Below are 72,089 nucleotides of genomic sequence, written 5' to 3' on the forward strand. Positions count from 1 at the left end.
TGTGTTTGTGTTTGTGGCTCCCTTGACAAACACATAGAGGCACACTCCCACGCGCGCGCACAACCCATGTGTCAGCCGTTCAGGTCAGTTTCTAGTGGCATGCTGGCCTGCCTGCTAGCTATTTTACAGTCTACACACAGTGTCCTCTTACAGCTGGGGGGAATATGTGGAAAGTTTGGGGGGGGGCAATATAGAGGGGAATGGGGGAGCAAAGTGAGCAACCTTGACTTGCCCTCAGCTGGTCGAACGGTCGATCCATACATATAGCTCTGATACATGTGTGTGTGTCTGTGTGTGGGTATGTGTGTGTGTGTGTGTGTGTGTGTGTGGGTATGTGTGTGCTTGTTAAATGAATATATCCGTTTTCCTAGTTTATTTCCCAGTTCCTGGTTTATAATCCAAACAGATTATACCTTATTTCTCCGGTCATTGTTAACATAAATTACCTTTTGTATAATGTGAATTTTAAAAGTGATTTTAATGTTTTTAAAAAGTTAAATCAACTTAGATTATTATTAAGTGAATTGACCGGATATTTTTAGCCAACAGCTGATATTAAACTGATATTCCCCAAATCAAGATTTTATTTAGACATTTTTTACCCGGATTTTTCATTCATTTAATTCATTCTGTCTTTCCGTCTGTCTTTCGTTATTGATATTTGAATTACTTGTGAATATCTATAATACAAAGAAGCATGATGTCTGTCCGTCCGTCTGTCTGTCTGTCCGTTCATCATTCTGTCTTCCCCTTAAGATCTCGGTAACCACTCAACCGATTGGATTCTACACTTCAGGGATATACCTACTGTCCTGAGGTGGTTTAAGGCTATTTTTTGGGGGGTGGGACACCGTCCCACAACCCCCCAGAAACAAGAAAATACCCCCCCCCCTTTTTTAGGCAATTAATTTAAGATTAATGCAAAATTAATGGTCGCAGCACCAGAAGTACTTAATACTTTTTTTAATTACCTCTTGTGGCAAAGCCCCTAGAGGCTAATAAAAAGTATTTATTAAAATCAAGAATATAAATGTATAAGACAAATAAGTCATAAAATCTTTCTCATGTATTTTTATTTTGTAGCATGGCTGATAGACCGACGGACAAAGTAAATCACAACCTGGACGCTTATAAGTATAGGGAATCTACACAGAAAAGTATCAGCCGCCTATCTTGAAAATCAGCTGAGAAAGCCACACGGACTGACTGACTGACGGACGGACAGACAAAGTGAATTATAGAGAAGCTTTGGTAATCAAAAGACACATTTACTTTTTATCTTCTACTTTTTTTAGCATTACACTAAAATGAGCAGGTTTTAAATGAAATATTTCATTGTGAATTAGAATTTTTGAAGCATTTATGTATTAAGTATACACATGTATACTTAATCTACAGCCCTTTCCTTTCTCCAACAAATAAGAATAATTCAGCACAGCATAATCCAAGAAAGAGGGGGGACAATGGGCTGTTTATTACACTGGTCCTTAAAGTTATATAATGACGTTTTCTTATTCGTTGGCTTAACAACTTTGGGGACTTTTACTCAATTTTGATTGGTTGTAATCTACAGAAGGGGTAATTTTGGGGGGATGTGCATCAATTAATTGGCTATTGTCTTAATTCTTATCCCTTTCGATCCCTGATCATATTCGTATCTCTAGGATTTGTTAATTAATATTGTTTTATAAATGCTTTGTTTAAGTTACAACTACACTAATTATACTTTAATCATTTTCCACTATAGCTTCGAAACCGATTAATATCCTCTGGATTAGAAACGGTTATCAGCATTACTGAAAAAACATGTATCGAGTTACAGACAATTTTCCATGATTACTAAAATAAAAATCCTAAAATTATTTTTAATATTATAAATTTACATTTTGATATCTATGGAAAGCTGTCTATAATACGATGCAATAATTACTGTTATTGTAATTTCTTAAGGGGGGACTTTTCTACGGGGTACATTCCTCTCGTGGCTCATTTTACCTTATTTAACCTAGCTTAACTTAAAATAAGCAAAAAAATTGTTTAAAAACTGCCTTAAAAATGTTTTTATTAAATTTGTTAATGATTATTTAAAAGATATGTGATAATCTTATTGGGTAAGAAAAAAAAATTGATATGTCATTAAAATTGAAATAAAGTCAAAAAAATTTAGTCAAGATTTGTTAATTGTTATTTTTTTGCCTCCAAAATATCTAATGAATTTAAATATTTTACTAATATGCTTAGAATATGTGAATGTTTGAGTTTGTGTGTGTGTATGTGTGTGTGTTTGTATGTGTGTGTGTGTGTGTGTGTGTGTGTGTGTGTGTGTGTGTATTTCAAGTTGGGTATGCTATGCGGAATTCTATTCCTTAGTAAAAGAATTTGAAAAGCTGGGCATTAATGGGCCAGCTTATACACACATACACACACACCCACACACACACACACCCACACACACACATACACACACACACACACATACACACATACACACACACACACACACACACACACACACACACACACACACACACACACACACACACACACACACACACACACACACACACTAACTGACAGCTGATTACTGATAAGCAGGTTTAAACTAAAGAATTTTAACCATGGTTTTAAGTAAATTTAATTCAACTAAATTATGTATTTTTGTACCTTTATGTAAAGTCGAAAAAATCAATATTTCTGACCTCAAATTTTATTAGATGCATTTGATAAAGTAGAACAAGTCTATAATTCATCATAATTTGGATCTCGGACAGGGTTAAGGCCATTTTTGGTTCTTTTTTTATTTTAAGGCACTGGTCTTTGCCGCCTGTAAGCCTTAGGGAAATCAACCTGTTAGACTTTTAAAAATCCGCTGAAAGTCTAAACCTGATCCAAATATGACAATCCTCTTTTCAAAAAAATATAAAGCCTCCAAATGGGTTTGAATTAAAAGGATTAGTCGTGGCTGACGCGCGGCTGCCAAGCCCTGATATTAAACTTGCACTTGGAATTTTGTGAATTCAAATATTTTTAAGTTTCAAATTTTGTTTTTGACGTCATCACAAACTATATCAAAATTCATTGGAGTTCAATCCTTAATAAAAAACTTAGGAAAAAAAAAGAAAAAAAACTTGAGTGTTCAAAAGTTTCAACCACTAATTTCAATTTGCAGATAAGATAATTTTATGCGCATCAATTTATCTGTCATTGTCTTAACTCTTTCGATTCCTGGGTCAATCAAACACAATTAATATCTTTTTTTTATGGATTATTTTCAAAATGATGTTTGAAACAAATAAAATTCGAATTACATAATTTTTTATTTCATTTTTTCAAATCTTAGGAATGCAAAGAATTTCCCAGTATGGCTTCAAAACAAATTAATATCCGCTGGATTAAAACCCGTATTCAGCCATACTGAAAAATCATGTACAGCATCGTGTTACAGACAATTTTCCACAAATATTAAAATAAAAATAAAAAAATTAACTTTATAATTTTTCATTTCAATATCCGCGCAAAGCTGTCTATAATACAATGCAATAAATAAATATTCTTTAAGATATTTTTTAAGATAAAAAAGGATTAAAACATCCGTAAGTAGTGAAGCAAAAAAATATGAATGGACGTTCAGATTAAAAAATTTAAATAATCAGTGGTCATAAATTAAAAATAAACTAGATGATCATTGGTAAAGGGAATCATCACATCAAATTTCAGACTTCTATCTTAAATAGGATTAAGAAAATCACTTTTTTTGTCCAAATTTTAGAGAAGCTTTGCTACTAAAAAAACTTATATTGATAGAAAGATATTATAGTGTGTAGAAACATACAGGGATCTAAAGGGATAAGACAATGGCTGATAAATTGATGTACAATCCAAATGACAATACACAAAATTTTCCCTCCTCTAGATTACAATTAGTCGTCGAAATGTTTGGATACTTAACTTAATGAACAAACCAATCAAAATTCAATTAAAGTCACCAAAATTCTTGAGCTAACAAATAAGAAAACTTTTGGGGACTAGTGTAATAAACAGCCCAATGTCCCCTCCCTCCCTGGTTGAAACATATCTTCTCGTCACGCGAAATGAAAATAAAGTTCGCAGTATCGTGTTGACCGCTAGCTATTGATAAAGACTTTCTGCACAAAATTTTGAAACTTTTTTTCCTTTGCAAATTTGCTGTGCGTCCCATAATACGAAGTTATATACAATTTATCTATTTTTTTTGCATTTCCAGTATGGCTTTGAAACCGATTAGTATCCGCTGGATTAGAACTGGTTCTCAGCTATAATGAAATATCATGTATAGCATCGAATTACAGACAATTTTCTACGAATATCAAAATAAAATTCATAAAATTAATACCAGTTTTGTTAGACCAGGCCTTCGGCTCCTCGGGTCTAGCAAAACAATATAAATAACTATTATCTTGCAGACTTGCTATGCGTTACATATTACGCAGTATATATACAATTTTGAGTAATTGCACATTTCTAAAAGCTTTTCCATAACCAGTTATGAAATCCCGTTACTTAAAAACAAAATTTCAAATGCGTAGGATAATGGCTTGGAGATAAATTTACGTAGTCTGCATATTTTTGTAATTAGAAAGTACCATTTAGATTGTTGTGTCAAAAGTATGCTGTGCTATCTCTGAACCGAGTCAAGCGCTGGCGATTTTTTTATAAAACCGACTGGCGCTAGTTGTAGAGTAGACTTTGACAAAAGATCTTTTTGATATCATATCTTTGGCCTTATATGTTTAGGTTGAAATATGCCTGGCGCTAGTTAGCCAGCAGAGGTAAAGAGAGGTAAATTTCCAGGCCTCTGAAGTAAATTTTTAGGTCAGCAGAAGAATTAAATTCGAAAAAGTGTATTTTGAGTATCACATCTAATAAGCAACTTTAAGTCAATTTAAAATTGATTTTTCAACAAAATATTTGCAGAAATTGGGGATGTACATTAATTTATCGGCCAGTGTCTTATCCCTATAGATCCCTGAATTTTTTAACAACTGTTTTCATATGGTGTCCAAACATTTCAACCAATAATTGTTTTCAGATAGAATGGATTCTGACCTGAACGCCACCTTTGACGCGTGCAACACCTTCAACAACAAGTTGAAGGACACCCTGCAGGGTCTCATCGGCGCTAACAACGACAGAAAGTCAGAGATCGATGCCCTCAGGTTATTTGAATATTTTTTAAACCTACCTAAAGACGGTACAACCGAGATGAATGTTTTATACTTAAATATGCTCCATATTGAATGGAATGTTGACAAGAAGTTTCAGCCTTCTATCTTTTATAGGAGCCGAGAAACTCACATTTCCCTTAAAAACGTTACAGACATACTGACAGAAACTTTAAAGTATGAAGTAGCTTCGCTACTAAAAATAAATCTGAGTTCTGATGGAACCCTTAGAACCTATCTTAACCTAACCTAACTTTAAGGAAATGAGTATGGGCTTTCCAATCAAGCAAAAGCAATTATTCTAATACTATTTATCTATCTATATAATCTATATTTACCTATATTCAATATAATTTATATATATTCTATATAATCTATATATTTCTATTTGGATCTGACCATGACAATCTGAGAAAGGATCATGACTCTTTTGTCCCCCTAATATTATAATTCTATCTATATATCTATATTCTATATAATCTATATATCTATATTAAGATCTGACCATGATAATCTGAGAAAGAATCATGACTCTTTTGTACCTCTAATATTATAATACTAACTATCTATCTATATTCTATATAATCTATATAATCTATATAATTCTATTTAGATCTGACCATGATAATCTGAGAAAGGATCATGACTCTGTTGTCCCCCTAATATTATAATTCTATCTATCTATCTATATTCTATATAATCTATATAATTCTATTTAGATCTGACCATGATAATCTGAGAAAGGATCATGACTCTTTTGTACCTCTAATATTATAATACTATCTATCTATGTATATTCTATATAATCTATATAATTCTATTCAGATCTGACCATGATAATCTGAGAAAGGATCATGACTCTTTTGTCCCTATAATATTCTATATACTATCTATCTATCTATATAATCTATATCTATCTATATTCTATATAATCTATATAATTCTATTTAGATCTGACCATGATAACCTGAGAAAGGATCATGACTCTTTTGTCCCTATAATATTCTATATACTATCTATCTATCTATATTCTATATCTATCTATATTCTATATAATCTATATATTTCTATTTAGATCTGACCATGATAATCTGAGAAAGGATCATGACTCTTTTGTCCCTATAATATTCTATATACTATCTATCTATCTATATTCTATTTAATCTATATCTATCTATCTATATTCTATATAATCTATATATTTCTATTTAGATCTGACCATGATAATCTGAGAAAGGATCATGACTCTTTTTTCCCTCTAATATTATAATACTATCTATCTATCTATATTCTATATAATCTATATCTATAATCTATATAATTCTATTTAGATCTGACCATGATAATCTGAGAAAGGATCATGACTCTTTTGTCTTTCTAATATTATAATACTATCTATCTATCTATATTCTATATAATCTATATAATTCTATTTAGATCTGACCATGATAACCTGAGAAAGGACCATGACTTTTTTGTCTTTCTAATATTATAATACTAACTATCTATCTATATTCTATATAATCTATATAATTCTATTTAGATCTGACCATGATAACCTTAGAAAGGACCATGACTCTTTTGTCTTTCTAATATTATAATACTATCTATCTATCTATATTCTATATAATCTATATAATTCTATTTAGATCTGACCATGATAATCTGAGAAAGGATCATGACTCTTTTGTCCCTCTAATATTATAATACTATCTATCTATCTATATTCTATATAATCTATATCTATCTATATTCTATATAATCTATATAATTCTATTTAGATCTGACCATGATAATCTGAGAAAGGATCATGACTCTTTTGTTCCTATAATATTCTATATACTATCTATCTATCTATATATATTCTATATAATCTATATCTATCTATATTCTATATAATCTATATAATTCTATTCAGATCTGACCATGATAATCTGAGAAAGGATCATGACTATTTTGTCCCTCTAATATTATGATACTATCTATCTATCTATATTCTATATAATCTATATAATTCTATTTAGATCTGACCATGATAACCTGAGAAAGGATCATGACTCTTTTGTCACCTCTGCTGAGAGAGAGAATGACCTCAGGTAAATATTTTTGCAGTATAACTTCGAAACCTATTAATATCCGCTGGATTAGAACCGGTCATAAGCCAAGCTGAAAAATTATGTATCGTATCATATTATATTCAGTTTTTTACGAATGTTATAATTAAAATCAGTTTTGTTTACCGGGTTTTAATCTTATAATTGTTCATTTTTATACCCGCGGAAAGTTGTTTATAGTACGATGCGATAAATAACTAATATATTTATAAGGTCTGTCGGTCAGTCTGTCAGTCTATCTGTCTGTCAGTCTTTAAATTAAGGGAAGTAGTGTTTGTTTCATTTAAGCATAAAAAAAATTAATAAAATTTGATTTTAATTAATTTAGAAATATTCTCTAAAAATATTGTAAAATATTTGCAAGCCCCAATATAAACTAGAATTATGAGAAAATCTTATCAACAGGTTCATAAGAAAATTGCGTAATATTTACTAAAAAAATGGCAAAGCATCAAATTCTCAGGGATCTAAAGGGATAAGACAATGGCAGATAAATTGATATACATTTCCAATGATTGATACTTGAAATTACCCATTATGAAGATTGAAATTAGTGGTTAAAATGATTATAAACTCAACTAAATGAACCTCACAATTAAAATACAGTAAAGTCCCAAAAGTAGTTAAATATACGAATAAGAAAACTATATTGTAATACTTTGAGGACTAGTAGAATAATCAGACCAATATCCCCTCCCTCCCTCCCTGTCAAATACTAAAGATACATTGATAGATAATTACGGAATTTATCACTTAAACAGACAAATAAACAACCCTTTAATTACAAAACCTTTGTCGGATTTAAGGAAAAAGTATTATAGTCTAATATTTAACATTATAATTATTTTTATTATCTATTAGCCTGTCCTTTTATCCCTGAGGAAATAAGAAATATCTAGTTATAGCAGGGAGGGAGGACACATTGGGCTGTTTATTACACTAGTCCCCAAAGTTTTATGATTTTCTTATTTGTTGGTTTTCAACTTTGGGTACTTAAATTTTGATTAGTTGGGTGTCCAAGAGTTTCAACCACTAATTGTATCTATATCAGGGGTGATTTTAAGTATCTTTATTGGGAATGTACATTAATTTATTGGCCATTGTCTTATCCTTTTAGATACCTATTTTTATGTACTATTTGTAATAAACATGTTTTGCCCATTACGTACTTTATAGCAAATTTCTTCATATTTTTATGTTAAAATTCTAATCTTTTCCTTATAAATATGTAATATCTATTTTATGAAAAAGTTTAAAAGTTTTTTTTAGGTGAGACAAAAATTATTGATTTCTCTTCAATTGTTATTTAATAACATTGTACTTTGTTGTCCTATGAATCATTAATAAAAAAAATCAGATCAATAGGATAATCATATCACATAAGAATTGAAAAAACAAAATGTTCCAAATTCTGGTAACGATTATGGAGTTGCCTGGCTTCCTATGTCGCACCTAACTATTACAGGAATCACCATGTAAGAAAGTGATAGGACAGTTCTAACATGCCCAAATTAGCGACAATATGTATCCGTTAAGGACGGGCCCTTCCTATAGAAAAACTTTACTTTTAAAATAAGAAAGTAGTTTTTTTCTTAAAAATTTACATTACTTCGCTTCGCTTACATCCCAGGGATATAAAGGGATAAGACGATGGTAAATTATTTTATGTACATCCACAAAATTACACCTTCTGTAGATTAGAATTAGTGGTCGAAACGTTTGGACACTAAACAAAATGAAACAATAAATCAAAAGCAATAAAGTCTCCAAAGTTTGTAAGCCAACCAATAAGAAGACGATATCATAAATCTTTGGGGACTAGTGTAATAAACAGCCCTCACTCTCTCTGATATATTGATATCCTTGCTGCTGTAAATGTTATGAAATAAGAAAAGCATTACTTACATCCTGTGATCTGCTTAGCTTAGCTTAGTTTATTTTTGTTTTTATATCCTAGGGGCATGTCTTTGCAGGAATCTAGAGGGATAAGACAATGGCCTTTAAATAGTTGTACATCACCAATAATGTTATACACAAAATTATCCCTTCTGTAGATTAAGATTAACATTTGAAACGTTCGAACACTCATTTTCAATTAACAAACCAATTAAAATTCATATTCCCCATAATTGTTAATCAAACGAATAAGAAAATGTTAGTATAAAACTTTGGGGATTAGTGTAATAAACAGTCCATTGTCCCCCTCTCCCGCTGTGCATTTCTTAGGGTGTTTTTATCCTTACTTAACTTCTATTTATCCTAGGGGCATTTCTTAGCAAGGAGGGAGGGGACATTGGGGTGTCTATTACATTAGTCCCCAAAGTTTTATAATAATGTTTTCTTATTTGTTGGCATAACAACTTTGTAGATTTTTATTGAATTTTGATAGGTTGGTTCGTTAAGTTAAGTGTCCCAATGTTTCAACCACTAATTATAATTTACAGAAGGGGAAATTTTGTGTATCATCATTGGGATTAGGGTTATACTATACTGAAAAATACTGTATTATTTCCACAAATGTTAAAATAAATTCATAAAATCAATACTAGTATTGTTAGCGCGGGCCTTTGGCCCCTCGTATCTTACAAAACTAGTATTAATGTCTGTCATACGATGCGATAAATAGCTATTATTAAATTATCTTTTAAGATAACAAAACTGTTTTCAACCTTCCTACTGTTTTTAAAAAGTTGGGCAAAACAATGTTTTGCAAGTAGATGAGATATAGCAAATTCAAGTCAATTTAACGATTCAAATTTTTGCTTTCTTTTAAAGGTATTTTGTGTATAAAATATTGAAATAAAAATTTTAGTATTTATTAGCCCCCCCCGTTCCTAAAAAGTGTTTTCTTATCCGATCTTATGGCTACTTTTTAAAATAGGGATCTAAAGGGATAAGACAATGGCCGATAAATAGATACACAATTTACCCCTTTTGTAGATTGCAATTAGTGGTTGAAATGTTTGAACACTCAACTTCATAAACCAACCATTGAAAATCCCCCAAAGTTGTTACGCCAACTAATAAGAACACGATATTATAAAACTTTTGGGACTAGTGTAATAACAGCCCTTTCTCTGACTTTAAAAGAAGTCAAACATTGCTTTGATTTGAGTAAGGACATACTCTGATGTTTATTTACATATAAATAGAGACCTCAATACAGATATGATCGTTCTTAAAAGAAGCCTCAAAATAAAACAACAAACAAACAAAATATCCTAAAGATGCATAATAGAACCTCAAAAAGTTCTTACCACATAAATTTTTTTTTAAAGTTTTCTTTAATGACCCTCCTTTAAATTTACCCTAGTATGAAAAAATCCCTCAAGTATATACCTTACTTCAACTTTGTGACAGATGGACATATTATTAAAGAAAGAGTAGCTACGCTACTAAAATTTTTAGATATTTTCAGGGATAGGACACAGGCCGATAAATTGACGTTCATCCCCAATGATGATACACAAAATTAGCCATTCTAGATATTAATATTAGTGGTTGAAAATTATGGACACTCAACCTCATGAATCAACCATCAAAATTCAATAAAAGTCCCCAAAGTTGTAGACCCAACGAATAAGAAAACGTTATAAGAAAACTTTGGGGACTAGTGTAATAAACATTCCTTGAGAGTTTTGATAAAAACACGGCTGGATTAGTTAAAAGCCATGTTGTGAACATAATATTGATCTTCTGTAGGAAACATGGAAAATAAAAAGGAGGGAGGGGACATTGGGCTGTAAATTACACTAGTCCCCAAAGTTTTATAATTATGTTTTCTGATTCATTGGCTCAAAATCTTTGGAGACTTCTTAAAATTTTGATCAGTTGGTTTATTATGTTAAGTGCCCAAACGTTTCAAACTTTGATAGTATCTACGGAAGGGGTAATTTTGTGTATTATCATTGGGGGATGTATATCATTTTATTGGCTATTGTCTTATCCCTGGGTATACAAATATGCTAGTTGTTGTTTATCTTGCAATTAATACTACACAGTCAGACAGAAGGGGAAAGGTGGAACATATCTTTCTTTTCTTTATAGATATAATCCTTATAATAATGTAACAGGATGTTTGTCTATTTGTCTGTACCGAAGGTTCTCGCTAACTGATGAACAGTTAAAAGGTGGAACATATCTTTCTTTTCTTTATAGATATAATCCTTATAATAAAGTAACAGGATGTTTGTCTTTTTGTCTGTCTGTCTATACCGAAGGATCTCGCTAACCGCTGAACAGTGGAAAGGTGGAACATATATGTCTTTTCTTTATAGATATAATATTTAAATAATTTAAAATATGTGGAAAATGATTTTTCAGTATGGCTGAGAACCAATTTGAATCCAGCGGATATTGATTGGTTTTAAAGACATACTGGAAAGTTTTTTTCATTTTTAATCTACCCCTCAACTGAACAGAACTAAATGTTACCAAATAAAAAATGACAACGCGAACCTTGAAATTTTAAATATATTCTAATTAGATGTTGCAATAGAGATAATCTATAGACACTCTCTATAATTCAGCCAATAGGGGAAAAATTTGATCCCTGATTTTAAAGCTAAATTAAGTATTTTCTCAAAAATATGATATAGAAATAGCAATTACCGATTTAAATCTTTTATAATTATCATCCTATAATATAAAGTAGTAAGAGTTATTGTCTGTAGCGAAGGATCTCGCTAATCACTAAAACGAATTTGTTCTTTATTCTAGAGCAGATTTACATAGGTCCTTGGACGGTTTTAGGCTATTCTATTCTTTAAATTTAAACTAGGAATGATTTTAGGCTATTTTAGACCCTCCATGCCCCCCTTTGAATATATGGCCCCTAGATAGTGAATATTATAAAATATGTATTTTTTTCTCACAATAAGCTTTTTGTTTGTTGTCCATTATTCTTTTGAGGATTTTTTTCTGTTACTAAAGCTAAAAGCTGCTTATAATTGCTTAAAACATTTTTTTTTCATTGCGCAAAAGAAAAATGCAGTAAGAAATTTTAGCTGGATAAATACTACATCAGGGCGGGAGGGGACATTGGGATGTTTATTAAATTAGTACCCCAAAATTTCTTATTCGTTGGCTTAACAACTTTGGGTACTTTAATTGTTTTATTTTGATGGTCTATCAACCACTAATTGTATCTACACAGGGGGGTAATTTTGTGTTTCAACATTGGGGATGTGCATTAATTTATCGGTCATTGTCTTATCCCTTTAGAGACCTGACACTGCATACTTTGTTTTCCTTAAATAATTCTATTTTTAGTACCAAAGATTTTCTATAATTAGGGTCGGTCCGTCCGTCCGGAAAAGTTAGCTCTTTTCGTTAATTTAGACATGTTAGAATTGTCTTACCAATTTTAAACTTTGCATGTTGATTCCTAAAATAGTTACGTACGATTTAGAAAGCATAGTAATTCTATAATCGTTACCAGAATATCCGAACGTCCATCTGATTTATTGAATACCGATTCCGATTACAATAAGGTACAATATTATAAGCGAAGCTTCTCTATAATCAATTTCTAAAAGTGTGAGTATGTCCTTAAACAGTATCCTCTATTTAAGAAGTTTTGCAACAAATTTACTTACAATTTTGTTTACACTTATACAATCATATTATGCTTATTCATTTCTGACAATGTTCGTTTGTCCTACAGTTTCAGAGCTTCGCTTTTATAGATGTTGTCATCCTTGATTTAGTAGCAAAGCCATTTTATAATTTAAAATGGCTGTCTTTATTTTCGTCAGTTTGAAACATTTTTGGGAAAAGTAATTTTCTCATCTGAATTTTTTTTGTAAAGGTTCTTTATACAAATAAGCATCCAGTATTGGTATATGATGAACATTGTACCAATACGTGCAAAACTGTTTGAAAGAATAAAAATATATATAGTCAACAATCAAGAGTTTTATAAGAGAAAGTGTTATACACATGAGAAAGCTCAAAGTGTCATGTATGACGTCATAAAAATACGTCTATAAAGGAGGGATGAGAAGATAAGTGGGAAAGGACACCCCTTAAAAAAAGATGGATTTTTATGACGTCACACATGACACTTTGAGCTTTCTAACACATATTTCTTTATTACTAACAGACAGAAGGACATACAGACAGGCATACAAAAACACCAATAGAGTAGCTTCGCTATTAAAAATACAGACATACAGACATTACTGACTTATAGAGAAGCTAAGCTCCTAAAAAAATGGCCAAATGACACACATACTTAAGTGATCTAAGAATTTTAAGGAAGGGAAATTTGAAAATCTGTAGCTTAAAGAATCTTTTAAACATTTTAATGTCAGGATTTATCCTTATATAAAAGTAACAGGATCTCTGTCTGTCTGTACCGAAGGATCTCGCTTACCGCTGAACCGACATGGTTCACCTTTGCAGTGTAGCTTCTCAATCGACAATTGTGCGCATAAAATACTAACAATCCATAATATTTTTTTTTATTTTCCAGAAAGAACGAGATCAAGTCCCTGGAGGAGAAATGCGCCAAGGAGAACCAGGCCCGCATCACCGACATCGCCAAGCTCGACGGCAAGCTCGACTCCGAGAACAACGCGCGCAAGACCGAGATCGCCAACCTGGACAAGTGGGCCAAGGGCGAGAACGACGCACGCAAAACCGAGATCGCCAACCTCGACAACTTTGCCCACAGCGAGAACGACGCGCGCAAGGCCGAGATCGCCGCGCTGGACAACTTTGCCAAGACCGAGAACAACGGGCGCAAGGAAGACATCGCCTCTCTGAACCAGAGGCTGGAGGCCGAGCAGAACGCACGTGACGGCGAGGACAAGGCCATCAACGAGAGGATCAGCAAGGAGATCTCTGACAGAGAGAGCGCCAACAACGAGCTCCAGGTAAACATTTGAACATTATGTAAGGGGAAAAGTTTACATTGGGCTGTTTATTACACTAGTCTCTAAATAATAAAGTTTTCTTATTCGTTTGGGGACTTTAATCAATTTTGATTGGTTGGTTAATTAAGTTGAGTGTTATAGTTATTTATCGCATCGTATAACAGACAGCTTTCCGCGGATATAAAAATAAAAATTGTAAGATTAAGTTTTGTTATGTCCCGAACGGCTAAAGGCCTGGGTCAGCAAAACTTGTATTAATTTTATGATTCTTTTTTAAAATTTGTAAAAAATTGTCTGTAATGTGATGCTATACTTAAAAAATATTTATAAATTTTATGTTTAGTCTCGCATGGACTCCCACAATGAGGACAGACAGCGCGACATCGAGGACCTGAGAACTCGCATGATGAAGGAGAACGAGTTCCTCAGAGGGCTGGCCAACAAGTCCCTCGGTGTCTACTTCGACGCCTACAGAAGCAAGGCCTACGACGGTGGCGGCGAGGAGAACCTGACCTTCAACGGCACCTACTGCAATGTTGGCGGTGGATTTGACGCCGATACCGGTATCTTCACTGCCCCCATTGGCGGCAGCTACCTGTTCATGTTCCACATTGCCACCCACGACAACAAGAAGGCACTGCTGTCCATCCGCAAGAACGGCGAGGAGATTGCCAGCATCTTCGACCAGAACCATAAGGTGAGAATTGTATTATGCCCTAGTCAATCCGCCCTATTATCATTTCTTCCCAGGGAGGGAGGGGACAATGGGCTGTTTAGTACACTAGTCCCCAAAGTTTTATAATAATGTTTTGTGATTCGTTGGCTTAACAACTTTGGGGATTTTTAATGAATTTTGATTGGTTGGTTTATTAAGTTGAGCGTCCAAACCTCCCAAACCCTAAATGAATGGCTAATTTTGTGTATTGTGTTTTACATCAATTTATTGGCCATTGTCTTATCCATTCAGATCCTTGATTCCTTACTCTCCATTGTAGTTTCTATTTATCGTTTAACCATTATTTTATTTAATTTTTGTTTTACTTAAATGGCCTGTATGAAAACAATGTGTGAATACACATTACGGCATACTTCCTACCTTTTAGGAAACTGCAATTTGGGAAGAAATTCTACTGTATCATTATATATAAATGTATAAATATTCATTTAATTCATTTTTTTGTTTTTTTTTATGTATGCACACCCAAGAATGTAACTTTACAAAGTGTCTCAAATATCAGCCATGTGACGTCTTACAAATGAGGGAGATGAGACGAGAATTTGTAAAGAAAATCCCTCATTTTTATGACGTCACATGGCTGATTTTTGAGACACTTTTTAAAGTTACCTAAGAATAATAAATCTAATCTAATCTGTCTCTTTATCTGTCTTTCTATCTGTCTGTCTATATATCTGTCTATCTCTCTGTCTATCTGTCTGTCTGTCTGTCTGTCAATCTATCTATCTAATCTAAACTAATATCTCAGGACAACCACAAGAACTCCATGGCCGGCCAGACCATTGTCATCAACGTGGAGCGCGGGGACGAGATTGTTGTGTACGCCTACACCGGCACCTGGCTGGCCGATTTCCCCATGAACCACTACACCCACTGGGTCGGCCTGCTGCTCAAGCCCAACGACAACGAGGCCCAGCTGTTGAGGAAGCAGATTGAGGAGGGCGTCTCCGAGCCTGAGCCTGTCATGAACGGTCACTAAACGATCACTGAACAGTAATTAAACGGCCACTAATCGGTTACCATGGCATTATAGAAAACGGTCATAAAAAAACGGTCACTAATTCATAATACAACAAAATGACATTTTTTGTCAATTGTTTTACTATCTTGACCTTTTTTTATTTTTAGCCTTGTGGAAATGCTATTACAATATATTTTGGTTTGTTTTGGACTAATTTTTCAACCTTAAGTTGTCAACTTTAAACTGTTAAATTATTTTTTTTAGTTTAACAAAACTTTTTTTTAGATATTTGCTCAAAAAGACTATATTAGAAATTTATCTAATAAAAAAAACACCCAACCTCTCAAAAACTTGAATGAATTTTTTCAAAGGGTGTTAAAATTAATTTGTTCTAAATAAGAATGAATTGTAAATATAGTTTAAAATTGTTTATAAAATGATATAATATATCTATATACAAGTACACTAGATTATCAAATGAATAATATTTTTGTATAAATTAGCTAAATAGTTGTGTGTATATGTCATTATTATAAACAAAATTGTCCTGTTGTTTGTTGTATATTTTTTTGTCATTTGTCATATATGAGATTCTCTGGTTGTTTATTATTCGCTGTCATAGTGTCTGCTGTTTCTTGTTTTTCTGTAATAAAATTTTATATAAAATAACTCTTTACTTCTTTCTAGTTTCGTAAAGGTAGGAAGTGGACATTGGACTGTAAATTACACTAGTACCTAAAGTTTTATAATCAAACGGGTTATTTTGTTTATTATTATTGGGGATCTAAATTAATTCATCGTTAATTATCTTAACCCCTTAAGATCCCTGATTTTTATAATAAGAACAAATGAACAACCTAGCCCCTGTCTTGGGGACCTTTTTTCGTCTGCTAGCAAATTGCAATCTCCTCTTTGTAGCGACTTGGCTGTGTTAAGATTGCAGAAGCTATTGGCTGGTATTCAAGGATCCAATTGAAATTCAACACAAAGACAACGTGGGGAGGGGGGGATTTTTTTTGTCTCTTGTCCCTCTATTGTTATACTCTAAAAAGTTATAAAGCTAAAATGAAATAAAAAAATAGGCAAAATATATAAAAAGGATGACAACATCCATGTAAGCGAATCTATACAATGAAACGGTATAACAAACGAACATGTAGTGAACAAATAAATAAAAAGCAGAATATTATTTGAAAGGCAAAATTACATCTTTAAGACTTGATTATAGAGATGCTCCGCTTAATGTATTGTATATTGTTGTCCTAAGAATCATTTAACTAAAAATCAGATAAATAGGATAATTATATCACATAAAAATTTGTGTTAATAAAGTAAAAAAATCAACATGTTTAAAATGGACCTACGGACTTTCTGGTAACGATTATAGAGTTGCTCCGCTTTAAAAATCATACCTAATTGTTACAGGATCATCGTCGAAAGTTTTAAACTTATACTTTTGCGGGAAGCATTTGCGACTGCGGATTGTTGAAAATTAGATTTAAAGCTGCATTTGAAAATGGATACAGACAATATGTGGATTTATGACAGGGGAAAATTTGGAACTCTCATTTGGGTCAGTTCGTTCATCCAATAGGAAGGGGAGAAGGATAAAGTAAAGGGGGTGGATAAAAATATCGTTATTTTAGCCCACTGCGAGTTTCACTTATCCTACGAAAAGTTGAAAAAATATCAATAAAACGAAATACTTTTTACATATATATTTAGATAAACATCTATTGAATACACAATTTCAAATACATAAAAAATGAGTTAAAATATACATAAAAATTAATTGTCATTATAAAAACATACTCTAATAATATTATTAATATCAATTTTCAGACTTTTGTAGCATCAGCAGACTATTTTATTTATCAAAAATTATAAATGGAGGTCGGGTTAAGGCCAGAATTTAGGATAATTTGAATTTAAAATTAAAGAACGTGTCCTAACTTTTGTGATTTAAAGAAAAAGCTAGTCTGAGATTTAGTAAGTAGTAGATGTAAAATGATCCATAAAATTTAGATATGCAATCGTTTTTTTTTGTAGACCTCTAATTTTTTAATTAATTTTAGCTTTTTTAAAATAAGTTGGTTTCAGGGTATTTAAACGCAACAAAGAAAATTGCCACCATGAACAAAAATAGAACGATCTTTAATTTGACACCTTACTTTTTTAATTCTGTTAAGTAATTATTGAAAAAATCTATTTTGATGAACCCCAAATGTTAGTACAAGTTCTTTAAAACATTTAATGATACTCTTTTTCCTCTAAATAAGATTTTAATAAATCCAGTTTGTTCATAGTAAAGGCAGTGTGTTTATAGGATTTAGTTCTGCAGAAAAAATGAGGAATATCTCGAACGAATATCTCCAAAAATCTATGAGCCTCAAAGGCTACTAACGGCCAAACGGTGTAACGTATAGATTTTGCTTGCACAGAATTTTAACCGACAAAACAGGGCCTACAAATAATCTGGATTAGTCATTAATAAAAAAAAATGCATATTTCGCAGTGCACAAAAATGCGCAAAAAAGATTATTTGTAGGCCGCTTAACACGGTGTGCGGACATGACATGTACGTTTAGCTGATGGTAGCTAACAGCCTTTAAAATTCATAGATTTTTGAAGATAATCGTTACCAGGATCATTTTAGCGTGAACTGGAGAAGATCCTGAAATTTAGCAAACTTGAATAAAAGAAACATTTATATTCATTTAAATGTAAAGTTTTAATTTCACTATAAAAATACGAATATAATACATCATTACACTGAAACGATGATTAAAAAAAAATATTTTTTAGAGTAACAAATCATTTTTAAAGATGTTATATTGAATTAAGTCGTTGAAAAACATGTTTCGTAGTTTTTTATCGACAATTTTCCGTGAAATACAATATAAAATCAATACCAGTTTAGTTGGTCAGGCCTTCAGCTCTCGGGGCAAACTGAACAGGAATTAGTCTTTTAATTTTTAATTTTACTATTCGCGAAAAGCTGTGTATAATACGATATTTTCCGATTTGCCAACATAATTAAAATCCATGAAAGTAGTAAAGCTGCTCTGTTACTCATTACAATTTACACCATTTGTTCATTTCTGGCAGATGGAGGTCTGGAGCTGCCGCCAAACTGACTGCCCCCCATCTGGGAAGGCGGATAGCCGCCGACCTGACTCGGCGGATAGCCGCCAACCTGGCTGCCTTGATATCCGCCAACCTGGCTGCCTGGATATCCGCCAACCTCCGACGGGGTCATCTCGTCAAACTGTATGGAGCTGTTTGGATCCTGGAAGCCGCCGCCGCCAACGCCTGGAGCTATACCGGCCCCCGGGGGGAACATGATATCATCCCCGACGGGATATTGTTGGTCGTACGGGTCACCCATCATGGCACCATCGCCGTAATTGAGGCCCTGAATAAAAAAAGAATAGTTTAAAATAAATTTGGAATAACTTACAAAATTAGGAAGCATCATGCATATTATCAAAATAAAATTAATAAAGAATAAAAAAGGCTTGTTGCAATTTCAGACTTTCCGAAAAAAAAAAGGATGGTTCGTCGCTAAGCTTAAGCTGTATATTATTGGATGTAGATTATGCTTAGATAATATGATCGGGGTAAAATTGTAGTCGATTTAGGTTGCTAACAAGTACATCACTTATTGGTCAGTTCGCTCATCCAGTAGGAGGAGAGGGGATTGTGTAAAGAAGGGGGATGGGGAAGATCGTTATTTTAGCCCGCTACAGGATTGACTTTATTATAGAACATGAAAATCTGGTGTAAGGTCCAAGTAATAATACATCCATTTTTATACCTATTACTAAGTGGAAAATTGGTTATTTTTGTAATTTTATAATCCAATCGGCATATTATTAATGACGGCTGCAGCAGCTTATTGTGCAAAAATAAGTAAGGTTTCGTGCGACTGTGTATTTTTTATGTTTTTTTAAGCTACTAGTAAAAGTATTTTTAAAAGTAAAATTGCGATTGTAAAGCACTTTTTTTTAAATTCTACATACATAATAGAATTTACATTACCTACTTAGAGAATCCTTAAATCAAATAACAAAATATTATTTTTTTTGTTACAAAATAAAAAAAATAAATAAAATCATAAAAGGATAGAATTTGAAGAAAAAAAATACTTTAAAATTGCTGCATTCTGTTTTTACCCAATGGCAATATGACACTAGCAGTTAAATAAATCTATAAAGAAGGCGTCTTAACTTTTTTTTATAGCTAGCCGGTTCTATTAGTAAGTAGTAGATGTAAAAAATTTTTAAATTTTTTTTTAAATTCAGATATGCAATCGGTTTTTTGTAGACTTCTTATTTTTTAAGTAATTTAAGAAGAATGATAAAATTTAGTTCAAAGTTTTTATTCTCGTGGGTTTAAAAAAATCGTTTTTTTTCAATAATTACCTGACAGAAATGAAAAAGTAAGGTGTCAAATTAAAGATCTTACTATTTTTGTTCATAATGGCCATTTTCTTTCTTTTTTTTTTGTTGCATTTTAGTACCTTAAAATCGACTTAATTTTTTTTTAAAACTCAAATTACTTTAAAAATAAGTGGTCTACAAAAAAAAACATTGTATATCTGAATTCTATGGAAAAATTTACATCTACTACTTACTAAAAGAACCGGCTAGCTATAAAAAAAAAGTTAAGAATCTTCTTTTGGGGAATCTTAAATTTTCTTCTGTTGTCCTACATATTACTTTCTTCTTTGCATGGCACGTTTTACCAGGGATCTGAAGGGATAAGACAATGGCCGATAAATTGATGTAAATTTCCAACGATGATACACTAAATTAACCCTTCTGTAGATTGCATTTTGTGGTTGAAACGTTTGGACCCTCAAAGTCCTAAAATGACGTTTTCTTATTCGTTGGCTTAACAACTTTGGGGACTTTATGAATTTTTTTGATTGTTTCATTTAGTTGAGTGTCCAAACGCTTCCACCAATAATTGTAATCCACAAAAGCAGTAATTTTGTACATCATCATAGGGGATGTTGTACATCAATGTATCGGTAATTGTCTTATCCCTTTAGATCCTTGCTTATTTATCCTTCTAAAAGTTGAAATTGATGGGATCAGTGGAAAAGGAGATGTATCTTTTTAAATTTTCAGGGGTTAAAAAAAGAAGTTTAAAAGATTTGAGGGGGTTAATCTAATGTATCTTTGAAAAATTGTAGGGGGTAAAATGAGAAGTTTTAACGTTTGAGGGGGGTAAAATATTTTAAACATCTGTTTTTCTTGTTTGTGTTAATATATCCTTTTGTCCCTGTAAAAATCTTAGTTTAGGAATTTCAAGGAAAGGTATACTTATTTATTGCATCGTATTATAGACAGCTTTATAGGGGGTTTAGTATGCTAACATGAAGCTCATTTATTGGTAAGTTCATTCATCCTGTAGGAGGGAAGGAGATTGGGAAAAGGGGTGGAAGGGAGATTGTTATTTTATCCCGCTGCAAGTTTTATTGGTTTTAATTAGGGTTGGGCCGGATATCCGGTGTGGCCGGATATCCGGCCGGAAAGTTTCAATATCCCGTATCCGAATATCCAGTGTGGCCGGATATCCGGCCGGATAGTTTCAATATCCGGTAACCGGATATCCGGTGTTGCCGGATATCCGGCCGGATAGTTACAATATCTGGTATCCGGCCGGATATCCGGCCACACCGGATATCCGGCCCAACCTTTAATCCTGTAATGTCCACGGGAAAGTTGTCTACAATACGATGTTTTAATGTCCCGTATCCCATTGGAATGTAAAGTATTACATATATTTGTATTAACATTTAAAGAATTCTCCTTAAAGGAGAAATAGTGAATATACCCACAAATTTCATGCTTTGTTAAACTAAAAAAACCAAGGATGACAACATTCATAAAAACAAAGCTCTGAAACAGAAGGACATACGAACAATAACACTTGTAGAGTGTCAGAACTGAATAATCAACATATAATGAATAATTTCGAGAGAAAAAAATTAGGTAAATTTTTTGAAAAACTGCTGAAATACAGGATAATGTTTAAGGACATACTTATATTTTTAGGACTTGATTATAGAGATGCTTCGCTGATATTGTACTTTATTGTCCTAGTATTCCAAAAATCAGATCAATCGAATAATTATAACACAAAAATTTGATATTAAAAAAGTGAAAAAATCAGCATGTTGAAAATGGACGTAAGGACATTTTGGTAACTACTACAGGGTTCACCAAGCAAAATTTGAAATCGATAAGATTCTAACGTGCCTAAATTAATGAAAAAACCTATCCGCCACGGACGGACGGACCGATCCTAATTATGGAAAAGCTTTGCTTTAAAAAAATGTTTATTTAATTCATTAGCACATATCTTTATCAGGCTGTTTTATCAAGCAATAGGCTGATTATTACACTAGTCCCCAAAGTTTTATAATAACGTTTTCTTATTAGTTGCCTTAACAATTTTGGGGACTTTAGTGAATTTTGATTGGTTGACTCATTAAGTTGAGTGTCCAAAGGTTTCAACCACTTCTGAAATAGGTTTTACCTGATCCTGTTTAACGCGCTGGTCCAGGGGGCGCAGGTTGACCCTGCCAGCAAACCTGATGGTCAGGATGGCGATCACGAGGACACACACCGCCAGCAGCGCTATCCACGGCCAAAACAGAAACATTCTAAACAATAAACATTATAGCTGTTGTGTTTAGTGCCCTAGGAAAATAGGGATAGATGTCACTGCTTTTGGCCTACCTATTCTCGCTACTTATGGATGTTGTCATCCTTATTTTTAAATTAAAAATGCCTGTGTTTTTTTATTTAAATCATGGAACACCTGCCATGAAAAATCGCAACTCGGGGCTAAAATTTATATTTGGGGGAGGGGGCGAAAAATATAATATATCTCTAAAAGATTAGCGAATGGAAGTCATCCCCTAACCAACATAAAAATACCTTATATAGTCCTTTAAAAAAAGTGGCTTTATCCAGGGAGAAAGTGAGGGGAAATTAAACAGTTTGTTACACTAGTCCCCAAAGTTTTATAAAACTTTTTCTTTATTTTTAGCTCAACAACTTTGGGAACTTTAATTGGTTGCTTCAGTAAGTTGGATGTCCAAACGTTTTAACCACTAATTGCAATCTAAAGAAGAGATAATTTTGTGTAAGAGATGTACAAGTACATCAATTTATCGGCCATTGTCTTATCCCTTTAGATCCCTGATTATGAATACACTACCTGTTTGTTTAGATGATATTGAGGGCAGCCTGATCCTTGGGTGGTAGGATGAATACGGGTAGTAGGAACCTGTTTCCTGTCTGCCGGCTGTACCAGTATTTCCTAAATAATTAAGGGGTAATTATGTTTATTATCATTGGTGGTAGAATGAAGACAGGCAGCAGGAACCTGTTACCTGTCTGCCGGCTGTACCAGTACTTTCTTAATACACAAGGGGTAATTATGTTTATTATCATTGGGTGGTAGGATGAACACGGGCAACAGGAACCTGTTACCTGTCTGCCGGCTGTACCAGTACCTCCTTAATACACAAGGGGTAATTATGTTTATTATCATTGGTGGTTTGGTGGTAGGATGAAGACGGGCAGCAGGAACCTGTTTCCTGTCTGGCGGCTGTACCAGTATTTCCTTAATAAATACAGGGGTAATTATGTTTATTATCATTGGTGGTAGAATGAAGACGGGCAGCAGGAACTTGTTACCTGTCTGCCGGCTGTACCAGTATTTCCTTAATAAATACAGGGGTAATTATGTTTATTATCATTGGTGGTAGGATGAAGACGGGCAGCAGGAACCTGTTACCTGTCTGCCGGCTGTACCAGTACTTCCTTAATACACAAGGGGTAATTATGTTTATCATTGGTGGTAGGATGAACACAGGCAGCAGGAACCTGTTTCCATCTGGTGGCTGTACCAGTATTTCCTTAATACACAAGGGGTAATTATGTTTATTATCATTGGTGGTAGAATGAAGACGGGCAGCAGGAACCTGTTACCTGTCTGCCGGCTGTGCCAGTATTTCCTTAATACATAATTTTGTTTATTATCATTGGTGGTAGGATGAATACGGGCAGCAGGAACTTGTTACCTGTCTGCCGGCTGTACCAGTACTTCCTTAATACACAAGGGGTAATTATGTTTATCATTGGTGGTAGGATGAACACAGGCAGCAGGAACCTGTTTCCATCTGGTGGCTGTACCAGTATTTCCTAAATAAATAAGGGGTAATTATGTTTATTATTATTGGTGGTAGAATGAAGACGGGCAGCAGGAACCTGTTACCTGTCTGCCGGCTGTACCAGTACTTCCTTAATACACAAGTGGTAATTATGTTTATTATCATTGGTGGTAGAATGAAGACGGGCAGCAGGAACCTGTTACCTGTCTGCCGGCTGTGCCAGTATTTCCTTAATACATAATTTTGTTTATTATCATTGGTGGTAGGATGAAGACGGGCAGCAGGAACCTGTTTCCTGTCTGGCGGCTGTGCCAGTATTTTCTTAATACATAATTTTGTTTATTATCATTGGTGGTAGGATGAATACGGGCAGCAGGAACCTGTTTCCTGTCTGGCGGCTGTACCAGTATTTCCTTAACAAATACAGGGGTAATTATGTTTATTATTATTGGGTGGTAGGATGAAGACGGGCAGCAGGAACCTGTTTCCATCTGGTGGCTGTACCAGTACTTCCTTAATAAATACAGGGGTAATTTTGTTTATTATCAATGGTGGTAGGATGAATACGGACAGCAGGAACTGGTTCCCTGTCTAGCGGCTGTACCAGTATTTTTTTGATTAATAAGGGGTAATTTTGTTTATTATCATTTGTGGTAGGATGAAGACGGGCATTTGTTAACATTTCTAAACTTACTTGTATTTACAACAACAGAGTATATTGATGAATATGACTAGTATAGCTAGCCCAGTAACCACTCCAACACCAGTGTAGAAATAGTGGGGGGGGTGTCACCACTCCAATACTAGTGTAGAAATAGTGAGGGGGGGGGGGAGTGTCACTACTTACTTGTATTTACAACCACAGAGTATATTGATAAATATGACTAGTATAGCTAGTCCAGTAACCACTCCAACACCAGTGTAGAAATAGTGGGGGGGGGGGGGTGTCACCAATTCAATACTAGTGTAGAAATAGTGAGGGGGGGGGGGGGGGAGTATCACTACTTACTTGTATTTACAACAACAGAGTATATTGATGAATATGACTAGTATAGCTAGCCCAGTAACAACTCCAATACCAGTGTAGAAATAGTAGCGGGGGGGGGGTGTCACTACTTACTTGTATTTACAACCACAGAGTATATTGATAAATATGACTAGTATAGCTAGCCCAGTAACAACTCCTATACCAGTGTAGAAATAGTGGGGGGGGGGGTGTCACCACTCCAATACCAGTGTAGAAATAGGGGGGGGGGGGGAGTGTCACTACTTACTTGTATTTACAACCACAGAGTATATTGATGAATATAACTAGTATAGCTAGCCCAGTAACCACTCCAATACCAGTGTAGAAATAGCTGTAGTCGGCAAAGATGTACGGCGGCTGAAAATAAAAAAGAATATAAATGTAGAAAAGTCGAAACTAAATTGTTCTGATAATGTTTAAGGACACACAAACATTTTTAGGACTTAATTATAGAGACGCTTCGCTTATATTGTACTTTGTTGTCCTAGGAATCAGTATTCAAAAGATCAGATCAATCAGTTAATTATATCACATTAAAATTAATTGAAAAAAGAGTAAAAAAATCAACAAATTTAAAATGGACATTCTAGTAACGATTATAGAGTTTCTACGCTTTCTAATCGGTTTTTAAAGGCCATACTGGAAAAGTAAATAATTTACCTGGTTATAATCTGGGTTGTAGTTGAAATTTTCTCCGTCAACAGCTGATTGGATTGTCAGGTGCCAGGTACTCAACGAATTACCCATCACACAACATTCGACTAAAATATAAAAACTTTGGGTACTTTTATAGCATTTTCTTTGGTAAACTCACAGCTGAAGTGTCCAAACTTTGCAACCAATACATTTAGTCTACATAATGGGTAATTTTGTGTTTCATCATTGGATTGTCAGGTGCCAGGAACTCAACGAATTACCCATCACACAACATTCGACAAAATATAAAACTTTTAGTACTTTTATTATTAGCCTAATTAAAAATAGCTTAAAACCACCAGAGGAATAGTAAGTAAATTGCCTGAAGAGTAGAACTCCATCGGTTCGGCGGTTACAGAGATCTTAAGCTTTAAACAGACAGATATACATCGTTTCAACGAATCGCCCATTACATATATATATATATTATATATGGTTTTAGAAGGGATCTAAAGGGATAAGACAATGGCCGATAAATTGATGTACAGTACATCCCGATAATGATACATAAAATTACCAATGTAGAATAAATTAAAGGTTGAAAAGTTTAAACACTTAACGATCTAACATATCAAAATTTACGAAAGTCACAAAAGTTGTTAGGCAAATGAATCAGATAACGTTATTATAAAACTTTTGGGACTAGTGTAATAAACAGCCAATTGTCCTTTCTATTTGACAAACACCTATAGCACAACATTTGACTAAAACATTTTTATGATTCTAGATTAGATGCGCTTAAAACAAGAATAAAATTATTAGTACTATATTTCAGTATTGATTATAAAGTAGCTTCTCATAGGTCCTAGGAAGGTTTTAACTATTTTTGGGGAGGGTACCACCCCCCTCCCCCCCGAAAAAAAAAAAATATTTTAAAGAGTTATTTAACTTTAAGACAATTTTTTAAAAGCGAAGCTTTTCTATAATCAGGGTCGGTCTGTCCATTCGTCGAACAGTTATGTGCGATTTAGGAAGCGTAGACACTTTATAATCGTTACCAGAAAGTCCGTACGTCCATTTAAAACATGCTGATTTTTACAACAAATTTCTGTATGTTATAATTAACCTATTCATCTGATTTTTTAAATAATGATTCCTAATACCATAAGGTACAATGTTATAAACGAAACATCTCTATGAACAAGATCTAGAAAATGAAAGTTGGTTCTTAAAAAGTGTCCTATAATAAACGCGACGCTTTTCTATAATTAGGGTCGGTCCGTCCGTCCGTCCGTCCGTAACGGATAGCTTTTTTTTATTAATTTAGGCATGTTAGAATTGGCCTATCAATTTCAAATTTTGCATGGTGATTCCTTTAGTAGTTAGGTACGATTTAGAAACCGTAGCAACTCTACAATCATTACCAAAATGTCCGTACGTCCATTTTAAACATGTTGATTTTTTTTTACTTTTTTAACAACAAATTTTTATGTGAACTAATCATCTGATTGATCTGATTTTTGGTATATTGATTCCTGGGACAAAAAAATATAATGTAATAAGCGAAGCAAATCTATAATCCTAAAAGTGTAAGTATGTCCTTGTCCATAAACCTTATCCTGAATCAAGCAGTTTTTTAAAAAACAAATTTACTTACAATTTTGCTTTGACCCTTATATATATAATGATTATTCAGTTCTGACACTATACAAGTGTTAATGTCCGTTTGTCCTACCGTTTCAGTGCTTCGCTTTTATGGATGTTGTCATCATCCTTGTTTAATAAGTTTTGCAACAAAATTACTTAAATTTTGAAATATATACATTAATATTTAGTTTACTCTGTTCTGACACTAAATGTTCGTTTGTCCTACCATTTCAGAGCTTCACTTTTATGGATGTTGTCATTTTAAATATGTTTTATAGTTTCGAAGTTTAACCATTTAGCAGCTTGAGAATGTATGAAAACATATTTTTAGGCTATATATCATAAAATCGCTATTTTAGATTTAACTACAATCTATAAATTTAGTAAAATTATGGCTTCAAAACCGATTAGTATCCGCTGGATTCGAACCGGTTCTCAGACATAATGAAAAATCAGGAATTGCATCGTATTACAGACAAACTTACACGAGTATTAAAACAAAAATCATAAATCCATACCAAAACGCGTTTTAATATTTATTTATTTTATTTTAATATCCGCGGAAGGCTGTCTATAATACGATCAATAAGTATTCTTAATTTTATCAAAATAATGCAAAAACTAACCTTAATTTAAATATAAAATTCACTGGTATTTATTTTAAAAGCATATAATACAACTCTGTGCGTATAGCAAATGTAAACAAGATTTCGTTGGTTCAACCAGGTAGTACCGAATTTTTTTAAATAAAAAATATTTCATAAAGCTGTTTTTTTGTTTTAATTTTAATTTTTTTATTTAAAATCTTAAGTTTTAGGTAGGGACACCAAAAAAATGAATTAAGAATTTAAAATTGAAAGCTAGCTTTTGTTTGGAAAACGTGAAAAAATTCGTGACAACAGGTAAGTCTAGAGGTGTGCTTTGTAGTAGGAAGGGGAAGTGGGGAAAGTTTCAGGCAGTTAGGCACTATAGATAGATAGATAGATAGATAGAGTTAGGCACTAGTCATAGATTATGTATATAGTATAGATCAGATATAGTTAGGTACTATTCATAGATTATGTATATACTATAGATCAGATATAGTTAGGTACTATTCATAGATTATGTATATACTATAGATCAGATATAGTTTGGTACTAGTCATAGATTATGTATATAGTATAGATCAGATGTAGTTAGGTACTAGTCATAGATTATGTATATAGTATAGATCAGATGTAGTTAGGTACTAGTCATAGATTATGTATATAGTATAGATCAGATGTAGTTAGGTACTAGTCATAGATTATGTACATATTTATGAGATTGATAATATCTATGATACAAAGTAGAACAATGTTTGTCTGTCTGTTTGATGACCAAAGGATCTCGCTAACCGCTGAACCGATCGGGTTCCAGGGTAGCTTCTCATAGGTCCTGAGAGGGTTTATAACTATTTTGGGGGAGGGTACCACCACCCTCCAAAGAGAAATCATAAAAAAAATCAAAATCTTTTTTATGTATGGAGACTTGAACGCAACATAGATAGGTAACTTATTATTTAAAAAAAAAAACATTTAAAGTGCCACCAGAGGCATCTAGAAGCGTAGCCACCAGTCATTAATAAAAATGTTTACTTTTGCAACAAAATTTACATTGGAACATAAAGTTATTTTTCAACTATTTATAATTTGAAAACTTAGTTTGCTTAAGCGAGTCTGTAATTATTAGGAAGGGAGAGAATAGTGGAATGTTAATTATATTGGAACCCAAAGTTTTATAAAAAAAATTCTATAATTACATTGGCTTAAACTCTTTGGGTACTTTTATTGAATAGTTCAAAATAGCAGAGTCAAAACAATTAAATTAATAATGTCATTTCAAAATAAGTAATTTTGCTTATAATCAATAATGGCAAACATCAAGTTACCATTCATTGTCTTATCCCTTACGGTCCCTGTAAAACATTAAGGTCATACAATAAACACATCTACATAAAGGGTGATCTTTAAAAAAATTGCGGACCTTTTTAAAATTCAAATTGCGCGGCTTTGTTAACAGTAGAAAAATGTTATGCATGCTGTTAGAGCCGCTATGAACTCTAGTTTTTAGAAATATAAAAACAATTCCTGTGCAATGTATAGTTAGGGAGTTACATGGTAAAATGTTAACGTTAGAACCGTTATACACTCTAGTTTTTGTAAATATTAGTGTTATTTTTGTGCTATTTGTAGTTGAGAAGATTCATTGAAAAATGAAAAATAGATTTTTACAAGTTTAAAGTTGGCAAAATGTCCCAACTAGCTCCTAAATTATTTGTAGCACAGGAATTGCTCTTATATCTCCAGAAACTCGAGCTTATGATGGTTCTAACGGTATGAATAACATTGTTTTACTATTAACAAAAGCCGAGCAATTCAAATTTTATAAATGTATGCATTTTGTTAGGCACATCTTATATTTTGATACTTAATGACTTACTTGCAAGTCAAGTTTTAAGTCAGTTTCATCAGTACATTTTACCACGTAGCTCCATAACTATACCTAGCACAGGATTCATTTTTTTATAGGCACTTTTGGTAATATCGAATTATAGAGTATCATTGCTATTAAAAACAAACATATTGCTAAAAAAGACTTCAGTTCAAATAAAACTATTATTTGGTCTTTCCGTTTAGTAGAGAGAAAACATTTTATCATTAACTATCATTTGTACAGTATTTGTTAGTGAAGCTACTTTATAATTCACAATGAGCGTCCGTCTGTTTATCTGTACAGGTAAAAAGAAACTCTATTTTCTTGGCTCCTATTTAAGATATAAAGCTAAATTTTGGTGAAATTTTAGATAGTCTATGAAATGAAAAATATAACTGCCCTTTCTTACTATGTGTGTGTGTTCTTTACACTTTCTAGCCAATACTATGGCCAGATTTTCTTCCATTGTTTTCCTATTGGCTGATATAGAGAGTTTGTGTAGTCAGGGAGTAAGGGAGGGGACAATGGACAATTGATTCAATTTAAGAGTTTTCACTGAAAAGCAATGAAAACCAGATTTATTCAAAAATTTTTACCAAAATTGTACAGGGATCATGGTAATATAATTGAGAACAAAATTAGTTCTAAGAAAAAAATCATTTACTTAAAAATTGAATTACTACATCACAATGTAGTAAACATTCTGTAATTAATCACTAGAAAAATCACCCTTGGAACTTCATCAACCCTTCTCATATATTTTTAACTGCTACCTAAATTCAAGGGGTTCTTAGATCGTTTAATACATAAATATTACAGTAGAGTTTCTATACATGAAATAACATTTTCTTGGGAAAAATATTTGTTAAAACCAGTTATCTAAGGACAAATTATTCTGTCTGCTAAAACTAACTCAGCTAGTTAACGGGGCATTAATGCGCTAGTACCCAAAGTCAGTCAGAAACTGCTGAATTCTTGCACATTCCCTTTAAGCCAGTACCCAAAGTCTGAGACTCTTAAAAATTGAATATTCGGTCCATTGTCCCCTCCCTAACTCCCTGATGTATAGTAGATTATATAGATCTAAACTATTATCAAGGATGTTATAGTTGTTATTATTGGAATATTTATTTCTATGATCAATATAAGTGAAACTCTACTAAAATTCGCAATTTACAGTACTAATATTTCGTATTATAAAAAAAGGCTAGTAAATTTCTGAAACTTGATGACTATGTTCATCTTTAAAGATTACTGTAAAAGTATTCTACTAAATTTTTAAATTCAAATGAGTAGGGAAGTAATTAAGTAACATTAAGCATCCTGTATTAAGATTATTTCCGGATAGGTTTTGTCAAGAGTGAGACTAATTAATAAGGGGAGGGAGGGGGGGGGGGGGGGTAATGCAACCATCTTGTAATAAATGAGCAAATGGCACTTAGAATCCGAATTTTGTTATGAAACTTGGCAAAAGTAATCCTTGGTAGGTCTATTTTCCTAAAATCAAACAAAAAGTTGGAAAAGAAACGACTAACGGCTTAGCTGTTGGCCTTTTTTTTGTGTGGCTATTTTCAGGGCAAATCTATCATTAATAAGAATATTAGGTAAGAATCAACTTTTTGAAACATATTTTTCTTTAATTCATGTTAAATGATACCAAAAACCATTTTTTAGATTTCTAGTACAAGTGGCTACCGGCTAGAACAGGTTGAAAACGTCTGGGAGCAGCAAAGTGTATGATGTGTAGATAGGGCTTAACGGCTGAACCGCCAGCCGCTAGCTGTTACTTTCAAAATTTTCTTGAAAATTAAATGAGTTGTTACATTACACATTGGGGCAAATCAAGCAAAAAGGGGATTTAATTATTTAGTACCCTTAAAATTCATCCCACAAAAATTTCATTTTATACTTTTTTGTAGGCAACTTAACAACGAACAAATTTGCCTTTATGTTTTTTTCTGTCATTTGAAAGGAACATGGAGATAAGGGTCATTTAATGAAGGTAGATAGAAAATTACCGGAATTACACCCCACGAAAATAGCCCCCCTTTACCCTATCCATCTATCTATTAATCTCTCTATCCATCCGTCTATCTATTCATATATCTATCCATCTATCTATCCATCTATATATCCATCTATCTATCCATCTGTCTATCCATCTATCTATCCATCTATCTATCCATCTATCTATCCTTCTATCTATCCATCTTTCTATCCATCTGTCTATCTATCTATCTACCCATCTATCGATCCATCTATCTATCCATCAAATATTTATCTATCTATCCATCAACTATCCATCTATCCATCCATCTATCTATCCATCTATCTATCCATCTATCTATCCATCTGTCTATCCATCTATCTATCCATCTGTCTATCCATTTACTCATCATCTATCTATCCATCTATCTATCCATCTATCTATCCATCTGTCTATCCATCTATCTATCCATCTATCTATCCATCTATCTATCCATCTATATATCCATCTATCTATCTATCCATCTTTCTATCCATCTGTCTATCTATCTATCTATCCATCTATCGATCCATCTATCTATCCATCAACTATTTATCTATCTATCCATCAACTATCCATCTATACATCCATCTATCTATCCATCTATCTATCCATCTATATATCCATCTGTCTATCCATCTATCTATCCATCTGTCTATCCATTTACTCATCCATCTATCTATCCATCTATCTATCCATCTATCTATCCATCTGTCTATCCATATATCTATCCATCTATCTATCCATGTATCTATCCATTTATCTATCCATCTATCTATCCATCTATCTATCCATCTATATATCTATCCATCTTTCTATCCATCTGTCTATCTATCTATCTATCCATCTATTGATCCATATATCTATCCATCAACTATTTATCTATCTATCCATCAACTATCCATCTATCCATCCATCTATCTATCCATTTATCTATCCATCTATCTATCCATCTGTCTATCCATCTATCTATCGATATATCTATTCATCTACCTATCCATCTAACTATCCATCAAAGTGTTCAAAGTGTCAAATTTGGGGTCATAGAATTCATTTCAGTAGAAGGGGAGAGGATGGTGTAAAGGGGGTGGATGGGGATTCTTATTTTAACAAGCTACAAGTTTCACTTAATAATAAATCCATTATAAATGTGGGCATTATTGACATAGATTTTTATTAGCTAATATCTATATTTATAATGATATTATGATTCTTGTTTACTGTTTATATGTATACTAGCGGCTTCGCCCCTAGCCTCTATGGGCTTTGCTCCAAGAGGTAATTAAACAAGGATGACAACATCCATAGAAGCGAATCTCTGAAATGGAAGGACAAACGAACATTAACACTTGTGAAGTGCAAGAACTGAATATTAATGCATGTCTATAAAAGATTGTAATTAAAACTGATTAAATACATGTTACTGTTTAAGGACATACTGACGTTTTTAGGGCTTGATTATAGAGATGCTTCGCTTATAACATTATACCTTAATGTACTAAGAATAAGTACTGAGTATTCAGTAAATCAGATGAATAGGATATTTTTAACATTCAAAACCATTATTTGTTGTCATAAAAGTAAAAAATCAGCTTGTTATAAAGGACCAGTAGATATATTCCCTGAAGAGTAGAATCTAATCGGTTTTGTGGTTACCGAGATCTATTGGTACGGATGGACAGACAAACATACATCAAGCTACTTTGTATTATAGATTAACATCCAGGGATCTAAGGAACAAAACAATAACCGATTAATGTATGTACTTGTACATCCCCAATATAGATACATTAAATAATAAATTATATTACAAAATTGATTGTCTGTAGATGACAATTAGTGGTTGAAAAGTTTTGATACTCATCTTAATGAACCAACCAATAAAAAATCAATCAAATTTCCTAAAGTTGTTATGCCAACGAATACAAAAACGTTATTATAAAACTTTGAAGTTTGGGGACTAGTGTAATGTCCCCTCCCTTTCTAAATAAAACTGAAGACGCTAAACATGAAGACCATGTAACTACAAAACTTAAAAACAAAGCATTACTAATAGACAGACAGATAGACTACTTGCTAATTCATATTTAAAACAAGGATGACAACATCCATAAAAGCGAAGCACTGAAACGGTAGGACAAACGGACATTAACACTTGTATAGTATCTGAACTGAATAATCAGAATTTAAAAGTATAAGAGCCAAAGCAAAATTGTAAGTAAATTTGTTGAAAAGCTGCTTGAAGCAGGATAATGTTTATGGACATACTTAAATTTTTTGACTAGATTATAGAGTTGCTTCGCTTATAATATTGTTCTTTGTTGTCCCAGGAATCAATATACCAAAAATCAGATCAAACGGATAATTAGAACACTTGAAAATTTGTTGTTAAAAAAGGAGAAAAATCAACATGTTTAAAATGGACGTACGGACATTCTGGTAATGATTATAGAGCTGCTACGCTTTCTAAATCGTACCCAACTACTACAGGAATCATCATACAAAGTTTGAAATCGATAGGACAATTCTAACATGCCTAAATTAACGAACAAAAGCTATCTATCTCGGACGGACATACGGACGGACGGACGGACGTACGGACGGACGTACGGACGGACCGACCCTAATTATAGAAAAGCTTCGCTTTTAATGATTATAAGAACACTACGTTATTTGAATGTTAGCTTTACCTTTCCGCAGTGAGGGAGGGGACATTGGGCTGTTTATAACACTAGTCCCCAAAGTTTTACAGTTGTGTGTTCAAACATTTTAACTGCTAACTTTGATCTACACAAGGGGTAATTTTGTGTATTATCATTGGGGATATACATCAATTTATTGACCTTTGTCTTCTCCCTTTAGATCCCTGATATTTGTAATAATCCATAGAAACGCTTATTTAGTTACATTAAAACATCAAACATAAAGAGGTTTAGATTTAGGTTTAGCACCCCCCCTTCCCTCCCCTCCCCATCATTTAGTCAATACTCAATAGAACTTGGAAATATTCATTATGAACTTATATTCAAAGTCTGATCAAATAAATATTTCTCATAACTATGTTTTTGCGTCTTTTATTTATATGTATTACATCTTACATTTGACTTTAAAAGCGCATTTAAAAGCTTTTTCTTACAATCTTTTCTTGCACCCAACTTTAGAAAACGGGCTAAAAACCCCTACGGGGGCGCGGGGGGGTAAATGAAACCAGTACAGGCGATTATAATATGTCTTTGGGCAATCAAATATCGTTTTTTTAGTCGGTGGCAACCAGTGAAAACATGTTTCCTGATACTGTCTACTTAAATGTTGATTTTAAAACAGACAAAAATAAACTAAAATCTTGACTTCAACTAGAATTATTTAGGACTAATTTCTTCAATTTGTGTTTTTTTCTATTATACTGTCAAAATATATGTAATGCATGACTCATCAAAAGTTATTTTGTCTAATTACGTTAATTCTAAGAGATTTTATAATACTTTTAAAATTGTTGGTGAAACACAAAAAGTATGCCTTTTTCTGTAAGAAAATTTTTGCATTTCTTGACTTCCATGCATTAGAATGCTTACTTGAAAAGCGTATTTTTACGATTCCTTTGAAATTTGATGTACATTGGGTATGATAATACTCATAGAATGTTTAAAACTTGATTTGGGGGTGGTGAATTGATGCCCCTTGTTGCCCCTATGTGCATTATATAAGATCTTCTGAACAGTGTTGTCGACCTTTCTAAAAGTGAGGCTTTTCTATAATTAGTCCATTTTAAACATGCTAATTTTTATCTTACTTTTTCGCTAACAACTTTTTTGTTTTATAATTGTTCTATTCATTTAATATTTAGAATAATGATTTATAGAACAATAAGGTACAATATTAGATAAATAATTTTGTTTAGACTTATAAATTAATAATATGCGTATTAAGTTATGACACTCTACAAGTGGTGATGTTTGTTTGTCTGAATTTAAAGTTCCCTTATATAGATATTGTCATCCTTGTTTGTTAATGTTTAATGCTAAAATTTGATTAATTTGTGTATTTTTGTATAATTTCCATGAAATTAAATTATATTTAAAGTAAAACAAGGATGACAACATCCATAAAAGCGAAGCACTGAAACGGTAGGACAAACAGACATGAACACTTATATAGTGTCAGAACTGAATAATCAGAATATATAAGTATAAGAGTCGAAGCAAAATTGTAAGTGAATTTGTTGAAAAACTGCTTTATACAGAATAATGTTCAGACACTATACAAGTGTTAATGTCCGTTTGTCCTACCGTTTCAGTGCATCGCTTTTATGGATGTTGTCATCCTTGCAACACTGGAATACTTATACTAAAGCTTTTATTTGGTTTAACAATGTGCAAACTTCTTTAGGACATGCATTAACAGATTTTTCAACTCTTTAATTATTCAGGACTGTAAAAAAATACTGAACTGGGAATGAAGCTCCTCTGGCTTCTAACAGCACTATTTTCAAGGTAAATCCTATTGATTTAATCAAATCAGATAAATAACATATGAATTTGCTAAGTAAATGATAACCTAATGGGCACAAAAATCCGTCCAACCAAAAAAAATTTAGTTACATTCCAAATAATACAAATTAAATAATTCAATTTTCAATAAGCTAGCTTAATGTTAAGAAATTCTACTATTTATATCAGCATTATATATTTGGATGAACTCAAAAAATAACTCCTCTTTTGTACAAAAAAGTAAAAATTTTCTATCAATAGTGTGGCTGGATTATTCCATCACTGTGTTCTTATTGGTCCAATTAACTAAGTAGGATGTAAAATTTATATCAGCAATATTTGTCAAAAACCTCAAAAATAAAGATATAGATATAGTGCCCTAGCTAGCAAAATGGGGTTAGATGTCACTGCTGTTGGCATACCTATAACCTAAACCTTTATCCAATCTCTTTTCTAGGTGGTTTCTTTCCCCATTCCCTGCCTCTTTCCCTCTACTATGACATCAATAGAATAGGTAGGCCAAAAGCTGTGACATTTATCCTCATTTTCCTAGGGCACTAAACACAGCTACTCAATTCATATATAAGTGTCAATATTCAGTGCTATCCACTCTGGAGCTGTTCAAGTGATAACAAATCATGCTGGTTATGCAACAGGCAGATTTTTTTATAATCTTCTTAATTTTATTTTTTATATTAACTTTTTTTTGGCATGTTAATGTAAGCAATTATTAAAGTTTTATTCAATTAAAGTTGTACCCCAAACAAACAAGCAAGCAAATTCTTGGACAATCTGCTTCAAGTTCAGGTTCACAAACAATAAAAAAAATACATTGCCAGATGATACTATTTAAATAACTAACTTTTTTATTAAGACCTGAAAAGTTCAACAATGCGCGAATTCTTAGCATACCTTTACAACAAAATAGTATACATGACTTGTTTGGCATAAAGGTGTTGGAAACAACCCATACCTTTTTCTTTGTTCAAGCAGCTGCTTATCTGTTAGACTCAAGGTAATTGATAATGTTTTTTACATCCAAATCAGATAACAAAAATTCATCTCATGTTTTTAGAAAGTTTTTGTCAAGTTAATTAAAGCCCTGTGTAATATTTTTTCTTTGTTCAAGAGTTAATGATTTAGGATTAAATTGTTTGATTGGAATTCACTGTGCACCAGCTATGACTCAAACAACAAAACAATAAGACTATCACATGATGGAAGCATATTTTCATACAATGTCTCTTTAGACAGCAAAAATGTAGCCTTATCTTACTGGTCCCTGGAAAACATGAAGATAGGAGCACATCACATTGGAGAAAAATTTAATAAATTTGAGGGAAAAATAATGATGTTAAATGTTTGGAACCATGTCATTGATGACATTGAAAACATTAACCTTGATGATAGTGTATCAATTGGGAATCTGTTTAACTGGAACTTGGCAACTGTTTATGTTTATGGATCTACTGTAAAGGATAATATTGATAAAAGTCAAATTGAAAATCTAAGACCTGGAATAACACTTTTACCTTTTCCTACCAGTTTTGCAAGAGCTGATATTGATTGTAAGCGTTTAGGTGGAAAACTTGTTTCATTTAAGACGAAAAGTCAGACACTCAGGGTGAAATATCTGCATGAAAAACAATCATTGTGCAATGATTATGTTTGGTCTGCTTATACCAAAAGATCCAATGGCATATTTCTCAATGATGATAATGATACTGTTGAAGCAGAATATTTTGATTTTGGAGAACCTAATGGAGGTAAATATGAAGAGTGTTCTGCTTTAAAAATAAAAAATGGCAAGAAAATGGATATTGGATGTAAGGTTTTGCTTTGTACACCTTGTGACTTTCTGAAAGTAACAAAATTTCGTTTAAGGGGCAAGTTTTCTGAAATCTATCATATTGATTCAGATTTCTATTGGATAGATATAAACCAGGATTATCAACAATTTCATTTTGAAGGATCTACATACAATAAGCTTCTCGGAAACAAACATGAATGGAATCTATTGAATCTTGCAAATGAAACCATATTCAAGCTTTATGATAAAAATTATCCAATAGGTAGATATAATTGGTTAGAAATTAGTAGTAAGAAAACCTTAACACTATCATTTGATAATTGTGATGATAATCAATTCAATTGTGGTAATGGTCTCTGTATTAACAAAAGTAAGCGTTGTAATCAGATACAAGATTGCTCTGACAATAGCGATGAAGAAGATTGTTCATACATTTTACTTTCTGAAGATTATAACAAAGATGTTCCACCATTTGAAAATCTTAAAGGTGAATATTCAATCACAATTTCTACTTTTTCTTTCCAAATTGAGAATATCAGAGAACAAGAGAATATCTTTGATGTCAACATAAGAATGGTTTCTTTGTGGAGGGATGCAAGGATCAAGTTTAAAGATTTAAACCTGAAAGACAAAACCATACTATCAAAGTTGGATAGGGAAAAAATATGGATGCCTGACTATGCTTTGTGGCTGACAGATGAATCTGGTCTTGTGCAAGATTATAGTCTTAAGTCAATAGTTGCAAATCCATCTGTGGCAGGAAATGCCTCTGATGGTACAGTTAGCATTGCTCACACAGAGTATGATGGTAATACTGTTGATATACTGTTAGGTAATTTAAAGGTTTAAACTATTGATCATTGTTTTCCTAGGGCTCTGACTGAAAATATAAAAATATCTGATCAGAAGGCATATTTTAATACCCACTAACATAACTAAGCAAAAATTTACTTTGTAAATTTGTAATGTGGTTAGGTGTAGATAAATATTGTGATATATTCATAAGATATATAAATACATAAATCCAGCTGCAACTATAAGCTCTAAATTCAATTTTAAGAAGATTTTTTCAAAGTTTTGTGATTTTGAAGGGTACCACTTAGTAAATATGCCAATATTTTTATCTTCCTTAAGATACTACTTTGGCTTGTTTGCTTTACCCTGTTACTGGCCAGAATAGAATTATGATACATTTTATTTGGTAATACTTTGTTCCATATCTCTTTTAGGTCAGTTTTTTAGAGCTAATGTGCAATGTCCAAATGAAATGTTGAAAATGTATCCATTTGATGAATATTCTTGCAAATTCATAATGTCCCAAGCTAAAACCTTGTATGCCTTGTCAAATACCAACAGGGTTAAATATAACATGACATTTGAATTACAGAAACCACTACTGACAGGTACAACTTAGATAAATCATTTTATACAATAATAATATATTTCAACCTCTAGTTTTCATTTCAGGACAAAAATATGTAGTTGAGAATTTTGACTTTGTAATAGATGAATTTGGTCATTTGGAGTTCAGGTTTCCACCCCCAAATATTTTTTTTTTCTTTAGAAAGTGTGACATGCAAATAATTTATATTAAATACTATATTTAGATTAGTCTTACGCAGAACTTTTTTTGCATTATTTCTGGAGAATGCTTTGCCCAGTATTTTGCTTGGACTTCTTGTTTTCAGTTCTAACTTGTATTACAGAGAAAGGTTTGACACGGCTATAAGTGTCAATGTCACATGTTTGCTTGCTTTATCAGGTACAAAATTAAATCTGTAAGATGCTGCTTTTAAAAAGTCAAATAAGAAAACTTTTATATTTAGTGTACATTAAATAAACTAAAAGTATTTTCAGGTATTTTCATTTCTATTCTTCAAAGCCTGCCCAAGACTCCTGAAACCAAAATAATTGACCTCCTGCTGATAAAGTGCATTTCAATGTCAATACTCTTAACACTGCTGCAGATAATCCATGTTCAATCAGGGAAACTCATAAAGATTTAGTTTTTCACCATATTTGACTCATCTTAAACTCTCAACTCTGATTCCTTTAAGTCTTTTTTAGCTGAATTTATATAATTTTGTTTTTCTTAGTGTTATCTTTATCAGTTTATTTGATCAGGATTGAGTAACCAAAACAAGGGAATTTGTTTTCTTTTGGATAGGTAAGTACATAATGTCAAATAGTGTAATATTTGACATTTTTTAACCTGGATTATCTATTTTTATTAAAATTTTAGAAAAGTTATCTTATTTGGCATAATTTAATCAAATTGGTTTCTAAAAATTTCCCTGTATACTTGCAACTCAAGCTGATGCTTATTTCACCTAAAGTAGTTATTATAACTTTTTAGAGATAAGTTTTTGTATGGAAATAACAAATGAAGTAAAAATGGCTTCAATTTTTATACTGATAATTGGAATTCCTTGAAATGGAATTATTTTTAGTTGTTGACTGAATGATTTTTTTCTTCAGAATTCTTTGTGTTGTAATCTACTTTATAATACCTTTGATTGGACTATCTATTGATATCATCTTCATTGTTTCTGGCATTCTGTATGATTTTAAATATTTCTAAGCAGGAACTAATATTCTGACAAGGATGACAACATCCACAAGTAGAGAAGCACAAAAATCATGAAATGGACAAACAGACAAAGAAAGATGTGAAACATATAATCATTTGTTAGTATATGATAAAAAATGAGAGAATAAGCAAGAACTCAAAGAAAATCAGGAAACATTTTTAAATAGCTTGTCTTTAAAAGAATAACCAACAGAAAGATGGACAAAACAATGTAGAGACTAGATGTGCATATGTTTTAGGCATCTGCACTAAATAAATCAGCTGTATATCTTCAACAACAGCTAAGAAAATCAAATTTTATTACGTTACATACTGACTATCAGAGTAACTTCTGGAGGTACAAAGTAAATCTTAGAGAAGCTTCTCTACTTAAAAATTAATTTAGGAGAATATTGATACTAAATTGAATTCATAGTGATTACAGAATTAAATAAAAACTAACTTTATTACTAAACTGATATTTTATCCTGCCCAGCTCCTAGATTAATTTTGAGATAATAAAAAAAAAAACACTCATAAATCTTATATTTTTTATTTTCTAATTAATATGTTTGATAAAAAAAATAAAATTAACCAAAAAATATTAAATATCATAAAATAGTTATGCAAGTTATGTTTATAAAACTTGATGGAAATATGTAGAATATGAGCATATTCTATCCCTGAAAATTTCAGCTGTCAATCCTGAATAGGAATAGATAAAATCACAAAAACCTAAAAATCTAGGAATCGATCTAGCACCCCAATTAATAAACAAATCTGAATGAAAATCAGTGAAAATATGTAGAATGTAAAATTAATTAATCCTGAAAATGTCAGCTCTCTATCTTCAAAAGGAGTTGCAAAAATTAAGAAAACTGGAAAATCTAGGAATCGATCTAGCACCCCAAATAACAGACAGATGGACAAAACAATGTATAGGTTAGATGGGCATATGGGATAGGAATCTTCACTAAAAATTTAGCTGTCTATCTTGAATAGGAGCCGAGAAAATCATGTTTCCCCCAATTCATTAATTACGGACAGACGGACATTTGGAATTATAAAGTAGCTTCGCTACTAAGTAAGTGCAGGGATTTTGAGGGATAAGACATAAGAAGGATAAATTTCTTTTCTGTACATTAATAGTTTTTGAATAGAAGTTTAGACATATTTAGTTAAAACTTTGAGACCCTTGGGTACAAGCTTAATTTACAGTCCAATATCCCCTCCCTCCCTAAATAAGTATGATAGTAGTTTGTGTATAGCGGGGGGGGGGTCGGATTATCTATGCAGGGATCCCAGAGATAGGACAATGGATGTAAAATAATCACCCCTCGGATTACTTTAAAATCAATTCTTTAGTAGCTTATACATATGACGGGAAAAGGAGGGAGGGGAGAGAAAATAACAAAAGATTAAATTTACTTTCATTGTCCCCTCCCTTTCCTTCCTGGTGCATTTGCATATATTGTAAAAAAAATTTTGGGTAGCGAAGCTACTCTATAATTTGAAATGTCCGTCTGTCTGTTTATCCGTCTGTCCGATTGTCTGTCTGAAACGTTCTAAGAGAAACATGATTTTCTTGGCTGCTTTTCAAGACAGACATTGGAAATTTTCAGTAATTAATTAAGTTGACATTTTTCATATTTTCACTAAGTTTCATTAAGATCCGTCAATTAATTGGGGTGCTAGATCGATTACTGAATTTTTAAGTTTTAATGATTTTCTCAACTATTTAAGAGAGACTGCTGAAATTTTCAGGGTAAGAATAAGTTTATATTCTGCATACTTTTATCAAATTTTATTGAGATTTCCTCATTGGTTCTGCTATTCAAGATAAACGGTTGCATTTTTTTGTATGAAGATTTTCTTTAATATTAATCATCCTCCAGTATATAATTTGCTTGGTCTGTCAGTCTGTTTGTAATAATTTATACTTTATAAACGTTTTATTAATTTTAACCACTGAACATCTGCTCTATAACTGCCGTTTGTAGAACCATGATTTTTTGTGCACCGCTCCGCGCTGCTGAGATGTTGTCGTTCTTGTTTTTAAAGAGCGTAGCTATCTTACAACTTGTGACCTTAAGACACGGAGAGCTCAGCGAAGCCTTTAATTGTGTATTGGGAGGGGGGGAGGGTTCTCCTTCTAGATTTTTGATATTATGTGTTACAGAATTTTTGTTAATTGCACACAAAGTGCGAACACCCCTTCCTTATTTTAATTTAATGAAAAAATGAAAAAGGGGGGAGGGGGGCATCTTTTACCCTGCGGGGGATCCTTTACCCAAAGAGAAACAAGTTTTATTTTATGCTTTTATGGATAGTGCGCTACTTATAAAATGTATAATTTTACTAAATGGTCTGAAGAGATAAGACAAAGGCCACTAAATTGATTTATTGTACATCCCAATTATGATAAACATAACCACTGCTTCTGTAGATTACAATAAGTGGTTGAAACGTTTGGTTATTCAACTTTATGGAACAACCAATTAAAATTAAGTCCTCAACGGCTGCACTATCAACTTTTTTCAGTATAATTTATCTTACCTTAAGCGGGCTTTAGGCTATTTGGATATTTTATACATTCATAGTCATTCAAAGGGATAACATCTCCTCCCTAATGTGCAATTAGTTAATACTAATACTATCCTATAAAAAAGGGGGCGTGGCCATTTAATCTACTTAAATTGTTCATAAAGTGGAGTGAATCAGTGCTTTATATATTTTATTGTTTTGAGCAACTCTGTGTGTTTTAAAAACTAAAAACTCTCCTTGTGACATTTATAAACTTATAATGGATAGGAATAGTGAAATTCTATCTTTAAAAAAAGAGATTTTGACTCTTAAGGAGGATTTGAACCAGCGGGAGCAGTATGTCCGCAACTGGTCAGTAAGGATCAATAACCTTACTGTCCCCAGGGAGAGCTTAAAACGCCTCAAAACAGTTGGGGCTTGTATGCTTGAAGCATACACAAGAATCATCAAACCGGTTCTGATGAAAGCCATCCCTGATGTTCAAGATCCAGAATGGGGACCTGTCACAGTACCCCCGCTCCACCAGCTACTTGAAAATGCTCATTTCCTGGGAAAGGCCAATAGGTGCAAAGAAAGTAATGTTTTACTACCAAGAACGGTGATTGTGAGGTTTAGATCTCGCTACTGGCGAAACCTTTTTCTAATGAATAAGAGAAAGCACATCCCCTCCCCCACAGAACAAGAAAAAAACCTTAAAATCGACAACTTTTATGTTGCCCCTGACCTGACCAAGATGAACCATGCATATCTCCTCAAGTTGAAGTCAGATCCGGAGGTCAAGGCAGCTTGGACACTAGACTCTAAGTTTGTCTTTGTGCTTAGGTCAAGCCCTGACAAAAAGCACTACATCAAGAACACATTGATTCCTGTGCAAGAAGTGATTAAGAGTGCCCTCTCCATACAGCAGGACTCAGTCCCACCAACACCAACAACTTCTGTCCGCTCAACAACCCCCACACCCACACCTACACCAACCTATTCACAGATGGGTGCCAGGCCAAAAACGCGTGCCTCAGCTCAGCCCCAGAAGTGTGCCTTCAAGGCTGGCAGCAGAAAATCAGCGAAGAAAAGTAAGAAGAAGCAGAATATGAGCAGAGGGAATGAGTCCATAATCGAGAGCCATGATGAAGTCATGAACAAGACAACAGATCTCCTGAATAATATACACCTTCAACAATTACCCACAGATAAGGACCTCCAAAGGAATTTATTCCAAGAAATTAATTTTAAATAAAAATATGATAAGTCTAAAGATTATATTAAGTCAATTTTCAGCTTTAAATACTATTTCTGAACCAAAGCTCTAAAAACATTCTCATACTTGTTCCTTATTATGTCTAAAAGAACACTAAAATTTAACCAAGCCAAACATATATTTTTTTTTCCTTATATCTATTCATTAAATTTTAAAGAATATTAATTCAAAAAAATATACTTTTTTCTTGGAAAATATAGACTACAGGTTTAATTTATTTGAAACTAATCAGGTTTACTTTATTATCTAATGCTACATAGAATAATTCATTATAGAATAATATAGCTATTTGTCATCTATTTTCAAAGCTTTGCTAAATTCTTTAAAAATAACGCAAATATTATAAATATAACTTAAAGTAATTTAGGATAACATTAGCTACCTTCATATCAATTATATCAATCTATGGTTAAAAAATCCGTAAATAAGTCTTTAATCTCCCAATTTTCGGAACCTATATGTAATCTTTCCTCATACTCATAAAACCTGCTTAAATTAGCTCCGCCCATTTTTATTCTACTATTCACCATCTATGAGAAAGTAAGAATTAAAATTATAATCCCAATCTTCTCACACATAGTATTTTCCCTCCCCCTTTATTTATTATTACAAGTACCTGCTCTCCTCCATTCCTCAAATTTTAAGTATGGAGTGTTCTGATAAAGAGATCAAATTTTATAACAATGCATAAAGATAAGTTCTTTTATTTGTATATATTCTTTTTCTTTAAAAATCTTTGAAAATCATATTGTAAAGTATTTTCCGGTATTCTTACAAAAAAATAGTATTGTAAATGTCTTACTTATTTTATTATATGACTTCACCATTTAAAAATTACTTAAAATACTTCTACTTTATTTTTCCCAGCTGAAATTGACTACTTAAATTTGTCCACAACCCACCTCTTTTATACAGATAGTAGTTTAATCGCACATAAATTTTGGTGCTGTTATGCATATATTTTTTTATTCGTTTTGTTTGCTAACCTTTCTTACATATTTTCATATTAATCCAACCCCCCTTCTCAATCCTTTTTCTCTGTGCTTTAAAAAAATGTATTTCTACATGGTAATTAATGAATTTATAATCTACAGGTTGACAAAAAATTTGACTTTGTCCATGTCTTAAATAATAATGAACAAGATGAAAATTTTTCACCTTATGAAAGCATTAAAATAGAAAGCAAATATTATAGTCCGGATAGTTTTATCCAATCTTTTCAAAACTCAAAAGATCTTTCTTTACTTAATATTAATATAAATTCGATTAAGGCAAATTTTCAGGGCCTCTTAGATTTAATATTATTTTTGAGTGAAAAAAACTTTTTCTTTGATATTATTTGTGTCCAAGAAATAGGTCAAATTGTTGAAAAGTCCTTATTTATCATACCTGGATATCATCCAATCATATTTAAGCAAAGAACGAAACATTTAAGAGGGGGTATAGGTATTTTTGTTAAGGTTAACTATAAATATTCAATTGTTAACAATCTTTCAATTTTTGAAGAAATGATATTTGAAAGCCTTACTCTGGAAGTTGAATTTACGAAAGATAAGAAATTTCTTATATCAAATATATATAGGCCCCCCTGTAGAAACAACCAAAACTTTTCTGTAAACCAGCAGCACCAATATTTTTCTAATACATTGTTGGGATTACTTGATAATATAAATAGCCACAACAAAAAATGTATCTTAGCTGGTGATTTTAATTATGATATTTTGTCTTGTTATCAGGACCCACATGTTGCAAATTTCATAGAGAATATGTTTGCATCAGGTTTCCTTGAAATTATTAAACACCCAACTAGGGTGGCCCAAAATATAAATTATTCTACTTCTTCATTAATAGATCATATTTGGGTAAATGAAATGAAAGAATCTTTCACAAGTGGGATTATAACTACTTACTTCAGTGATCATTTCTCCACTTTTTATATAATAAATGACAAAAAACCACCAGTAAGTTCTAAGAATATTAAAATTAGAAATTTTTCTGAACATAATATAAACTCTTTTAGAAATGATTTAGAAAACGTCGATTTTAGTAGAATGTATGAAATGGAAAATGTACAGGAAAGCTTTGATTATTTTAATTCAATATTTTATAGCTATTTTAACCGTTACTTTTGTGAAGTAGAGGTTAAATTTGACAGGAGTAAGCATAGTATCCAAAAATGGATGACTCCTGAAATTTTAGTGGCAAGAAATAAAAAAATGCAACTCTATGAAGTGTTGTCTAGGAATCCAACAGCATATAACAGGCAGTGTTTTAATTCTTTTAAAAATCATTACAATAGACTTATTAGAAATAGAAAAAAAGAATATTATTCTGAACTTTTAACATCAAATCATGGTGATACCAAAAAATGTTGGGAAATTACTAAAGAGGCTGCTGGGCTTTCTAATACTAAGGATAAGTCTGTCACAGATAAATTATTTATTAATGATAATGAGGTCACAGGTGGAATAAATATATGTAATACCTTTAATCAACATTTTACCTCAATAGCAAGTAAAATAAATGAAAGGATCGAACCATCTGACAGACCACCTGATTCTTACCTTGAAGAATCAGAACACATCTTTTCAATACCTGAAATTACCCCTGCTCAAATAGTTGAGGTGGTCTTAGAATGGCAAAATAAAAGAAGCTCTGATTTTAATGGTCTGTCCCCCTTTATACTTAAGAAGATTATTGATTCTGTAAAAAATCCTCTCTGTCATATATTTAATCTTTCCATAAAAACAGGGAAAGTGCCAACACAACTCAAAATAGCCAAAATAACGCCAGTCTTTAAGACAGGGGGTGACATGCATTGTGTGAATGACTACAGACCTATTTCATTGCTATGTATCTTCTCCAAAATTCTTGAAAAGATTATAGCCACAGCTTTGAAACAATATTTAGCTTCAAACAATATCATTGATAGTCTTCAATTTGGCTTTCAAAACCTTAACTCAACTTTTCACCCTATGATTCATTTACTTGATCACGTGGCCAAGGCAATAAACAGAAATGAATACACTATTGGTTTATTTTTGGACATTAAAAAGGCATTTGATTGTGTTCCTAAACATATTCTCCTAATGAAACTGAAAAAAATAGGTATTCATGGAAATTTGTTGCAATGGTTCGAATCTTATCTATCAGAGCGCAAACAGTTTGTTAAGTTAGGAAATGCTGAATCCTCTAAATTGGATATAACCTGGGGCGTCCCCCAGGGATCAGTACTTGGTCCGATTTTATTTTTGATATTTTTCAACGACCTTCCAAACTGTACTTTACTTAAAAGTTTGCTGTTTTGTGATGACACCACATTACTAGCTTCAGGGTCTAATTTAAATCAACTTGCTAATTTTGTAAATGATGAATTGCAAAAAATCTCTACATGGTTTCGATCCAATCAGCTCTCTCTACATCCTGATAAAACTAAATTTACAGTGTTCCATTCTAACTTAGGATCAATACAATGGGATGATATTCATTTATATATCAATGAGAATAACTCTAGTGCAAGTAATCCTAATCCTGACCTTATTAAACCTATTGAATATGTCAACAATGCATCTGAAATTCCAGCCATAAAATTTGTAGGTGTTTACTTTGACCCTAACCTTAATTTTAAGTATCATATACAGAAATTAAATGAAAAGCTGTCAAGAGCTCTCTTTATATTGAGACAATGTAAAAAAATTCTAACTAGGAGCGCACTTAAAACCTTATACTATTCTATATTTCATTGTCATTTAATCTATGGAATTTTGATTTATTCAAGCTCGTATGAAAGTAACTTAAAATCTATTGAAATCAAGCAAAAAATGGCAATCAGAGCAATTACAGACTCTCATTATATAGCCCATACTGGTCCTCTATTTAAAACAATGAAAATTCTACCATTTGAATTGTTAGTGCAATACTTTAGAGTTAAATTCATGTATGAATTTAAACTTAACATAGCCCCTCGCTCATTTTTTAACATGTGGAAAACACGAGGACATATGTCCCAGGGTAATATTAGGCTTAGAAACCAAGAAGATTATAGCATCCCATTTGCCAGATTAAACTTGGTTAACAATCTTCCACTTTGTACTCTTCCAGCCACCTGGAATGCGTTTTTCATTAACAATAGCTTTACAGTGGAACAGGCAACTTCTAGATTTAAATTTTATAAAAAATTGAAAAGAAAGCTTTTAGACAGTATTGTAGTTGCCTGTGAAAGGCTATTGTGTCCCTCCTGTGACCTTAACATTAATCTATGATTGTTCAAGTCAACCTGTAGCTTACCTTTTGATTGCTTAAAATATATACATTTTTTATAATCGCACAGAGACCCCATTTTTTCTCCACTTTCCTATTCCCCCCCCCCCCCCCCTACTTTTCCTAAACATCCTTCCTTGCATATTGCTGTATATAGTGTACATATTTTACTTATATAAAAGACCGCTTAAAAAAACATTTAAATCGAAGTCTAAAATTAAAAGGCTGTCAACACCGCCCTCAGGCGTTTTTCAGTCCTTGGATACTTGTATTATATTGTGTTAATCCTATATTATTCATTGTTTATATAAAAAATAGTTTATTAATCAATTCTTAATGCAATGTAATTACCATTTATGAATGTTGAATATTAAATGTATATGTTGTTTTGTCCCAATATATTTGAATTTGAATTTTTAAATATAACAAGGATGACAACATCCATTAATCAAAGTCTGAAACGGTAAGAAAGACAAACATTAACTCTTGTTAAGTGTCAGAACTGAATATGCTTAATATAATTATAAAAGTGTTGACAAAATTATACCTAAATTTGTTGCAAAACTTATTAAATACAGAATACTGTTTAAGGACACACTTATATTTTTATGACTTGATTATAGAGATACTTTGCTTATAATATTGTATCTTGTTTTAATAGGAATCCAATAATCAGATCAATCGTATTATTCTATCACATAAAATTTGTCAATAAAAAAGTTAATTGTTTAACATGTTTAAAATGGACCTACAGACATTCTGGTAACGATTATAGAGTTACCACGTTTTCTTAATTGTACATAACTGCTACAGGACTTGCAATACAAAGTTTGAAATGTCAAAATAACAAAAAAGAGGCTAACCGTTACGGACGGAGGTACCCTAATTATATAAAAAGCTTCGCATTTAAAAAGGTTGCGTGAATATTATAAAAAATAAAAGTAATAGTTATTTATCGCATCAAATTAAAAGATTTGTCTGCTGAAGGTAAAATTAATAATTGGTTCTACCAGATTTCTAAACCTATCAAATTCCAGTTATATAGAGTTGTGCAAACAGACGCTGTAATGCCAGCAATTTAGCAGCTACCAATTTTTAAAGTTATTTTGTTGAAAAACAATAACCTTGTAAGTTTTTCATTCTTTTTATATCTAAAAATCATATAGTTTGGAAAAATAATTTATAAGAAATAATTTGTTGAGAAATAATTATACTCTATTCCTTCTAAAGTAACATAATATCTGTGTGTATGTACTCTAAATAATCAATCGTCTTAAAACCATGTCATAACTAAAGATGTTGAAAAACTATTGCTGTGTCAGATACGTGACATTAATAGACAAATTAAAGGAATGTCTTGGCCCAAAAAAGGCGCAACTCATTACCATGCACATTAAAGACTTCCAGACAAAGGTTGTGCAATCAAAGAGTAAGTAACATGTTACTTAACCTAATAGCCCGGGTGTTTGGACAGAAAAGGAGATATATATGGTTTCCCCTTAGTTATCCTTGGTTGTTTGGCTTGATTAGGGTGTAATGGACCAGGAATAGGTATAACCAACAAGGGAAATAAATCTAAAATAATATTTGGGGGGCAATTGGAGAGGTCGTTAATGTGTTGCCCCCCAACGACAGCTGAAAAACATGTATAGGTTTCGTGATTTTCTCTCGAATTAATTTCATTATTGGTACAAGCTGGTAATAAACATCAGCCTTAATTATAAGAGGTAATTGATAAGATTATGTACTTTATGAATATGATCTTGTGAACTGCAAAGCTATTAAAAAAGATTTCTTAAAAATCTGATAAACCTTAAATTACTGTAAAGATTCATTGAGTCATCTCCCTTGTTTATTGACAACTTTAAAGACTTGAAAACTTTGAAATCACCTATTGAGAAGCTGTCATGTGCACTGTTATCTTGTTATTGTTTTAGATATATTTACTAATATTGTTATTGCTGCGCTACCTATAAATAAATTTATCTACTTGTCCTTGTGTCTCATCCTATTTTATAATGTACTAGCGGCTACTAGGCCTCTAGGGGGTCTTGAGGAGAGAGTCGAATTTAATAATTATAAACCTTCCCGGGACCTATGAGAAGCTACCCTGTTAAGGAGAACCCGATTGGTTCAGCAGTTAGCGAGATCCTTTGGTACAAACATACAAACACACAAACAGCCTGTTACTTTATTATAAGGACTAGCGGCTTCGCCCCTAGCCTCTAGGGGCTGTGCCCCAAGAGGTGATAAAAAAATTAATATTTATTGTTTTTAGTGAGAGAATGTTGCTATTCTTTCATTCAAAATAAATGCTGGAATAAAAAATAATAAAGGGCAGCCTGCGGCAGCCTGTATCAGAGCAAAATAAAAAATAAGGGGTGTATTTTTTGTTTTTGGGGGGGTTAGGGGTGTCCCACCCCCCAAGAAAATAGCTTAAAACAACCACAGGACCAATAGGTATATTCCCTGAAGAGTAGAGCCCATTCGGTTCAGCGGTTACCGAGATCTTAAGCTTCAGACGGACAAACAGACGGACAGACAGACGGACAGACATCGTTCTACTTTGTATTATAGATTATAATTTTTATTGACTGTAGATTAGGATTTAAATTTACAACTGAACCAATTAAGCTCTCACTTCACAGGATGGTCTTAGCCTATTTAGTTTTAAAATAAACGTCTTGGGATGCTATGCTATCTTTTTGCTTTCCCTGGCCTACCCTTACAGAACTCCTAGATGCCAGGGGCGCAATCGCTATCCTAAAATTCAAAGTAGTAAGATTTTTTATTATTTGTAGAATTCTTTTATGATATGGACAATCGTACGGGCAGACGGGCCCTAATTAATGAAGAGCTTCTCTTTTAACAATACAAATCCAAGTATTTGCATAAAAATATTGGTATCTTATCATTGCTGACTACAATACTAGCTGCTTTGCCCCTAGCCTATAGAAAAGGGCGGGGGAGGTTTGGAAAATAGCCTAAAACAAACTAAAGACATTCATAAAGATTCCCAGAAAAGTATAATAAATTTGGAACAGCATTTTCAGAGATCTTTAGCTTCACACAATAAAGATTTCTAATTTCTATTAGAGGACTAGCGGCTGCAACTTTAGAATCTAAGGGCTCTGTATTCAACTGGGTAAAAATGGGCAGAAAAATGTATTAAAACCATCCAATGGCTTAAATATAAAATATCCTAAAACCATCCCAGTAACTATATGAAACTTCCCTAAAAAGAAAAATGCAATTAATTTAGTATGAAATTGTAAGTCAAAGAATTTAAAAGAATTTATACCTTTATTCTTAAATCTTACATACAAGATAAATTATAGAGTAAATACATCAAAAATTAAATAAAAAAACTGATAATAATCATTTTTTATTATACTAAACTAAATGTATTTATACAGTTTTATTAAAAATATGGCATTATAATATTTTCTTAAAAATAGAGGTGTAAATATGAAACACTACACTATGTGTTTTTATGGATTTGAAAGTTCAGTCTTTGTAACAGGTATGTGTTCATGTAGATTATCATCCTCAATTAGGTTTAGAGCTTCCTTTGGACTGCTGAACATTTCAAAATCATCATCATGAACAACTATGGCAAACTTTGGTTGATATGACATAATTCCATTTCTACAAAATCTATCATATTCATTTCTTATATTCTTACTCCACTCAACATATATGCTTATCTCATCAGCTGTCAAATCAGCTGTCACATCAGGTGTCTCATCATCTGAATATTTTAGTGACCAAAAATCTCCCCAAGCTGCAAATTCACGTTTATGATCAATATGTTCATCAGGAAATACAATGATATTCTTTAATTCAACATAAATATCTTTAAACTTGTGTGCATTCATCATATTGATATAATTGATGTGTCTTGGCTTGTTTACTAGATCCTTTCTCTTTTCTAGGAAGTTAGTGTGATAGTAGCTCCATGATATATCAGGATAATTTCTAGAAATATTTCTCTTTACATCTTCATATAGTTCTTTGTTTTCTAATTTAATTTTCTCCTTTACTTGATTCTTTCTTTCTCTTTCAGGTAAACTAAGAAACTTCTTTGTATTTGCCTCTCTGATAATATCTTTAGAAATTCTAGAGTATGTTATAATTGCAATACTCTCATCCTGGTCTAATAATTTGTACTTCTCTAATATTGCCAAAGTTAAGGCACTTATATTATGTTTATCTTTGTTGTGATAGTGATGACACTCTGGAGCTTTTCCATCAGGATAAATATATTCATGTAGATTTTTATCTTCAATTGCTCCAGAACTATTTAGTTTATTATCTTTCCTCCAAATAATAATTGCAAAGGACATTGTTCTGAGTACTATATTCCTTAAATGGTCACTCTTGGGGACGGGATCACAAATTATAATGTTCCTTGCTTGAGCACCCTGAAATTCCTCTATACTTGTTACCAATATTCCTTCAGGTTTTTTCATGTATTCTCTGAAATCTCTGTCAACTGATGTAGTTGAGGAAAAGTTCTTGTGTAACAATTGAAATACACTATCAACATCATAATAATCGGCTAATATAACAATATTCTCTGTAAGTTTATGTTTGAAATATTTGTTTACAGCAGCAACAACTAATAAACCAAGTTTAAAGTCATGAACATTTATGTAGTAAAAATTATGGTTACCCATGATATTAGTATCAGGAGAACAATATAGTTGTTGAGTAGAATCCCGCTCTAAAGCTTTAGCTAGACGGATAATTTGTTGAGAATTTCTCATATTTTTGGTGAGATTAACATATACAGCATTATGATTCATTTTCATAGTTTCTAACCACTCTGCTTTCTCAGTTTCTAAATCTTCTCTCTCTTCATCTAATACTTTAAAGTTAATACAGATTGTCTCTATAGAGTCAGGAAAAACAATTTCTCCAATTATCATTTCATCAATAAATAAATGATCACAGTGATTATCTCTTAAAAAAATGTTTAATGTATTGATTATTTCAATTTGTTCATTTGATCTGTTCTCAAATCTGATCCTTAAATCTTTAGTAGTAATAACTTTGACATTAGAATAAGAGTCAAAATCTGCTACAGCTATAATGTCCATAATGGATGATTCAGCTGTTTTAAAATCTTCAAGTTTTCCAAGAATACTATATGTAATTGCTGTCATATCAATGAAAAATAATCGATCTTTACTATTGTCTATTGCACACTGTTTAGCTCTTTCCTTTAGTACATAAGTTTTACCAGTTCCATAGTCACCATCTATGATAAGGAATTTAGCTGGTGAGTGTACTGCTTGCAGCTGTTCATTGTTGAGCATGTATACAGGAACATTACTCTCTTCTGATAACTCTTCAATCTTTTCTGGTGATTTTGATTGTTCATCAGTTAGCATATTCTTAGGAACATTACCATCTCCTGTAGGTCTTTCAGTCTTTCCTGTTAATGCTAGTTGTTTATCAGTTATTATATTCTTAGGAACATTACCATCTCCTGTAGGTCTTTCAGTCTTTCCTGTCAATGCTAGTTGTTTATCAGTTATCATATTCTTAGGAACATTATCATCTCCTGTAGGTCTTTCAGTCTTTCCTGTTAATGCTAGTTGTTTATCAGTTATCATATTCTTAGGAACATTACCATCTCCTGTAGGTCTTTCAGTCTTTCCTGTCAATGCTATTTGTTTATCAGTTAGCATATTTTTAGGAATAGAGCTTTCTCCTGATATTCCATCAGTTTTTCCAGTGCATGCTTTCTCAGTTTCTCTGCTAATTGTCAACTGATCTGATATTAGCTTATCGAATTTACTTGACTCCTTTATTGAAATGTGATATATTAATTCAGCTACAAGTTCTTCATATACTGTCTTATCATGATCATCAGATGTAACAAGTTTGTGTTCGGATATGTGCTCCAACCATGGTTTTACATCATTAACATCTTCATCTTGTAGAATGAATTTTTGACAGTTGTCACATGGTGTCGTGGTTTCTTCAAGAATGGTCAAATAAGGAACACAGGCAGCTCTGACAAACACCCAATCTTTGGAAAGCATTCCTCCAAACAATTTCTGTATGAAAGAAAAGTGTTGTTTTGTTTGATCTGAGGCTTCTTTAAGTAGTTTGAGTTTATCACTAGAATCATTGGACCCACGTTTGACCTCTATGTTTATGATAGCACTATACTCAGGAACTATCATGATGGTGTCCCATTCAGTCTTTTTTTCTTGCAGGCTAAAATTATAAAACTGATATTTGTAAAAGTTTCTTAATTTATCATCAGGGATCTTATATAGGAAAGTATTTTCAATACAATTATGATATTCTTTGATATTGCCTGTTTGATATGTTTGGTTATTTATCCTCCTTCTTTTAGATTTTGGACTAGAAGAACACTGTTCTATATTTGATTGGTCAGTAGTTATATTTTGACTGTTGTCACCAGCTTTTTTCTCTTGCTTTGAATTAATTTTGAAACGTTTACTGTCCACTTGACTCTTATACACCTAACAATCATAAAGCCAATATTTCACATATTATTAAAAAGGTATTTATTAGTTAAAAGAGGTGAAACAATGATGGAAAGATAGAAAAGAAGAAAGAAAGTTAAGGAGATATTTTAAACTAAAGTTTACAAAATGTTAAAAAAAATGTTTGCCCTAAATGACTGATCAATCCAGCTAAGAGAATCTAAGATTGATAGGACAAAATAATTTATTTTATGAAATATGAACATTCCTGTTTAAACAACCAGTTATCAGTGCCTTGAAATTGCAAAGGATTTTCCCTCCACCTCAAATGTTCCTCAATACAAGACTTCAGTTTCTCCTCTTCAACGTCTTCTATGTCAAGGATCTCCTTCATTCTTTTCTCATACTCATTAAATTCTGCAAATTTATCCTTGCCTCTGGTATCTTTTCCTTTTTTATCTAATTGGTGAATGCAATCAGCTGCTTGAAAGCCAAGGAAGATGAATGATTCCATCTTTAATTCTCTAGCTGCATTGACAAGCTCATGATGTATACGTTCTTCAAGATATTTATCCAAAATCTGAGCATCTTGCTTTTCCTTCCCCACTTTTCCTAACACAGTTGGTTTCTTAGGTACTACATAATGATTTGGAATAGCTATAACTTTACAGTCTTGATCATAATAATAGTCAGCTACTTTCTTTTTTATCACTGCAATCTTTTCTTTAGCTAAAATTCTTTGATTTTCTCCTGCAGGTCCATGAAAGTTTATACTCAAGTTACTAAATTCTTCAGCTAAATTTGATACTTGAGAATCTTGTAAAGATAGAGTATATACCCCAAATTGAAAACCACATGTGCAGGAAGAATTTGTTGCTGGGCCAGCTCCTTCCATTTCACAAACTAAAATACATTTTTGTGTATTGAAAGATATTTTTATCATCAAATCTATTATGTAAATATACATTTTCACCTTAATAATTAAGACATCTTTTCCATGACTAATTGACAATTATTACTAAACTCAACAGGTTTTATATAAATACATACTCCACTATCCATTTTCATTTCTGATTTTGATCTTTTATTTTAGAAATATTATAGGTTATTTGTATTATCTAAAATTTTATTTAATTCTATTATATCTATTTCTTTACAAAATAAATTGTTTAATAATGGAGTAGTTATGAGAAAATATTTACCTGTAAATACACCACACAAGTGTGCTTAGTGCAATGGCTAATATTACTGTATTTTAGTTCTCTTTTATTTGCTCTCTATCTCTAGTTTCATCCAGTTGCAAAACAATTTTGTTGTCAGTTTAGACCATTGTATTGCCTTCTCTATATACATTCATACCTAAACAACATCAGCAAGTTGTAAAATGGATTCATATAAAAGTAAGAAAAAAAAGCCAACTTTTTATAATAGAATATAATTCCTATGATTATATATTTCATTCATAAGAATGCATTTCAAAGCTCATTGAATTTGCCAGTAAGTGTTATAATGTTGACATTAATCTCATTCATAAATGTTTTGACAATAACCCCTATTAGAAAATGCATACTACTTATTCATTTTAAAAATGTAGAATAAGCTCATGAAGAATAAAATAACAAGGATGACAACATCCATAAGTAGCGAAGCACAAAAAATCATTGATGGGAATACGTACAATTAGATTTAAATTGTATTTCTTATAATCAAGAATAGATTTTTTAGAGAAAATAAACACATATTTTGTTTAATGATGACGGTCAAAGTAAATTACACAAAAGATGCTCATAAAAATGAGAAAAATTATTTTGATACTGATATCCAAAAAAAGTTTTTAAAATTGGACCAAATACACCAAAGATATGGGGAAACATGTAAAACATATAAAATAGCCAAAAACCTGCTAAAATTTTTATATCCTTAGCTTAAAAAATTTGGAAAATCGGACTATATACATGAGATATATGGAAAAATAAGGGGAAAATTTAAAAATAGCTAAAAACCTGCAAAAAGACAGTCTGGCCTTCATAATTGTTTTCTTTGAACGACAGGAAATTTCATTTTGATATTTAAAACTGAAAAAATTTTGGAAATCGGACCATAAAACACCAAAGATATGGAGAAAAATGTGAAGAATACAAAAATAGCCTAAAACCTGCTTAAAGGAAGTCTGACCGTCATAGTTGTTTTCTTTGAACGACAGGAAATTTAATTTTGATTTGTATAACTGAAAAAAATTTGGAAATCGTGCCATAAACACCAAAGATATGGAGAAAAATGTTAAAAATACAAAAATAGCCTAAAACCTGCTTAAAGGGAGTCTGACCGTCATAGATGTTTTCTTTAAATGACAGGAAATTTAATTTTGATATGTATAACTGAAAAAATTTTGGAAATCGTACCATAAACATCAAAGATATGGAGAAAAATGTGAAAAATACAAAAATAGCCTAAAAACTGCTGAAAGGGAGTCTGACCGTCATAGTTGTTTTCTTTCAACGACAGGAAATTTAATTTTGATATCTATAACTGAAAAAATTTTGGAAATCGGACCATAAACACAAAAGATATGGAGAAAAATTTTAAAAATACAAAAATAGCCTAAAACCTGCTAAAAAGCGGTCCGACTACCATTGATGTTTTATAGTAAATTGTGCTCCTTACTAATGGAAATGTTGTCAAAAAAATTTAGCCTTTTATCTTTTTTAGGAGCCGAGAAAATCACGTTTCCCCAAAACTAAGACAGACGGACATACAGACTGACATTTCAATTTACAGAGTAGCTTCGCTACTAAAAATGTCTTTATACTAAATGAATAAAATTGTGACACATGCATGATATAAAATATAGTCTTATTAATCTGTTAAAACAAAAGCTAGGAATAAAACAACGCATTTTAAAATTAATATGTAGTATGCATTTTCTCGTATTCATTCGAATCCGGTGGATAGGAACCGGTTCTCATCCATACGAAAAAACTATGTCTAGCATCGTATTATATCCTGTTTTCTACGAATATAGAAATGTACAATCATAAGATTAAAACCAGTTTTTTTAGCCGGTGCCTTCGGCACCACGGGGCTAAATAAACTAGTTTTAATCTTATAATTGTACATTCTATATCCGCGGAAAGCCGTTTATAATACGATACGAGAAATAACTATTATAAGATAGGAATTTATTGAGGAAAGCTTTTTTTGAGATAGGCGTTTTCTAAGACAAATAAATATGAAATTTATTCAAAAAGGTTTAGCGGTTTTTTATTTGTTGATTTAAATCAATGAATTTCTACTATTTAACTCACTCTCTCTGTTTGTCCATACACAATTTTGTGCCTTGCCACTTGTAGATGTTGCCATCCTTGTTTATTCTACATTTATTATTGTTTTTCAATGCACAATACGGGTCTTTTTTCCAGGCTTTTGTTGCAATTACTGATCATTTTGTATATTTTTGTTCTCTTTATTCAGGTCAAAATTTGAAGAAGAAAAAACTTGAACAAAAGAAAACTTTTTTTTGTTTTTTAAAATAACTTTTTTTGAGAGATTTTTTTTTAATCGAGATGTATTCAGACAAACCTTAATTAAAGGTGAGCTGCAAAGGAACTTACTTGCCACTTGATAGTCCGCCTGACTGTTGAAATTATTGAATTCTTATTGTTGCAGGAATCCTAAAACAGACACATGTTATTTATATATAAGTTTTTAGTAGCAAAGGTTGGACAGCTTTTCAGCAAGTTTTTGGCTATTTTCTACCATATCTTTGGTGTTTTTGGTCCAACATGTAAAAGGTTTTGTAATTTTTTTCTCCAATAAATATATTCTTGACTTTTGAATATCTTTATTCTTGTCCATGATTCGCTACTTATAAATGTTGTCATCCTTGTTTTCTTGAAAAAGTTTCATTCTATCCAGATTTTAAGTTTATGCTAAGACTTTTACCTGCTTAATATAATTCCGAGATTATATGTATATTTATTTATATACATGTAATATTTGGTGTGATGAGATTTTATGTATACATGTATAAGATGTCAAGATCCCATGTAGCTTCTCTCTGACTTTATGTTGTATACATGTAATAGATGTCAAGATCCCATAGTATGTAGCTTCTCTCTGACTTTTCAACCATAAAGCCAACTTCTTTTCCTCTCTTCAAAACTTGATAACTAAAAATTTATATAATGATTAATTATTTAATTATTTGGTTGGTCTTTTAGCCATTGCTGATTCGAAAATAACCCCTAAAGTGCCTAGTCGAGTAGAACAATCCCTCTTATTTATACATAAATTGAAAAAAAAATGTAGGAAGAACTTTGTCAATCGTGTACTAGGTATCCCTGCAGGTCTAGCATCCACAAAAGGTTACTCTTTTTATTGCTTAAAACATAGTGATCTTGCTACCTAGGTAAGATTTTACCATTTTCAAAATACATTTTGTAGTTTTAAATGTACATAATTATTTCTGTTCTTTTCCCCATATTGCTAAGGAAGCAAAGAATACCCCTCTCCTTCACATTTTTTCGAAATAATTTGAAAATAAGTGGGGTTAGTAATGTCTTTTAGCCTAAACTTTAGGGGGTTAAGGAGGCCATAATTGAGGTGCCAAAATATAATATTATTTAAATATTAACCAACTCAAGAAATTCTAATCTCCCCACCCCCTTCCTTATGTCTAATTTTTTCAAAACAAGGAGATGGTGGGTTCTGTGCTTGACTATGCATTTTGAGGAAAACCGCCCTATATTTATTTACCTGAGATTTACTCCAATGCAACGTTATGTAATCAATGGCTCAACATTTTTACATGTCTTCTGAAATTTTTCACAATAACTATATTATAAATATATTTATTACAAGGATGACAACATCTATAAAAGCGAAGCTCATAAATTGAACAAGAATGTCAAACTTATTAAGCAGAATATTAATTGAAAGGTATGAAACTTTTTTAAAAACTGCATTAATACAGAATTAGATTAAAGATAATTCTTTCATAAAACCTTAGATTACAAAACAATATAGTTAATGTAAACCAGTTACAATCAGTCAGTGGCGTGCTCTAGGGGGGGGGGGTGTATAATTATGGGTGTCACCCCCCGCCTCCCTTAAAATTGAAATCCTATATTCCTCCTTTTTCCACCCCCTTATGATTGAACACCACCATGGTACAACAATATGCACACAACTGGTTGCAATTCTATTAATATATCAAGTTCCTAAATTTTAATTTATAGTTTGAATGTTTTCTGTTGAAATCCAAATTAACATTAAACAAGGATGACAAAATCCATAAAAGCGAAGCTCTGAAATGATAGGACAAACAAACATTAACACTTGTATAGTGACAGAACTGAATAATCAGTTATCCTAGGAATCAGTACTCCAAAAATCCGACCAATCGGATAGTTATCTAATAAAAATTTGATGTTTAAAAATTTATAAAGCAACATGTTTAAAATGGACGTACGGACTTTTTGGTAACAAATATAGAGTTGCTTCGCTTTCTAACTCGTACCTAACTCCTAAAGGAATCAGAATGCAAAGTTTGAAATCGATAGGGCAATTCTAACATGCCTAAATTAACGAAAAGAGCTATCCGTTACGTATGGACGGACAGACCCTAATTATAGAAAAGTTTCGCTTTTAAAAATAGGCATTTCACTTGTTAATGAAATTTAGTGAGTTTTGATTAAGTGTGGGTGTTTGGATATTTGTGTGCGCAAGATGGGGTGTGTGAGTGTGTGTGTTTGTGCGTTGGAAGTGAGTGTGTAAAGAACGTGGTGTGTGTGTGTGTGTGCGTTGAAAGTGTATGTTTATGTGTGTGCGATAGAAGTGTGTGTGTTATTTTATTAAAAGTACATAACTTGAGGCATAAATATGTATCTTAGGTTTTTTTATGAACCATATCGGTTCAGCGGTGTAAAGACACAATATCACAGAAACTCACAGATATCCTGTAACTTTCAGTATTATTTTTTTGTCTCTAAAGTTTAAGAAGTCAACAACTACTGAATTGATTGAGTTTTTCTTTTTAGAGAGGCTTCATGTTGGTCCAGGGATAGTTTTACGCTATTTTTTTGCACCTTTCTTACTTAACTTTTGGAATAAAGGGCTCTTAAATACTAAGGGCGCACCTGCTAGTATATCATTATGAAGTAGAATTTATTAGACCAATTTTTAGGAGAGTTTGTTATTAATCAAGGCCAGGTTTTAGGTTAGTAGATGCTTCAATTAATCATGTCGGAGATATGGTCTAAGAAAAAACCGTTTGATAACCTTTGGACAATTCCAACATGCCTTAATTAACACTAAGAACAATATTATACATACGGACGGATTTAACCAACTCTTAAATGTAGAAAAGATTCACTTTAAATTTTTTTATTGTATTTTACTAATAGCGGCTACGCCCCTAGAACCCCTTAAGTCTCTCGAGGAGGGGGGGGGGGGAGGGAGTAGACTCTCACTTTCGACTGTAGTTTTAAATAGAAAAAGTTAAAATAAATATTTGTTTCGAGGGAGGGGGGGGGTGTACTTTTTTAATATAGGTTATAAACTCTCCCAGGACCTATGAGAAGCTTGGATGTAAAGGAGAACCATATCGGTTCAGAGGGTGGCAATATCCTTCAGTGCACATACAGACACACAAAGATCCTGTTACTTTATAAAAAGGACTAGCGGCTTTGCCCCCAGACCCTTTTTTTTTGGGAGGGGGGGTAGTCGACCCAACTATTTTAATTTTAGTTTTAAAAAGAAAAAAAATTTGAAGGGGGGTATTTTTAATTTTTGGGGGGGTTCGGGGTGTCCCACCCCCCAAGAAAATAGTTATAAACCTTCCCGGGACCTATGAGAAGCTACCCTGTAAAGGAGAACCCGATCGGTTCAGCGGTTAGAGAGATCCTTCGCTACAAACAAACAGACACACAGACAAACAGAGAGACATCGTTCTACTTTGTATTATAGACTAGCGGCTATGCCCCTAGAGGCCTCTAGTGGCACTTTAAATGTTTTTTTTATTTAAAATATCTAATTAGAGAAATAATTGGTTTATGTTTCGTTCAAGTCTCTTTTTCGGGAGGGGTAATTTTTTTTCTAGGGGCGATTTCTCTTTGGAAGGTGGTGGTACCCTCCCCCAAAATAGTTATAAACCTTCCCGGGACCTATGAGAAGCTACACTGTTAAGGAGAACCCGATCGGTTCAGCGGTTAGCGAGATCCTTTGGTACAAACACACAGACATCCTGTTACTTTAGAATAAGGATAAAGTATTATTATTATATATACTAGCGGCTTCGCCCCTAGCCTCTAGGGGCTTTGCCCCAAGAGGTTTGATCAAACCAATTTTTCGTATTTTAGATTTAAAAGAACAAAGAAAAAAAAATTTTGGGGGGGGGATTTTTTTTTTTGGGGGGGGGTATTTTTCATTTTTGGGGGGGTTAGGGGTGTCCCACCCCCCAAGAAAATAGTTAAAAACCTTCCTGGGAACTATGAGAAGCTATCCTGTAAAGGAGAACCCGATCGGTTCAGCAATTAGCGAGATCCTTCGCTACAAACAGACAAACACACAAATACACAAACAGACAAACAGACAGACATCGTTCTACTTTGTATTATAGATAATATTTAAGGGTGTTATTTCTACATAAAATGAAATATTTGGTGCCATATACATTTTTGAAGCCAGTTGCGTACACAGTTGTAAGTGACCATTTCAAGTTTAGTCAGGGACAAGGGAAGGCTATTCTGGCAAACAATGCTTTAGAGCTGATTTCTTAGATTTCCAGTTTAAACTTGATGATGAGATAAAGCAACTTTTGGCAGAATTTGATAATAAACTCAAGCATTATTTTAACACTTTTTGCTTTGTTTACTAAAAGCCATACTAAAAGGATAGACAGAGTTTGCCTGCACGTCCAGTTTAAAGATGTATGGGCAGAAATAAAGCTTTTTTACAATATTTAGGTATTTTATCTAAATCATAAACTACTCGTAAATTATATGTTAAAGAGTGAATAAATTTATAAAAATCCTAGAGAGTGAATAGCTGTGATACTTTGAAAAATATTTAAGATTATTTAAAAATTTATCTCATATACATATTTTAATTCAAAAAAGGTTTTTACGACACCTAGCAATAAAATTCTGAACTACATAGCTATGAATTTTCACAATAATACATTTTATAATATTTGTAGTAGTTTAATTTTGACTTTCTTGGCAACTTCTTGTCTCTAATAGCTAAACACGTTGGAGGAAAGTGGCGAATTAGGGAAGTAAAATAAAAAAGCTTTCCTGAAATCATGATTTAATAAGTACTGCAATAATCAAACCTAAAAACTTATAATCTTCTCCGAATATTACAACTTACAAACATTTGAATCATTTAAGATATGGGTAATTTCCCCCAAAGTGCCTTGTAGAGCACAGAGTCCCCCCTTTCCCTACCATTAATGTAAGACAAATTGAAAACGATCAAAAGGGCGGCATATTAGAATTGTCCTATTGTTTTAAAACTTTGCATGTGATTCCTGTAGTAGTTAGATACAATTTAGAGAGCGTAGCAACTCTATAATTGTTACCAGAATGTCCATATGTCCATTTTAAACATTATGTTGATTTTTTTTACTTTTTAATAACAAATTTTTATGTGATCTAATTATCCTATTTATTTGGTATACTGATTCCTGGGACAACAAAGTACAATATTATAAGCGAAGCAACTCTATAATCAAGTCCTAGAAATGTGAGTATGTCCATAAACATTATCCTGTATTAAGCAGTTTTTCAACAAAGTTTACTAATAATTTTGCTTCGACTCTTATACATTTCACTTCTGATTATTCAGTTCTGACATTCTATAAGTGTTCATGTCCATTTGTCCTATCGTATCAGAGCTTTGCTCTCATAGATGTTGTCATCCTTGTTTGATAAATAATGAAAAATGAATTTAATTTTGAGCTTTAGGCATAAGTTTGATTATTTTCTAATTATTTTCAATTTTTCTTTATAAATCCAAATTGTTTTGATTGAATTTGTCCTATTTCATTTTTTATAGATTCATAAAGTGAGATATTAATTAGTTATTGAATCATTTTGAAACTTTTGCGTTAACCTACTTCAGGGGGTTAAACAAAGTGCTTGAAAATGTTTAGGATTAAAAATTTTTTGAAATATTTTGTTTTTGATTTTAAACAGTTACAAATATTTTGGATAAGAAAAAAATTTAAAGATTTTAATTTTAAGAAGTTTTTAAAAATATTTTTTAATCTCCCTAATTCTAAATTCTTTAGAAAGAAATCTTTGTTTTGATTCCACCAGCAGACGGCAATTCTAAAATTCTAAGCTAATGAGGTTTGGTGATAGCTTATGATTTATACTCAGATAAATGAACAATAGTACATAATAGAAGTAGTTGCATCTTTCTTTTTGCTATATCAGCTGACAATTACCGTGGTAGGTTTGGTGATTTAACAAGAATTGTTGAAGAATTATTGAAGAATTGTTGACGAGACGGACTGCCCCTGAAGTTTAGTATTTCATCTTCAAATGAAATATATGCTGTGGTATAACTTTAGGTTAGGCGTTTGCGCAGATATTTACCGGAGAAAGGGGAAGGGATGGGGCCACTATTTCAACAAAAATTGAAATATCTGCTGTATACATCAGATATACACAAAATTACCCTTCTATAGATCAAAATTATTGGTTGATTAAAACGTTAGCACAATCATCTTAATGAATAAACCAATCAAATTTCACTAAAGTCGCCAAAGTTGTGAAGCCAACGAATAAAAAAAACGTTATCAAAAACTTTGTAGACTCTCTCTCTCTGTATATACATACATATTCACAACCAGTTGCGTGCACAGATATTTACATGGGGAAGGGGTGTTGGTAAGCATCAAAAGGGTTTTTACAAAATAACAAGGATGACAGCATCCATAAAAGCGAAGCAATGTAACGTTGGGGCAAATGAACATTAACACTTATAGAGTGTGAGAATTTAATAAGCATAATATAAATTTAAAACTCTAAACAAAATTGTATGTAAATTAACACTTACTTTTAAGAACTTTTAAAATATCATATGGTTTTGTCCAAGGAATCATTGTCAAAAAAAACATGCCAAAATTAACAATGAGAGACGGACAGACTGACATCTTAATATTTTGATAAAGCAATACATAGAATTAAGAAGAAATCTTTGAGAAAAAAATAAAAAGGAAAGAGTAAATTTTTTTGGGGGGTGAGATTATTTTCCTAGTGCAGGGTTAAGGTACTTTCCCCATAATAGTTATAAATCTTCTATGACCTTATAAAAAGCTTTACAGCAAAGGAGAACCGTATCAATCCAGCTGTTGACGAAATCCTTGAGTACAAACACAGAGATAGACAAACATTCTGGTACTTTTATATGTAAGATGTGTTTGTTAAATAAGGACAATTTTGTCCATACGCATCATAATAACAACATTATAAGTTATCAACAGTTTGGATATATATAAGTAGGACAAAGAGAGATAAAAGAACGATAGCCTGTTTATTACACTAGTTTTTTAATAATGTTTTATTATTCGTCGCCTTAAAACTTTGGAGACTTTAGCGAATTTCGATTGGTTCATTCATTAAGTTGAGTGTTCAAACGTTTCAACCACTAATTTTAATCTACACAAGGGGCAAGATTGTTTATAATCATTGCATTGGAAATGGACATCAATTTATCGGTCATTGTCCTATCCCTCTAGATCCCTTGTAAGGTTCAGTAAAGTTTTCGGGTCATGTGAAGGAAACGAAGTTGCGGGTTTCGTCATATTTTCACAGCAGCTTTTATCCTATTTCTAGCCGCTACGGGGGGCTCTAAGCCTGCAGGGCAATCACCTAACCTAACCTAAAATAATCTTTCAAAAGCTACTGTGAAAATACGACAAAACCCGCAACTTTGTTTCCTTCACATGACCCAAGTTTTCTTATGTGGACAATCAAATTTTAAGATACTAGAGGCTTTATATCCTAATGATGAAAAATAGCCTAAAACCATCCAAAGTCTTTTTTAAAAACCGATGTGAAGCTTCCCTTACTCATTTTGTTCAGTGTAGTTATGGAAATTTTAAGCTTCAGACAGGAAAAACTTTACTTTTTTATATACTACTAGCGGCTACGCCTCTAGATGCCTCTAGTGGCAATTAAAATGTTTGGTTTTTATTTAAGATATGTAATCTTTTCTATGTTGCAACTAAGTCTCTACGTATTTTTTTTCTCAATTATTTTGTGATTTATCTTAAAAGGGTGGTGGTACCCTCCTCCAAAATAGTTATAAACCTTCCCGGAATCTATGAGAAGCTACCCTGTAAAGGTGAACCCGATCAGTTCAGCGGTTAGCGAGATTCTTCGGTACAAACATACACACAAGCACATAGACAAACAGAAATCCTGTTACTTTATAATAAGGATAGGATAAAATGCTTTTTTATATATACTTTTAAATCTGTAATAATAATTCCAGTATTGCTGCAAAACCGATTAATATCTGCTGAATTAGAACCGATTCTCAGTCATTCCAAAAAAATCATGTATTGCTTCATATTACAAATAATTTTCCACAAATATTAAAATAAAAATCTTAAAATTAACACCAGTTTTCATTGCCCTGACCACCGGAACCTAGGGGCTAACAAAACTGATTTTAATCTTAGTTTAAAATTTTAATAATTGCGGAAAATTTTTAATAATTCGATGGGATAAATACTATTAGTACCTTATACTGCAAATCACATAATAATATAGTATATGTATAAATAAGTCTGAACAAATCTTATGACTTAAATAGTAAACTGTTTTCAATTCTTCCTTTTTGATAAGATAAACACAAACTGGATTGATATTTCAACTTTTAAAGCAATCAAAGCACTGAGTCAGACTAGTATAGTATTGGATGTTAAGGTTGCCAAACTAAAACTTTACTAAAAGAAAACAAAAACATTTTAACTTACTAAAAGAAAACAATAACATTTTAACTTACTTTTTTAAGACAATATATTGTTGGAGAGTGGTGTCTCATTCCCGCAATAAAATAGCCTAAATCCAGAAATTATAAATTAGTATATTTTATTTATACATGTCATATGCCCCAATTGGTTCAGTGGTTAGTAAGATCATAAGCTTTAATCGAAAACAGAGAAATTTCATTACTTTTTACTAGAAAAAGGTTTTGGTAACTTTTTATTGAAAAAATTACTTGGGTTATTTTGTGTCCGCTCAAATATAGCCTAAAACCTGGTTGGACTTAAGCCAAACTTAGACTAACACGAATTGTCTAAATATTTACAAGATCTTAAATTACACACACACATATTATAACACCTTATAGTATTACTTGTTGCTTCGCCATAGCCTCAAGGAAAATAGTCTAAAACCACCCAAAGACATTTATAAAGCTTACCTAATAAATGATAACCAATTTGGACCAGTATGTCTTTAGCTTCAGACAAAAAATAATTCCTACTTTTTAATATAGGATTACAGATATAATGTATCATGTATGTATCTAAAAAAATTAAATTTTGATCTAACAAACTTGGACACCATGAATAGACTTATCAGGCAGTAAAAAAAAGCTTGTTGGGCAAGTGCAGGGATTTTAAGGGATAAGACAATGGATTTATGATCACTCTTAATCATGATAACAAAATTTCCTCTTTTATAAAAGACATTCCTAGTATGAACCCAACTATCAAGACTTTAAAAAGTATCCAAAACTCGAAAGAAAAACTTTGGGGACAAGTAAGCCTCTCTCCCTGAATAAGTGAGAAGGGTGTGGGTATAGGGGTATATTGTCTGTGCAGGGATTTAAGAGATATATCAATTGAATGTAAATTATCAATCCCTCGAATTATAGTTAAATTTCAGCATTTATATAACTTATAAATTTGGAGGGAAAGGGGGTGAGGGGAGGTAATGACAGCAGATCAATTATACTTTCATTGTTCCGTCCCTTACTTCCCTGATACATTTGTTTATATTGTGGAATTAATTTTCAAGAAATGCTTCGAAACCGATTGATATCCGCTGGATTATAACCGGTTCTCAGCAAATCTCAAAACTCATGTAAAACATCGTATTACAGAGAATTTTCTAAATCAAAATAATAAACGTAATCTATTTTTGTCAGTGGCCCTCTCGGGGCTTTAAAAAATTATTTAAATCTTATAATTTTCATTTTAAAATCCGCAGAAAGCTGTCTATAATACGAAGCTATAAATAACTAATGTAGATATTTTTTGTGTCAATGAGAGGGTTTAACAGTAGCGAAGCTTCACTATAAATCGAAATGTTCGTCTGTTAGTAATGGGGATAACGTAAATTTTATGGCTACTATTAAAGATAGACTTCTAAATATCTGTGTGAGGATTTCCTTTATTATTCATAACTCAACAGTATGTAATTTCATTTGTGCGTCTGTCCGTCTGTCTGTTTGTTAGTAATGCTGCGAAAGTATACATAATTTATCACTGAACATCTGCTTTATAACTGTCGTTTGTTGAACCATGATTTTTTGTGGTCCGCGCAAGAACACAAGAGTGTAGCTTTCTTACAACAAGCTTGTGTACTTGCGACAGACAACGAAGCCTTTAGTTGTGTTTGTTGGGGGAGGGGGGAATATGAACAGTTATGTGTAACATAATTTTTGGTAATTCACACAAAATGCGAACACCGCTCACCCTCCCCCCCCCCATAAATTTTAAATTAGATTAACATATGGGAGGGGGGTCAGTTTATTCCCTCTGCAGAGGGGTCCCTTACCCTGAGGGGGCTGACCCCAAAAAAGAAACAAACATTACCTTTTTTAAAATTTACTATAATAAGTAAGCATTGATACTACATTTGTTTTTTTTTATCTTTCCTGGTAAGTTTCGCTTTTATGAATGGCTGCGCTACTTGTATCATTTTATCCCTTATCTAAACACAACTAATACCAAGGTCAAGTAATTTCTAGGAGCAAAGCTTTTCTGCAACTAAAGAAATATGTGTTTGGACTTATGAATGATATTCTGTAATCATTTACGGAGTGCACATTGGGCTGTTTGTTTATTACACTGCACTGGCAACCAAAGTTATATAATAACATTTTCTTATTCGTTGGCTCAAAAACAATGGGTACTATTTTCAATTTTGAGTGTTCAAACGTTTCAAACATTAATTGTAATCTACAAAGGGGTAATTTGTGAATCATCATTGGGGATGTAATTAAATTTATCAGTCATTGTCTTATCTCTTTAGATCCTTGTTCTGTACCTCACTGAACATTGAAAATAATTTGCTTATAAATTTGTTTATAAATTGTATATGATTGTTACAGGAATCATCAGGGCAATCCTAACATGCCTAAATGTACATGTACAGACGGAAGCATAGACCCTAAAAATAGAAGAGCTTTGCTTATTAGAAGAATGGATAAATATTATTGAACAATTTTAGATGATTTTTGTTTGACAATGAAAATTGAATGGTCTGTCACATTCGATCTCAAAAACGGCTGGACAATAAATCCACTGTTTACAATACTGCTTATATTTTATCTTGGGCAGGCTTTAGGCTATTTGGATATTTAATAAATTGTTAGACATAAAGAGGTTGCGTGAATATTTTTAAAAATATAAATAATATTTATTAATCGCATTGAATAATAAGATTTTTCTGCGGATGGTAAAATTAATAATTGGTTCTACAAGATTTATAAAAAATCCTGTTCTATAAAGTTGTGTGCGAATAGACACTGTGCTGCCGTAAATTCAGCAGTTTTCTATTTTTAAAATTATTCTGTTGGAACAATAACCTTGTCAATTAGTCTTGTTCAATTCATATTTAATGATAACATACTCTGGAAAAATATTTATTTAAAAATCATTATACTCTATCTATAATACAAAGTAAATGAAGTCTGTCCGTCCGTCCGTCCGTCTGAAGCTTAAGATCTTGGTAACCACTGAACCGATTGGAATCTACTCTTCAGGGTATATACCTACTGGTCCTGTGGTGGTTTTAAGCTATTTTCTTGGGGGATGGGACACCCCCAACCCCCCTATAAAACCAAAAAATCCCCCCCCCCCCTTTTTTTCAGAAGATTTTCTTGGTCCTTTATTTTTTTTTGCAGAAGATTTCCTAGGTCCATTTTTTTTTTGCAGAAGATTTCCATGGTCCTTTTAACGAATTTCACCTTAATTTATTTTTTGATCACCTCTTGGGGCAAAGCTCTAAATAATCTTGTCTTAAAACCATGTCATAACTAAAGATGTTGAAAAACTATTGCTGTGTCAGATACCTGACATTAATAGACAAATTAGAAGGAATGTCATGGCATAAAACAGGTGCAACTAAGTACCATGCACAATTAGGACTTCCAGACAAGGGTTTTGCAATAAAAGAGTTGATTTATTGTTTGGTGTTCCCTGACCTAATACCCCGGGTATTTGTACTATTTCTAATAGCAAAGCTACTCTTTATATGGTTGTGTCTGTCTGTCATTCTTTCGGCAATGCTTCTATCTTTCTTTCTAAGTTGTACTCTTTCATTATATGAGCCAAGCTACTTATGAATGCTATTATCTGTGTTTACTCTATAACACTGTATAGTAACAGTAAGGTACCCTCTAGAAAGCCTAGCAACTCTTTAATTAATACCAGATATAATTATCCTGTTCATTTTATTTTTGGAATAAAAGTCCCTATTACATCAACGTACAAAATTTTAAGAGTAGCTTTTCTACAATCAATTCCTATAGATGTCCTGAAACATAATCCTGTAATTAAGCAATTTTGCAACAATTTACTGTTTAACAGTGTTTTAATGTTTAATTTCATAGCATCGCTTTTATGGATGTTGTCATCCTTGTTTATAAAAATGACAAAAAGAAAATGATAAACAAACCCTCTGTAACAACGATGGTATTAACCACGATGGTAACAAAATTAATTGTAGAGTAACTGTAAAAGTTTGATAGAAAGAACATACAAAAAATTTATACTTGATATTATATTTCTTTATTACACTAATACACATGTTTACATAATTGTTAAGAAATTATAAAGCTAAAATAATATTTTCTTGATAAAATAGCTCTTATGAAATAATACATTTTTTGCGTTTTCTTATTGATTTCAAGGGGTTTCATCTGCTGTAGTTCTTAGTTCTTCCTCAGTAATAGGGTTGAGAATTTCAACAGGTATTTGTTCATCTAGATTATCATCCTGGGTTGAAGAGTGGATAATATTTATAGGTATGTGATCATTAAATTATCATCCTTGGTTGAAGAGTTGATAATTTCTAGAGGTATGTGTTCATCTGGATTATCATTTTGGGTTAAAGAGATGATAATTTCTAATTCTATAGGTATGTGTTAATCTAGATTATTATCCTGGGTTGAAGAGTTGATAATTTCTTTAGTCATGTGTTCTTCTAAATTATCAGTCTGGGTTGAAGAGTTGGTCATGTGTTGATCTAAATTATCAGTCTGAGTTGAAGAGTTGATAATTGTTAGAGGTATGTGTTCATCTAGATTATCATCCTTGGTTGAAGAGTTGATAATTTCTACAGGTATGTGTTCATGTAGATTATCATCCTCAATTAGATTTAGAGCTACTTTAATACTTATTGTTTCAAAATTGTCATCATGTACAACTATGGCAAACTTTGGTTGAGATAACATAATTACATCTCTACAAAATCTATCATATTCCTTTCTTGTATACTTACTCAACTCAACATCTATGCTTATCTCATCATATTTTAGTGAATACTTATCTCCCCAAGCTGCAAATTCAC

The 72,089-nt window shown here is 32.3% G+C and overlaps 3 protein-coding genes across 9 annotated transcripts; 1 reads left to right on the plus strand and 2 right to left on the minus strand.

The window, feature by feature from the left end:
• Positions 1-5,046: 5,046 nt before the first annotated feature.
• Positions 5,047-16,556, plus strand: LOC145330297 (uncharacterized). Its single transcript, XM_080174935.1, has 5 exons — positions 5,047-5,195; positions 7,226-7,297; positions 13,791-14,193; positions 14,537-14,890; positions 15,678-16,556. The coding sequence occupies exons 1-5, from the start codon at positions 5,074-5,076 to the stop codon at positions 15,906-15,908; spliced, it is 1,182 nt and encodes a 393-aa protein (XP_080031061.1). The 5' UTR covers positions 5,047-5,073; the 3' UTR covers positions 15,909-16,556.
• A 1,043-nt stretch (positions 16,557-17,599) lies between these two features.
• Positions 17,600-25,801, minus strand: LOC145330298 (uncharacterized). Of its 7 annotated transcripts, XM_080174939.1 has the most exons (6): positions 25,772-25,801; positions 25,359-25,468; positions 24,465-24,497; positions 23,127-23,195; positions 22,440-22,566; positions 17,600-19,305 (listed from the first exon to the last, which is right to left on the minus strand). In XM_080174939.1, exons 5-6 carry the CDS (start codon positions 22,563-22,565, stop codon positions 18,973-18,975), a joined length of 459 nt encoding a protein of 152 aa, XP_080031065.1. In that variant the 5' UTR covers position 22,566; positions 23,127-23,195; positions 24,465-24,497; positions 25,359-25,468; positions 25,772-25,801; the 3' UTR covers positions 17,600-18,972. The 7 variants fall into 7 exon arrangements, with proteins under 7 accessions (XP_080031065.1, XP_080031068.1, XP_080031067.1 ...); XM_080174942.1 differs by lacking the exons at positions 25,359-25,468; positions 25,772-25,801 and adding an exon at positions 25,094-25,177; XM_080174941.1 differs by lacking the exons at positions 25,359-25,468; positions 25,772-25,801 and adding an exon at positions 24,932-25,015.
• Positions 25,802-52,258: 26,457 nt separating this feature from the next.
• On the minus strand, positions 52,259-60,085 carry LOC145330293 (uncharacterized). Its single transcript, XM_080174932.1, has 5 exons — positions 60,025-60,085; positions 59,212-59,438; positions 58,881-58,940; positions 56,472-56,628; positions 52,259-56,172 (listed from the first exon to the last, which is right to left on the minus strand). The coding sequence occupies exon 5, from the start codon at positions 54,997-54,999 to the stop codon at positions 52,294-52,296; it is 2,706 nt and encodes a 901-aa protein (XP_080031058.1). The 5' UTR covers positions 55,000-56,172; positions 56,472-56,628; positions 58,881-58,940; positions 59,212-59,438; positions 60,025-60,085; the 3' UTR covers positions 52,259-52,293.
• Positions 60,086-72,089: the final 12,004 nt, after the last annotated feature.

The sequence above is a fragment of the Acartia tonsa genome, chromosome 10, assembly GCF_053477335.1.
Source record: "Acartia tonsa isolate MP-2025a chromosome 10, ASM5347733v1, whole genome shotgun sequence".
Lineage (NCBI taxonomy): Eukaryota > Metazoa > Arthropoda > Copepoda > Calanoida > Acartiidae > Acartia > Acartia tonsa.

Bases quoted from the DNA above. Each gene is read 5' to 3' on its own strand.
- LOC145330298 (XM_080174939.1), bottom strand. From the start codon at position 22,565: ATGTTTCTGTTTTGGCCGTGGATAGCGCTGCTGGCGGTGTGTGTCCTC. The intron at 19,306-22,439 runs GTAAAACCTATT...TTTTTTATTCAG, and splicing joins AGCGCGTTAAACAGGATCAG to GGCCTCAATTACGGCGATGG.
- LOC145330297 (XM_080174935.1), top strand. From the start codon at position 5,074: ATGGATTCTGACCTGAACGCCACCTTTGACGCGTGCAACACCTTCAAC. The intron at 5,196-7,225 runs GTTATTTGAATA...AATTCTATTTAG, and splicing joins TCAGAGATCGATGCCCTCAG to ATCTGACCATGATAACCTGA. The intron at 7,298-13,790 runs GTAAATATTTTT...TTTATTTTCCAG, and splicing joins GAGAGAGAGAATGACCTCAG to AAAGAACGAGATCAAGTCCC.
- LOC145330293 (XM_080174932.1), bottom strand. From the start codon at position 54,999: ATGATAGTTCCTGAGTATAGTGCTATCATAAACATAGAGGTCAAACGT.